The sequence below is a fragment of the Galleria mellonella genome, unplaced genomic scaffold (genome assembly GCF_026898425.1).
Source record: "Galleria mellonella isolate WM207_F2 unplaced genomic scaffold, CSIRO_AGI_GalMel_v1 utg32, whole genome shotgun sequence".
Classification (NCBI taxonomy): domain Eukaryota; kingdom Metazoa; phylum Arthropoda; class Insecta; order Lepidoptera; family Pyralidae; genus Galleria; species Galleria mellonella.
In genome coordinates this window covers 2552107-2624195 of record NW_026442075.1, presented here as the reverse complement: position 1 = coordinate 2624195, position 72089 = coordinate 2552107, and the positions used below count along the sequence as shown (strand labels likewise).

The 72089-nt window shown below is 33.5% G+C and overlaps 1 protein-coding gene across 2 annotated transcripts; it reads right to left on the bottom strand.

Moving 5' to 3' along the window:
• Positions 1 to 15804: 15804 nt before the first annotated feature.
• Positions 15805 to 71426, bottom strand: LOC113510830 (furin-like protease 2). 2 transcript variants are annotated; one of them, XM_052896335.1, is made up of 12 exons: positions 71081 to 71426; positions 47799 to 47903; positions 43014 to 43142; positions 31473 to 31607; positions 30772 to 31079; positions 28941 to 30701; positions 28744 to 28859; positions 28541 to 28658; positions 27908 to 28462; positions 27331 to 27431; positions 25591 to 25778; positions 15805 to 21134 (listed from the first exon to the last, which is right to left on the bottom strand). In XM_052896335.1, exons 1-12 carry the CDS (start codon positions 71225 to 71227, stop codon positions 20964 to 20966), a joined length of 3834 nt encoding a protein of 1277 aa, XP_052752295.1. In that variant the 5' UTR covers positions 71228 to 71426; the 3' UTR covers positions 15805 to 20963. The 2 variants fall into 2 exon arrangements, with proteins under 2 accessions (XP_052752295.1, XP_052752296.1); XM_052896336.1 differs by lacking the exons at positions 43014 to 43142; positions 47799 to 47903; positions 71081 to 71426 and adding an exon at positions 31788 to 31990.
• Between the last annotated feature and the right edge of the window lie 663 nt (positions 71427 to 72089).

Here is a 72089-nt window from a genome sequence, read left to right as displayed (position 1 = left end):
AATTATTTTGTTCCAACGAAATTAAAGTAAATATTTGAGTATACACAATATTAACTACCTGAGCGGATTAAACTTCCGTAATAGAAATAAGGTAAGTATTTCTAAAGATAATAATCAGAAATTGTTAGAAGCAAGAACTATTTTATTTAATTACGTAATTATAAATTGGGAATTGTATATTGTACTTTACTAAAGGTGGATTAATGTTTCAATAATAATAAAATAACCAGAGGGAGACTTTGTAAAGTCGATTGCTTGGGAACCTCTGTCCCATTCGTGTTTCTACCGAGAAGCAGTTCTGTTTGCATGGCTGTGTTTCGGTTTGAAGGGTGGGATATGGCGTGAATTTATTGGGTACAGAGGAATAACACCTGAGTCCTCAGGAATGGCAACGCATTGGGGGTATGATGGGCGAAACTGTATACTCTGTTATGTCCATGGTACTGCTCATGTCTATAGGCGACGGTTACCACTTTCCATCAGGTGGGCCGTCAGCTTGTTTGCCATTTTAAGTGGTATAAAAAAAAATTTTTCAGGATAGATGCAGGACGCGGTGCTCTTGAATACTGCCCGCATAGTATAACAGTTTCTCTCCCTGGGGCCCTGAATCGCAGCTGTGCTTTTGTCGTGGTTACTTTGCCATTTCCCCTACTTAAGAGGGGAGATGAAAATTTTGAAAAAATATTATAAATTTCCCACTAGTGTTGCAGGCGTCCATGGCTACTTAAACCGTTCACCATCAGACGAACTGTATGCTTGTTTGCTACCTTGTTAGTATAAATATAAAAATAAAAATAATAAAAAAGCAAGATGACCAAAACATATATACACATATCAGATATTTACCAGAGGGAGACTGTACAAAACTCGATTGCTTGGATACCTCTGTCCCATTCGTTTTTCAACCGTAAAGCAGTTGTGTTTTCATGGCTGTGTTTCAGTTCGAAGGGTGGGATATGGCGTGAATTTGCTGGGTACGGAGGAATAACATCTGAGTCTTCAGGAATGGCAACGCATGGAGGGTATCATGGGTGAAACAGTATACTCTATTATGTCCATAGTACTGCTCATGTCTATAGGTGACGGTTACCACTTTCCATCAGGTGGGCTGTTAGCTTGTTTGCCATTCTAAGTTGAATAAAAAAAAAATTATAACTACAATATATATATAGATATTGCTGTATATTATCTATCCACTCCTATCTAATACATGTATAATCCAAATGCATAAAAATAGGTTGTCTTACTTTTTATGAAGGAAAGGTAAAGAAAGTAATTGACTATACTACAAGAATCAATATCCAAATACTTAGAAATAACACTCGTGGATTTAATAATATCAGCTACCTTGAACGCTACCAGCCCACGTTCTATTAAGTGCTAAATTAACCAAGGCTTGCAGATACTGATCAAATTTCTGTTTAGCAAGCAATGGTAAATTGCATATCGTTTAGTCGTACATCATTATAAAGTCAGCCGTAAACTGTCCAGTACTGAATGGGGCTCCCATAAGGAGAGTTTTGCCATGCTTGGCAGGCGGGTTGGCAACCACTATTAAGTTTTTGGTGGTTTTATAAAGAATTATCACTACATAGTATAAAATAAAGTCGCTTCTCGTCTGTCTGTCCGTATGTATGCTTAGATCTTTAAAATTACGCAACGGATTTTGATGCGGTTTTTTTCTTGTAGATAGAGTGATTCAAGAGGAAGGTTTATATGTATAATACATGCATAATATAGTAGAATAACACTGATAATTTTAAAGGTTTCTAATGTGATGTGATGTTATGTGCACCCATGCGAAGCCGGGGCGGGTCGCTAGTATTATTTATATGATTGTGAGTGAATACAGAAACGTCTGTAACTGTTTATCAAGAACAATGTTCAATTTTTAAACCGCATCTATGCTTAATAGAATTAGGTCCGCCTTTAGTACCAAACGTTCTTTTTTGGTATTTTTTTTTTTGTTTATTTGAGAAGGGAATAGTAGATGATTTTAAATTGTATTCTACTGTTTTTTTTTTTCTATTTTATTTTTAATTAATATTGTTTTACTTAGCTATTCATTTATGTTAATTGTTGTTGTTGTTTTATAACTCTATAAATATTCTTTCTTTCTTCTTTAATTGTGCACAATTAATAATAAATAAAAGTATATTAGTGTCACTTCTATCCAGTTTGTTTACCTTCTTGCACTTTCCATCAGGTGGGCCGTCAGCTTGTTTGCCATTCTAAGTTGTATAAAAAAAAAAAAAACTTAGGATACATAGGTTCCCCTACAGTTCATCTGTTAGCTTTATTCTTACCCTAACCCATATAGCCATAGGTCAATTAGCTCGGAGTTCCACGTTTATAACCTTAGCGAGGGTCGCGAGGGCCCCGTCGTGGACTATAAACACATACAATATAAAAGTTTGTTTATCGTCCCAACTCGACTGTTGTCCACGTATTTATAAAGGGACGTAAATCCCCGTGTTGTTCGTAAGAAGCCATTTTTTATACCAGTTTGTGATTTTATTAAATGTATTTTTTAATATAAATATAAATTTAAAACTGGTGTTGTGGGTGATCATGGGCGGCGGTAGTCACTTACCATCAGGTGAGCCGCATGCTCGTTTGCCCCCTGTGTTGTAAAAAAAAAAAAAACTGTCGTATAAGTAAGTCTAAGATGTGAGTTATCGGTCTACAAAATTTTTATTAAAATTCGCTTAATTGTTTAAGTGTGATTGATAAATATCTTAACAAATCATTAGCCTTTCTTTGCATAATGCATGATATCTTTTTAATGTCGTACTATTATATATACATATAATATATTGTATATAATAGCACAGATACACCAAGAGAACAAGACAGAGGAAGATCAAGAAAGAATGCAGGAAAATAGTACTAAAGGGAGAGATAGTAGGACTTAACAGAGATTTTGAAGCTATAAGAGTTTGAGCGCACCAAATAGAAGTAGTTAGTGAGTTAATAATAAAAATAATAATTAAATTTAAATATCTACTACTGGCGTTGTAAATTACATTTGTTACAAATACTTAATAAAATGTATTTTAAAACTAAATAAATGACGATTCGTTTCTTTGAATACAAAACAATCTTTTATCAAGCGAAACGAATTTCATTAGACAATTGTTTACAATTTCTGGCGGATTTAATTTTTTTACCATAACAAATCTTGACAAAGGGCAGAGAAAGAGTTTATAAAAAAACAATAATTATTTAGGCTCAAACAATTCAAGGCAATCAGAAATAAAGAAAGGAAAAGAAACCCGAAGAGATTTATTTTAAGCGGCTGCTAAATTTACTCCAGAGATGTTATTCGTTCCCTTTTTTTATTATTTAACACTTGGACCGTGTTTCAGGGACAAAGCCTGGTTTTAAATGAGAATAAAATTTGCGACCCCACGTTGTGAAGGCAAGATTTCTACGGAAACAAAGAATATATGTATGTTTATTTATGTTAAAATTTCAGATGCTGACATGATAATGGTGGCGATACAGTACAAAGGAAAATATACTTTATGCTCTTAAGTAAAGGTAGTATTTCGAATGTATCCAATTTAATACCTAAATTAACTTTTAAAATGTAACGCTGCCGTTTAAAATAATGAATAGATTATTTTATATATTCACTATTATTTATAGAGCATGTAATAAAGACTATTTTACGTAAAATTATTAAAAGTATGTATATTATATAAAATGTATTTTTTTTATACAACTTAGAATGGCAAACAAGCTGACGGCCCACCTGATGGAAAGTGGTAACAGTCGCCTATAGACATGAGCAGTACCATGGACATAACAGAGGATATTGTTTCGCCCATGATACCCCCATTCGTTGCCATTCCTGAGGACTCAGGTGTTATTCCTCTGTACCCAGTAAATTCACGCCATGTCCTACCCTTCAAACCGAAACACGGCCATGCAAACACAACTGCTTCACGGTTGAAACACGAATGGGACAGAGGTACCCATGCAATCGACTTTTATACAAAGTCTCCCTCTGGTAGTATATTTCTTATTTAAATTAATGGTATTTGGCTAACTCTACTTCCGCCAAAATACACGTCTCATATAAACATAATTCTGTGGCATGTCTCAAACTTACATTTGAGACGTGTATTATGTACATAACTAAAATGTATAAAATGCGATTATTAATAATAGACAGACCCACTTAACTTCGAATAATAAAAAATGTGTGTGTGTGTGTGTGTGTGTGTGTGTGTGTGTGTGTGTGTGTGTGTGTGTGTGTGTGTGTCAATTTATTTATTTATCTAAAAATGGATACAAAATTAAATATTTTCTTTAAATCATAATAAATATCTGAAACATGTAGAATCAATTTGTAGTTAATTCTTCAATCATTCTTATAAGAATTAATGTAAACATCAAGCGAAATAAATAAAATACCATAATCGTAATAAATATTTTACTTTGTAAAAAATCAATGGAACTAATTCATTGAAAATGGAAATTTATCACTACACTGTCATTTCTTTATGACAACTATCGATGTAGAGGGGGGAAAGGAATTGTTAGTAATGGAGACTGAGAATCCCATTGCTAGCAATATACCCAACCATGTCGACCTCCTCGCGGTTCTCCCTGGAAACTATCATGGTTAATTCCTGATGAATTCATCATGATGGGCTAACTGGCCTGTTTTCATTCTCATCTATCACCCTTCACTGGTGCTCCGCCAGTGTATCCCGTTAGCGCAGGCGGAGTTACCACACCATTTTCACGCATAAAAAAAAACTATCGATGTAGATAATTTGAAAAAAAAATGTAAATAATTGCATAACATTATGAATATACTAGAGACGGTCAATATCCAATATCTATATATTGAGTTCTTCTGGACACTGATGATTATTCATTGCAATATCGTCCATCTCAATCTGATATCTATATTCATTAGAAGCAGATTCTTCTTTTCTTTATTATATATTGGGTTATCAATTTTTAATATAACTATTATTGGGCCGATATATAATTTTTTTATACAACTTAGAATGACAAACAAGCTGACGGCCCACCTGATGTAAAGTGGTAACCGTCGCCTATAGACATGAGCAGTACCATGGACATAACAGTTTCATATACTGTTTCGCCCATGATATTTCCATGCGTTGCCATTCCTGAGGACTCAGATGTTATTCCTCTGTACCCTGTAAATTCACGCCATATCCCACCCTTCAAACCGAAACACAGCCATGCAAACACAACTGTTTCACGGTAGAAACACGAATGGGACAGAGGTACCCAAGCAATCGACTTTTGTACAAAGTCTCCTTCTGGTATAGATATTATAACTACAATATATAGATATTGCTATATATTACCTACCCTTAGGATATACATTTATTTTGTTGTATTGATGCTTCTTGATATATGCATACATAAATTTTTCAATTTTGACAATGTAGTAGTGGTTTTTTTTTAGGTGAAAATGGAATGGTAAGCCCGCCTGAGATATCGGTATACACTGGCGGGGTACCAGTGAAAGATGATAGGTGAGGATGAACAGGCAGATCAGTTAGCCCATCGTGACGAATTCAACGATAAATTAGTCACGATAGTTTTCAGAGTATACGCGTGGAGGTTTTTTTTTTTTGATGGGTGAAAATAGTATGGTAACCCCACCTGCGCTAACGGGATACGCTGACGGAGCACCAGTGAAGGGTGATCGATGAGAATGAAAACAGGCCAGTTAGCTTATCATGATGAATTAATCAGGAATTAACCATGATAGTTTCCAGGGGGAACCGCGAGAAGGTCAACCTGGTTGGGTATATTGCTAGCAATGGGATTCTCAGTCTCCATTATTAACAATCCCTTTCCCCCCACCGCGTGGAGGTTGACCTGATAGGGTATATTGATAGCAATGGGGACTAACTTCCCCATTTCTAACAATCCCTTCCCTCTAAACAGGTCGGTTAGCCCATCGTGACGAATTGAACAATAATTAATCGTGACAGTTTCCAGGGGAAACCGCGTGGAGGTCACTCTGATAGAGTATATTGCTAGCAATGGGGATATTAGATCCTATTACTAACAATCCCTTTCCCCCCAATATAGTGGTGGTGCGAACTCTTTAATAACATAGTGATAACAAGCGCAGTGTAACAATCGTACTTTAGCTGTAATGTTAGACATACCAGGGTACGTCAGTGAATCACATCGGCATACTCATTTAACGCATTGTCCCCGGGTTCCGTCGGCTGTGAAAATAAAGGCTTATTTTCTCAAAGCATTTGTTCCCTTCCAGAAGATGTATTTCGGATGCGAGACTGTTTATCTCGAGAGTTAGTTGTCTGTGACACAGTGAGGGTGCTATCTGCGCACTTGTTCGTCTATGGTTTAAAGATTTTAAATAAAAAAAAAAATAGTATATAATTTGATTGTATGGTAATTAGGAGCTTATAGACGTGTGCAAGACTTCTGAAAAGTGTGGATTTTAATCAATTATTCAATTTTATCTGTCATCCATATTATCCGTCTAAAAGTACTTACCTATGTAAGTTTTTTAATGAAACACATAGGGTACGTCATCTTGGATAATTCTGAACTTTAAATCGCAAAAATAACTATCGAAATTGGTAATATAAGCAGATATAGAATCTTCATCATTTTAAACCGACTTCTAAAAAAGAAGATTCTGTATTCGGTTGTATTTTTTTTTATCTGAAATGTTATGTAAGTATATTGGTTTAATAGAAATTTTATCAAAATTAGTTAAGTATTTAATATTTCAAATCAAAACAACTTATTTTGCTACCGTCCTTTTTGTGAAACGCAACCTTATTATTATTAATTTTCGAAATGACTTTAAATTATTTATATCATATTGACAGCTAACTAATGTAAATCATCATCATCATATCAGCTGTTAAATGAATATAAACTTCCCTTAGGCGGTTTTGCCAGTAGTTGCCACGCTTAGCAGGAGGATTAAAAACAGCAATTAGGCTTTAGAGTTGTTTTAAGAAGAATGCTGCTGCCTATCCTTCGTCCTCCCTTAGTCACCTCTTAGGACACCCACGAAAGGAACATCATCACGAAATCAACATACCTTGGGCGGTTTTGCCAATAATTACCATGCTTGGCAGACAATTGGCAATTATAGTGAGGCTTTATTGACGTTTTAATAGGGGCGTTACTGCTCATTTTTCGACCATTAGTTCTCTTTGTCGCCTCTTACGACACCTACAGGAAGGGAAAGGATAACTCATTCTATACCTGGGGACCACACAGCGGCAGTGGCACCGATGTAAATAATAATAGTTAATTAGTTCATACGAAAAATCTAATACATTATTCATTAATAAGTCTGTAAGAAATATTAGTATAACGTATAATAAAAAGTACTAAGTAAAAAGAGATTATTTTTAAATATACTTACCTAGATATTACATTATAATAATATAATGGAAGACATTACAGCGACAACATTACTAGCTTTAATTACAGTATGAATAATTTGTTGTATTGTCAATAATTTTGTCCAGTTAATGAACATAATGAGTTGGCTGTTTTCAAAGGAAATCAATAGGAGAATACTCGAAATAACCGAAACTTTAGCCGCCTAGTACTCATTATAGACAGTTACGATGTTTCAGAAATAGAAGTATTGTGGATAATTATTTACTTGTAGACAGAATGACAGTTTAATAATGGTTGATAGTTGTAGTGAGTAACAAAAGAAGGTAGCTAGTTCTGGTTTCTGCTGTAAGAAGCAAAAGAGAAATGATATCAACATTTTAAATTACTACTTAATGAAAATACTGAACGTAGAACTGTTCATACGTTACTACTTTCCCTCAGGTGTGCTGTTAACTTGTTTGCCATTCAATATTGAGGAAAAGTGAGATTTTCCAGAAAGTGATTGTATAAAAGTCATTTGCGTAAATACTTCTGTCCCATTGGCATTTTTGCTGACAACTATCTTTGCTTGCATAGTTGTCTTTCTAATTGAACAGTGACTTCCCAGGCTCTATAGTTTAACGTAAATTAGGGGTATATAATTTCAGACCTTAGAAATGTCAATATATAGGGGATACCTTGAACATCTGGTTATCTATGATACTCATGGTATCATGTTTATATAATACGGTTACCATTTTCCATCAGATGGATTTTCAGCTTCTACTTGAATAAAAATATAACGAAATAATTAAACAATATAATAAAATAATACATATAGTCAATAGAAAAGATTATTAAACAATGATGAAATAAATTTATAAGAAAAACTTTGCAATTTATTCCCTGAGACCGTGTGTCAGAACGTAGGTATTGTCACCATAAATGCCTGTAATCTGTTTCATTCTCGCACTATAATGACACCATTTTGGTGCGCTTGTGTCGGGAGCATTTAAATGGTGCATAATTTAGGTAAATTATTCTAATTATACTGCATTTTTAGTTCTTAATCTTTCATTAGCATTATATTAAGATTTCTAATTTGTTTGTATGTTTTTCACTGGGGCCGTGTGTCAGAATTTAGACGTTGTCACCATAAGTGCCTGTAATCTGTTTCATTCTCGCACTATTAATGAAACCATTTTCATGTGCCCCTGTCGTGAGTACTTAATAACGTGCATAATTTAATTAAATTATTGTGATTATATTTTCTAGTTCCCAATCTTGCAATAGAATTATATTATGTTTTATGAAATATTAGTAATTTGTTTCCTGAGACTGTATGTCAGAACTTAGGTATTGTCACCACAAGTGCCAGTAATCCGTTTTATTCTTCCACTAAATAATGACGCAGTTTTGATGCACTCTTCTCAGAAATATTTACAAATGCATAATTTGGCTAAATTATTCAAATTATATTGTATTTTCTAGTGTTCAACTCATTTATAAAATCATATAATAAATCAAAAAATAATGATTTTTTTGGAACTGTGTTCCAGAACTTAGTATTATCACTAAAAGTGTCAGTAATCTGTTTTATTTACCCAATACTAATACCACTATGTTTTAGTAAATAAAATTTAAATAATTAGGTACATAAAGTATAGTTTAAAACTCTGCAATGAAATTTAACGGCGAATTAAAAGAATATTTGTAATTTATTTCCTAGGACCGTATGTCAGAACTTAGATATTGTCACCCGGAGTGCCAGTAATCTGTTTTTATTCTCGCACTACTAATGGCGCCATTTTTGTTCGCTCCTACCGAGTGCTGTTATTAAGTGCTTATTTTAGACTCAATTCTGGATAGATTGTATCGTTTTGTTGTATTAATATCTATTTTTATCTGACTGTTGACGAAAGAAGTTTAATGTTTTGATGTGTATGCCCAAATCTCAGGCACAGCAGTTTTATAGATTACTAGCTTTTACCCGCGACTTCGTCTACGTGACTGGGATGTGATTAGGTACTAATCAGAATAAAAAATAGCGTATGACCTTCTTCATCCCACATAGTACGTGTATAATGCCTTAAGATCATAACAAATTTTATTGAAATTGATTAAACTGTTAAGGCGTTATAAGGTAACAAATAAACAAACTCACTTTCACATTTATAATATTAGTAATGGTATTAATGTAATGTTGTAACATTTATATATATGTATATACCTAATATAGGTTATATATTTTATATTATCATCATGAAACCTAACCTACCAATCAAATGACAGCTATAAAATTTAAAACATCACGAAAAACGTAAAAGATGTGTTTTTAACTGGTTATTGAACAATGTTGTAATATAGCGCCTTATTTGAAATTTAAAATTATTCTATTTAAAATTATTCCAATCGTTGTTAGATACAGTATGGCCTATTTCAAAAATGGTGACCTCAAATACATTGCAGAGAATCAGTGGATGCAGGTGACTCTGAAACGTTCCCTATGCCAATTTACAAGGGAGGCCTATGTCCAGCAATAGACGGATAATGACGGAAATAATGATGATGATGATTTCAAAATTTGTCAATTTATTCAAACCAATTTATTCAAACTATAAATTAGTTACTTAACTAATCAATATAAATACCATAAACTCGACAGTCTAGTATTTAATTAACATATCGGAAACTTTATTCAACTTGGAAACTAGCTAATGACCTACTAGAGTAATTTAATATTTTGTTTTACAAAAAAAAACTCAACTTCAGTAGACTGTAGCAAAACTAGTTACTTTTATTTAAAATTGAATTACCGAACGGATTTCTTAAGTTAATGCATTACATTTCTATGGGATCAATCTATAAGTATAATACATCCTTTTAGATAATAAAATTTCAAAACACACACATAAAATAACATTTATTATATAAGTAGGTAGGTATTATATGTATTTATAGTGTATGTATTTATGTAATATTTTATTATATATTTTAATATTTTATTTAACTGTATATTTGTTTATGTATTAATAGTTGTAGCACTTCAGCTGCCCGCTAATGAAATGCTTTCTCACTGTACTGGGTTGACTGGAAGAGATCTCTGTCAGAGATAAGTCCACCCTTGCTCACAATATTTATAAATACATTATTTTATATGTAACTTGCAAGTGCAATAAAGAATATATATATATATATATATATATATATATATATATATATATATATATATACACAACAAACAACCTACTTGAGTTTCTCTTTCTTTTTAAAATTGATTGAAAGGAAAGAAAATCATAGCCATGGCTACGATGGCTTGTTCATGAACAAGCCAAAGTCATGAACAGATCTTCCCGCATAGGCGGTTGTACGCGAACCAACGTATAAAAAATACAGTATTATGCCCATAATTCTCCTCATGTGTTGCCAATGAATTAATTAATGAAAACTCCTTAAAAAAGCCAATAAGCATTATCGTTGACTATCTCCAATATTTGTTATCTACCACTCGAATTATTATTAAATATAGCTGTGTAGGTCTCGGCATAGAATAGGCCACTATTTCTTTTCTCGTGGGTGTCGAAAGAGGCGACTTAGGGAACTTATCGTGGAGGGATGGTCAGCAGCGCCCCTGTTAAAACACCAAAAGCCAAACTGTGGTTGCCAACCCGTCAGCCAAACGTGGCAATTACTGGTAAAATCCCTCTCATGGGGGAGACTATATTCAGCAGTGATGGACGGCTGATACAAATACTCGAATTACAATTATGTACACATAATATTTATTTAATTTCAATTTCAGGAAAAAATAAACGTAATATTTTTTTCAATTAAAAGAGAAAAAAAAAGTCAGGAAGCTAGTAGCAGCCGCTATCGTAGAAAAAATAATTGCTTTATCTATACCCTTACCAAGGAAAATATTTTTACAGCTATACTACTGATTCATACTTTATTTAGTTCAAACAAGACAATTCTGCAAAGTGTAACGGTACTAATAATTTCGAGTGTAGTATCCAATTTATTTGTAGAAAAATTTTTGTTTTTAAAAAAATTCTTAAATTTTAACTATATCCGTAGACATTGGACGAATATGAAAGTAAATACTTTCAATAAATATCTATCAAAATGTATTCAGAATTTAAGATTTCTTCTAACATATACGAAAAAAAAAACGAAATAAATCTAGCACTCCTCATTTTGAAACTTAGTTAAAAATAAATATATTTTACTTAATATCTTTTAAATAAACTTGTATAACAAGTGAAATTTTTCATCACATTTATCGCGATGGCATGTCAAATGTCTGATGTTTAATTTGACCGCACTCGCTAACAATAAAATCTGATATTTGATACTTTTGAAATGATAAAGGTGTCACGGAACTTTTTAATTGGATCTACACTGTATATTTTACTTTTCTTAACTATTCTTATAACAGACACTTACTTACTTAGTATTCACATTTTTGTTACAAGTTTTAATTTAAAATCATAATTGATTAAAATACACCATTTAGAAACTGAGTTCAGGGGTTGTGCTTTTATACAAGCTAAAGATGTGTCTATAATGGTATGGTAGACTTTGTTCAAAAGTCGTTTGCTTAGGTACCTCTGTGCCGTTCGTGTTTCAATCTTGAAGCAGTTGTGTTTGCATGGCTGTGTTTCGGTCTGAAGGATGGGATGGGATATTCTGTTATATCCATAGTATTGCTCATGTCTATAGACGACGGTTACCACTTTCCATCAGGTGGGCCGTTAGCTTGTTTGCCATTCTCAGTTGCATAAAAAATAAATTAAAAAAATACTACTTATTGCATCAGTTAATAAGCATAAGTTGGTAAACATTAAGCACAAAGCTGCGGGCAACATCAATAAAAACGATGCGGAAAAAGCCACGGGTAGTTTTTAGTATTAATATTAATAATCGTACAGCAAGTGACAAATTGCCACCATCACTATAGTACCTCAATATGGTTACGGCCATCGTTAAATCTTTCTGTGAACGAACATTCGAACGAATGAATCTTGACGAGTGACAAATGAGCATGTAGTTCTCACTCATTCGCGAAAACTATTCGAGATGTGGTGACATATGATGATCATTTCATGTTATAGTCAGAGATCCGACGATAGTATTATACTACTATGTGATAAGAGTCAATAAATAAATTAATGGAAATCCATACTTTTCTTTCTTACTTTATCTTTGTTGTTATATGTATGCTGAAGATAACTAATAAATCGTTTATTTTTGTTTTTTATTTGTTTACCTTCATTTGTTTTTGTTTTTTTGCTATTTTATTATTTTATTTGTTTTATTTTTGATGAATTTATTTCTTATTTTTTATGACAGTATCAAATATTTATTCAGATTATGTAGAGCATAACTCCTGAATACTTGTGTTTAATTTTCATTACATTATACTCATTTTTCTATTTGGATAAAAATGATATTTTAAGGTGAAATCACAATTAATGTAGTTTGATTCAAAATTGTATTAGAATGTTGATATAAGATAACCGTGTGGTCTCGGAAAAGAATGGGCCATCACTTTCTTTTCTGTAGATGTCATAAGAGGGGTTTAAGGGAGGGCGATGGATGGAGAGCAGCATTCTTCTTAAAACATCACCGAAGTCTAACTGAGGTTGCCAACTTGTCTGCCAAGCATAACGATTACCGGCAAAACCCCCCAATAGGTGAAGGCCTATGTTCAGCAGTGGGCAATTGACGGCTGATATGGTATGGTATTTTTTTTTTACAACACAGGTGGCAAACGAGCATGCGGCTCACCTGATGGTAAGTGACTACCGCCGCCCATGGTCACCCACAACACCTACGGCATTGCAGGTGTGCTGCCGGCCTTTTAAAAAGGAATATGCTCTTTTCTTGAAGGTTATGTTGTCGTATCGGTTCGGAAATACTGCTGCTGAAGTTGATTCCAAAGAGTGGTTGTGCATGGGAGAAAGTGCCTTGAAAAACGCACGGTGGAGGACCGCCACTCGTCCAGATGGTTGGGATGAAATTTTAGTTTATGGAGGGTTGTACTATGGTGAAAATCTGCAGCAGGTATCAATCCGAACATTTCTTCAGAGCACTCCCCATGATAAATTACAAAGAAACTCAATTAAGTTATCGAATATAGACCACCATCTCCCCGACTATAAATTGTACGTGATTATTTCACGAGAACCAATCGTTATTCATCCGGGATGGCGTAATTAATAATGAGTTATTTTTATTGTTCCGCTGATGAGGGCCGGCAAATATGCTATAATCAGCTTTTTGCTTTATGTTATTATTTGTGAAATATTGTTTGCCTTAATTAATAGTGCCGTGTTATGCATTAGCAATATATTTACTTTAGGTGGTCTCGCCTTCTCATATTTCATTCGGACATTTAGGGCCGAATTCTGGCAAATCGAAGTGTAATTATATACAAATGACACCAGAAAATGGTATTAGTAAGGCTAATTAGTAGCATAGTGAATAAGAGTAGTTTGTCTTCATACTGGAAGTAGTGAACGTAGCTTATAAGTGTGCGTGCCAGTACAGACGCAACGTTACGTACACACTATTATAAAATTTAATGTATATAATACTAAATTAATGTGTAGTCCCGAAATAGAAAATAGAAAAAAAAATTTTTATATATATATATATATATATATATATATAATATATATATATATATATATATATGTATTAAAACCAAAATTAAGCGACGTTTCCTTCTGTTGTGACAAAATCTGCAAACATTTTTTGGGCATAAGCTTTATTTTTATTTATTTAAATTGTGATACATAGGTAATAATGGATGGTAAAACAAGATAAGTCCTCTATGATTAACCCCATCTATCGAGGTATACAAATTTGCAATTATATAACAAAAAAATTTTGAGCCATATGTTCTTCATGTAGAAGGAGACCCTTTGTCAGACACACAATAAATTAATATAAATTTATCACGATATTTTGTCTATTGTGTGTGTACTGACAAAGTTGCCACTCTTGGCAGCTGGGTCTCACTTAGGCTTTGATGTTTTAAGAGTAATATTTTAAATACATCCTGAAAAGGAAGGGGTAGCCTATTCTATTTGAATGAATGAATGAATGAATAAAACCATAACACTGGCTCAAAATATATATATATATATATATATATATATATATATATATATATATATATATATATATATATATATATATATATATAATTTATATAGTATATATATATATATATATATATATATATATATATATATATATATATATTTGTTATATATTTTGTTATGTATTTGTTGTATATTTGTATACCTCGATAGATGGGGTTAATCATAGAGGACTTATCTTGTTTTACCATCCATTGTTACCTATGTATCACAATTTAAATAAATAAAAATAAAGCTTATGCCCAAAAAATGTTTGCAGATTTTGTCACAACGAGAAGGAAACGTCGTACTTAATTTGTGGCAGTAGCCCACTCATACATAAACGATATATTTCCTTTGGAAAACGCATTTTATATCCTGAGGATGTGAAAAACCTCGCTACAAAAAACATCTTAAAATTCCTATCATTGATAGGAATTTAGCAGCGAACTTTAAAAAAAGGTCGCGCTCAAAATATCATTGAAAGCTCGCAGTGTCACAGATTTTTCTTCCTGCAAAAAGTTCGTCTTTTAATAATAATAAAATCTGATATTTATAGCTAGGTTAGGTTATAATTTAATAACTACCGGTTTAACTTACGTGTAATTAGATCGAGGAAGCTCGCCTAATTTTAGGATCAGTTCGTGACCCTTAATCATGAGCGGTAGTGACGCAAACACGATCCTAAAACTAGTCAAGCTTTCTCGATGTGATCACACGTAAGTTAAACCGGAAGTCATTACATTAAAATATAATGTATGCCTACGAAACTTTTAACAAGGTCATTCTTTTTTTTTTCATTTATGGGTTTCCTCTTGTCGGTGCATTTTCCTCAAGCTAGCTCTATACCATGCTATATCTTGGACCTTCCTATATGACATGACACCTAGTGTTTCCTTCATCTGTCTCATATAGTTACAAGGTCATTATTGTTCATAAAATGGTGAACAAATTACCAGAGGGAGACTTTGTACAAAAGTCGATTGCTTGGGTACCTCTGTCCCATTCGTGTTTCAACCGTGAAGCAGTTGTGTTTGCATGGCTGTGTTTCGGTTTGAAGGGTGGGATATGGCGTGAATTTACAGGGTACAGAGAAATAACACCTGAATCCTCAGGAATGGCAACGCATGAGGGGTATCATGGGCGAAAGAGTATACTCTGTTATGTCCATGGTACTGCTCATGTCTATAGGCGACGGTTACCACTTTCCATCAGGTGGGCCGTCAGCTTGTTTGCCATTCTAAGTTGTATAAAAAATAAATAAATAAAACAAACACAGTACCCGTCATAAAAACCATCGATATATTTACAGACCTGTCGATTATATACATATTTACATAGTGACAATCTTAATGTTTATAATTGATTAATAACTACATACATACATCACTTTGGAATCAACTCCATCGAGAGAGATCAACATTTTAACGCCAGAAATAAAGTTAGATATGTAAACATTAACACTAATTAACACAAGCATTAAAGGACTATTCATATTACAACGGACTGAGAACAGACGGAGAATGAGTGAGAAAGCGCGGAGAACGGGGAGAGAACTAACGGAGAACGGACCGATAAATTGAGTACAATATTAAATAATAAAAATGTATAACTTAGTTTTGTACTGTACACTATAATTTTATATAGGTACATTAGTGTAGTGACGGGATATATATCAGAAAAGATAATACTATAGTAGTAGGAAATTTCGAATTAAACGCTGTAATATCTAGTCGTCTATTATAAATGGTAATAGGCGATCGTACTATTCTTGCATATGTACAGACCCGTAAGCAACAGTAATGGGATTAATGTCCCATATACACGAGTATCTATACAGTTTACATACTTTAACAGCCAAACACTATTGTTTCCGTCGGCATTAAATAAAGACATAGTCTGCGTCTCTTGTCTTTTTACTTACGGCTTAATCTCGTTCTTTACTAGTTGTAATATGAATAGTCCCTTATCAGATATTATATAATAAGCAAAAGTGGGTCCCGTTGAAACGTTTAAAACTCTGGTCCGATACCTTCCATAACACTGTTTCGAAAATGCATAACACTAAAATTAAACATTAAATATTTTAATAATCAATTTGATTGACAAATAATAACATATTATCAATAATGAAGTTACTTAATTTTTAATATTATTATTTATTTACGATGTATACAATTCTATTATTATTAGAATAGGTATCTACAGTTGTGCAACGAAAAACAATTAATCGACTCATGTATCCATTAAATTCATACGATTTCGTATAATTTTGTTTTTAAATAAACAGCACGAATATCGGTTACGTAAGTTAGTACTTTATTAATAATAAAAAAGTGATTTATCACTTTAATTTTTTACTTAATTTTAATTTAGAACAAATTTAAATTATTAAAAAAAATAGAAAAAAAAGTATTATTTGATAAGAATTAATAATTCCTAGTCATTTATCATGTTGGACATTTTTCCGAGCCTGTGCTTTTGTCAAAATGTTATCATGTGATTTAATTTACTTTTTAGTATATACATAAATAACAAACAAGACAAGATTTCAATATTAGTAGAATTTTTAAGACTTTTTAATATATAATAATACATATTAGTCATATATACAAAACATATATACATATTCATTAATTATACAATGAAGAATTTTAAGGAATAATAATATAAATAACAAAGTCGTAATGAGACGACACAGTAGTAGTGAACTTAACTAGATGTAGCAAATGTGTTAATTCATTTTTAACTTAACAATTCAATACAATTTTTATTATTAAAATTATGTAGCTGGTTGATTTTGAAGAAATAATGTCATAAAATGTTTAAAGGACATTATTAAGGGTAATATTTTTTGACAGGATTCAGTACGGGAGAGACTTGTTATCGATAAGAAGCTTTGTAATATTACAACAAGTAATTTAGTGGGGACACGTTTAATTTTCACTCGAAAAACTGCGTCATCTATCCCTATCTATGTCTATGGTGAGGGCATTTATTTACAATAGAAGACGATCAGTATGCTGAACCTCAAAATAATCTGTTCTGAATAATTTACTGGGACAATTCAATTGTCTGAATAACTGAAGTCTTCTTATTTATTTTTTAATATTTTTTAAATTAAAAATTTAATTTAAATGCTATACAAGTTAACGGCCCACTTGATGGAAAATGGTGGTAACCGTCGCCTATAAACATGAACAGTACCATGGACATAACAGAGTATACTATGTCACTAACGATATTCCTCATGCTTTGCTTTTTATTCCCCAGGTGTTATTCCTCTGTACCATGTAAATTCACAGCCATATCCCATCCTTCAAACCGAAACACAGCCATGCAAACATAACTGTTTCACAGCATAAATACAAATGGGATAAAGATACCCAAGCAAACGACGTCTATACACGATCTCTTGTTTGATAAAACTGGCAATAAATGTAAAACGTTTTTAGAACTAATAATCTTTGTTTCACGACTTTGTTGATATAGATTGTGCCATTGTGTGGACAAAATGAAGCTGTCACATCCACAACTCTGTTTAATACGAGTATAATACATACGCTTTGCACTGACATAGTGTAACATATTATATTATAATGCCGTACCGAAATGTACTTAACTAAAACCTGTTACCGTAACAAGACAATTCCGTAAACATGGGGGTGTGCCGACTCATATTTGAATTGGAAACTAGCTGAATTCCTTTTGTTATATTCAAAAGCGTCACAAGTTCGAGCCTCGCCTCGTCGTATGTAATGGTGCAAATACTTCAAACATAGCGGGAATGTGGAGCAACTGTGATTATGCATACATTTCATACTTAGAATATTTACGTTTATTAATTTGTTATTGTAATTTTCAATTCGGTTGTTATTATTATTGTTGTGGATGGATATTGTTTGTTTCATAGGTTCGTTGGTACAGTTTTAATTTTTTTTTTTCTTTAATCTTAATAAGTACTAACATTAGTCTTGTATCCTTATTTAATTAATACATAAAATTTGCGCGCCTACAATTTTAAGGAAATTAAACAGATACCAGAAAGTTCTATCACATGGCCTTTATTATGTTTTATAACGTCTGTTTAAAGCAAATAAATATTTCAATTCATTTCATTTCATTTACAATAATACTATTTAGGGAAAAATTTTTGTTAGTAATGGGTTCTAACTCTCCCCTTATTAGCAATATACCCTATCAGGTCGACTTCCACACAGTTCCCGCTGGAAACTATCCTGGTTGTTAATTGTTGAATTCGTCATAATGAGTATCTACTTCTGCAAATCAAGTAATCGTTAATTTTATAAATTTTTAATGATTTTATAAATGGTCGCGTACAACGCGGTTTCAGAAATGTTTTCTCCCACGAACACTCAGGTTGTGGAATGAGCTCCCTGCCGAGGTTTTCCCAAGAGACTACAGCATGGAGTTCTTCAAAAAGGGGGTAAAGAGGTTTCCTCAGAGTCGGCAACGCGCGTGTAATAGCTCTGGTATTGCAGACGTTCATAAGCGACGGTAACCGCTCACCATCAGGTGGGCCGTATGCTTGTTTGTCACCTCAGTGGTATAAAAATAAAATTATAAAAATATTCACAAAAGACTATTCAATAAAATATTTCATAAATACATATAGAATTTACAAACTCATTCAACAATACATTTCTTACTGCGGAAAATAAATATTATAGAAATTGAAGGCAAATTAATGTTTAATGAAACCTACTTGGTTTACCTACCTACTTGGTAATACATACTTTGTATATAACTCAGTACGTATAAATACGCGGGCATTTTGCAATGCCCGATCCAATAACAAAACAATTCAGTTATCACTGGAACAGTGTATACCAGGGGTGGCCAATCGATCGCGATCGACCGGTCGATTGCGACTGTTAGTCCAGTCGACCGTGGCAAGGCAAAAAATATATTTTGCTAGTCTAGCGGTAGATGCTCAGACGCAATGCTCACACTAATATAAATAAGTAGTAACTAGGAATAATTTTCAGTTTGATGTTTTCCGTCTTAATAAAAAAAAAAAAAATACTACAATACTACATAATTGTGTACTGAATTATGTTATTTTATTTGTGATTTCAAGAAGTATATAATTAGTGGATCGCACAGGATTTCGTCAGTAGATCTCGAGTCTAGTCAAATCGGCCACCTCTGATCTATACTAATAAAAATTAAGACTGTATTCCTTAAAAGAAGCCGATTTCAATTTCTTATAGACTATACCAGTAGACTCCATTTGTAACAATATACTCAGGCAGGTTCACCTCCACGCTGTACCCTCTGGGAACTATCGTGGTTACCTTGATGAATTCATCAGAGACTGCTTTCGTCCTCATCTGTCATCCCTCACTGGCGCCCCGCCAATGAATGCTATTAGAGCTGGGATTACAATAACATTATGCTCCTTTTTAAAAAAAAAAATCTTCATACCAAATATTGATAACAATAATAATGGAATGAAACAAAATAATCCTAAACAAATAAACAGACTAGACTTCCGCAAAATAACACAATTAAGTATACAATTTAAAAAGTATATTTCCTAACATGATTCTGAGTGAACAAGGGACCAATCGTTCACAGCATAACCTATCAATGCGCCACGGAAGCTATGATAAATGGCTATCAATTTTCTATACCTCAATCATTATAGCACTTGTTGCGTACCGCCCGTCCCCAATAAAATATTCTTGACAAGTTTATCAACTGTCTAAAGCTGGTCTATCTATAGCTAAAGTACCTTCCATGATTATAGATTCGAAAAGATAAACTTTTCCTGTTTCCATAAATATAGTATTAAACACAATTTTATTCACTGATATTAGATGATTACTGACATAATAAAGTCCAAAATAAAAAACAGTCAGTGTCGTGCGTAGAAACTCTCAGTGTGATAATAATGATAAGTGTCATGCAATTACATCCATCACCTGGTTCTTAAGCTGGGATACCAAGTGTTTTAAGGAACTAGGCGAGAAACATTCTAGGGCACACCCAGAACATCACACACAGTCTTTGCAAGAAGAAATTTAGTTGTTCTTTCTTAGTTGTATTCCCTACATATTCCTAGGTATCCAACTCTTATACTCATCTCTTTGATTTAAACTATCTAACTCCACACTTTAGAAGTGACAGATTTATCTTGCCTAATGGTAGTAAGTCCTCAGTAACAAAGTTTCTCATTCACTTATTGACTGCAGCGTAATAAAGGAATATAATATTGGAATAGCTAGATATATAACTCTAGCTAGTAACTCAAACCACAGTATAGATCAAGAACGACCATTTACATATACGAAAATATATAATAAAAATGAATACAATCCAACGGTTACTATATACATATTAAATTGTATATTCAAACGTCTACATATCAGTCTGCTGTGTAAATTTTATCTACAATATAGATATATATTTTTACTATGTCGGTTCCTCCACTTCACTTATAGTTTGTAACTGACTTATTTCAAGTTCACTTTTTAGGGTTGTCGTCGATGATGTCATTGGTACAAGATCTTCATCAATTGTGGTCAATTGGGAGTACTCCGTTTTAGGGAAAAGACTGCGATGTTTGCGTTTCTTTGACTTTAACTGTGAACAAAAATAACTGATTAATATGTTAGATATATAAATAGATAGGTAGATACCAGAGGGAGACTTTGTACAAAAGTCGATTACTTGGGTACCTCTGTCCCGTTTGTGTTTCAACCGTGAAGCAGTTGTGTTTACATAGCTGTGTTTCGGTTTGAAGGGTGGGATATGGCGTGAATTTACTGGGTACAGAGTAATAACACCTGAGTCCTCAGGAATGGCAACGCATGGGGGGTATCATGGGCTAAACAGTATACTCTGTTATGTCCATGGTACTGCTTATGTCTATAGGCGACGGTTACCACTTTCCATCAGGTGGGCCGTCAGCTTGTTTGCCATTCTAAGTTGTATATAAAAAAAAAGATACTCTTTATTCTTTCCTCAAAAATATTACAGTAATAAGTTTATTATAATTACAAACAATTACAAGAAATCATCACACTTGTAGTTCCAATCATATGTTGAATGAATGAATGAAACCATGAATCTGCTTGTATTAATTAGGTGAGGATTGAACCGGAATCAACCGGATGGTGTGGCATGAACAGCACTATGGATATTCCAGAATATACTGCGGCACCCGTATTATCTCATTCATTGCTAGAGGACTAAGATAACGTAAAGTATAGGGATGGGTAGTATATAGGAATATCTACCTTCAAGGTGCCAACCACGTAAAGGTCGACCTTCACGTGGTTGGTACCATGGAAATCATTGCAGTTAATTCTTATAGAATGCATCACGATAGGCCAAATGACCTGCTTTTATCCTCACCAATCATCCCTCGCTGATGTTCTGCTAGCGTATACCGATAATATCCGCAAGCAAGATCATCATCCCAAGTTTACTCATTTAAAAAAAAAAACACCACGGTTGTCACAGTATATTCTATAGTTCTGTTCATGTCATTAGTAAAAGTTGTTACTATCCTTAAAGTGAATCATTTACATATTTACCGTTCCAAGTCGAATATAAAAAATATATAAACATAAATAACTGTATATTTTTGGTTTGTGTTCATCGCGTTTATTATTATTATACATGACATTATTAGAACTAAACGCATTACTGTACGATTTGTACGCAAACTACGTTTATACACGCAACTGGGGGCCCCATATGAAAATTATTGTTACGAATACAAAATATATTATACCTGATGGAAGTAAGTACATATAACGCTGAATTATATGGTATTTAAGAAGCACATTGTATTTCACAATAAAAAAGCAACATTTTATGTATATATATATATATATATAACTCCATATTTAGAACTAACAGAATTTTTCAATCGTGCCTTCCACCAAATTGTTTACATTTACTCTCCATCCAAAGGTTGTCTGGAAGAGATCGCTTTTAGCGATAAGGTCGCCCATTGTTTTCTCATTGTGATTATTTCTTGTAATTGTTTATATTTATAATAAGTTTACTATTGCAATCTTTTGGAGGAAACAATAAAGAGTATCTATTCATCTATCTATCTATATATTATATGATGTTGCCTAAGAACAAGCAGGATTTTATAACCAACTTGTTTTTACCGTCGACTTTGTCCACATAACCGGAATATGTTTATTGACTACGATAGCAAGTAGCCTATATCCTTCACCATCACATATAGTACGTGTATACCAAATTTCATAGTGATTTCCTGTGCCATTAAGGTGCTATAAGGTAACAAACAATCAAACTCATTTTACCAGGTGGAGACTGTAGTCGTTTGCTTGGGCATCTCTGTCCCATTTATGTTTCAATCGTAAAGCAGTTTTGTTGTGTTTTAGTTTGAAGGGCAGTGAATTTACAGAGTACAGATAAATAATACCTGAGCCCTCAGGAATGACAACAGATGGGGAGTATCATGGGCAAAACGGTGTGCTGTGTTATGTCCAGGGTACTGCTCATGTCTATAGACGACGGTTACCAGTTTCCATCAGGTGGGCCGTCAGCTTGTATTAATACTATCAATATATAATAATTACTATAAATATAACGTATAGTTTTTAATATAAGATCACCCTTACTAATTAGGGTTGATCCTACATTAAAAGCTATAAAATTAACTGAACTAACATTTAAAAATCCTTACAAGGCAAAAATCCTTTTACTACATGGCAGTTTTGCTTACATTTTTTTCCTTTTTCAACCGATTTCTTAAAAAACAAGATTTCGAATTTGGTTGTATTTTTTTTATGTTTATTACCTAATAATTCCGTCACTTATAAATATAATTGGAAAATTATTTTTTTATCTGACAAAATATACTTACAGATTGATTACATAGAAATTTTATCTAAATCGGTCCAGTAAAATTAGTTTTTATATCAAAATACTCAGTTTTTTTTTTAAACACAATCTCACAATCTTATAATTTTATTCATTATATATTTATTTAAGAAACTTATTAAAATAATCATGCAATACAGTATGAACTAAATTCAAAATATGTATGTATATAGGTGTATATTCTTACTGCGAAAAGATTCTAATGTAATCTCATTTAATATTCACTTGGAAATGGAGATGAAAGATACACAAACTTGCAAGTACAAGTCAAGTGCAAATTAAAAACTTGGAAAATAAAAAAACGGCCAGCATTCAGCAAAAGGGAGTCTCGAAATAAGAACGTTAAAAAATAAAAAGGAACGCAACGAAGTTTCTTCGATGGTCAAAAAGGAAGTCTCAATTCAACAGCTTTTTTGTGTGTAACATACACGATATATATTAGCTAATTCCAAATCGATTTTGATAATTATTTTCGCAAATTAATGTTTATTTGAGAACTAATCTTATACCCATTAACATTGTCATAATTAAAATATTTGTTTATTCTTTTACACAGCAAAATTTTGTGTACAATGATTCCTTTTTAAATTGATGGGATCCTTTATCCCATCAATTTAAATTGATGGGATAAAGGGTTTTTCTGAAAAAATATTACTAACAAGGTGAATAATAAACCCGTTTATTATCAGAAGAACCGTATATTTGGATACCATATGAAAATAAAAGATAACTATCAAAGTTCATGGAAAAGAAGAATATGATAGAAATATAAAAATCGCGGAGCTATCTCCTGTATAAATTTATTTCAATAGAACTTTATGAAAATGTAAAGAAACAAATCATTACCCCAACCATAAGACAGTTTGCTGATGTCCAACAAGTAGTACAAATCAAAAGTCAATTAATTATGTGGTTTCAAGTGGTTACGAACTTCATCTATAATTTCAATAAAACTTAATTACTTTTTTTATGCAACTTACCGTACACATAACAGAGTGTAACATAACAGTACCATAGACATAAAAAAGTATACTGTTATACCCATAGGTTCCATGATATACTCAGATGGTATATCTCTTTACCCTGTAAATTCATTGCTATATTCCACCCTTCAAACCCTTCAAACAGCCATGCAAACATAACTGCTTCGCGGTAGAAACATCAATGAAACAGAGGTGCCCAAGTAATCGACTTTTGCACAAAGTCTCCCTCTTGTACTTATTTATTAAAACTTTAGTTGAATTAAATCTATAGCTTATAATGCAAATGAAATCGATAAAAATGTTCTATAAATCCATACTGATATAATAAATGTGAAAATGAGTTTGTTTATTTGTTACTTATAACATCTTAACGGCTTAACTAATCACTGTGAAATTTATACACCAGTCCATAAATAACCAGTTATTCCGGTCACTGGTTATTTGATAAGAATTATTTTCGGCAATTTTTGTGCAGAAGGGTTAGCACTAGCTTCCGAACAGCGATCTAATAATTTAGCTAAAGATGTCTCGTTTAGAGGTGAAATACGTGTCGCTAAACGTGCGTGAACAAAATGGCAATCGGAGATTGATGCCTAATACGGTTGTGGAACTTCTGTTAGTAATAGTGGTGATCAATCTTCGAAAGTTAGCTGTCACACACATACTAATGGTAGTGGAATTAAATATAATAATTATAATCATAAAACCAGTGATGTGGACTTCCGCAAGATAACACATAGTTCATTAATATATATATATATTTATTTATACAACTTATGGCAAACAAGCTGACGGCCCACTTGATGGAAAGTGGTAACCGTCGCCTATAGACATGAGCAGTAGCATTCCTGAGTACTCAGGTGTTATACCTCTGTACCTAGTAAATTCACGCTATATCCCACTCTTCAAACCGAAACACAGCCATGCAAACATAACTGCTTCACGGTTGAAACACGAATAGGACAGAGGTACGCAAGCAATCGACTTTTGTATAAAGTCTCCCTCTGGTAGAGTAATTAAATAGTGTAATAGTAGTAGGTAGTGGAATTAAATATAATAATTATAATCATAAAACCAGTGATGTGGACATCCGCAAGATAACACCTAGTTCATTAAAATTAATCCCGGTCACGTGGACGAAGTCACGGCTAAAAACTAGCTAGCACATAAATAATGAAGTCAAATACCTTTATAACGACAGCTATAGCTATAACAGCGAGTACCGTGGAGCCGACACTCCACACAGCCAACAAATTACGGTCCAAGATATTCGAGGACTCAGTGGAGTCGTCGACAAAAAACGACGCAGTTATATGTGTGCGAATGTTTTCAGCGATACGACGCTTTCCAGCCGACGAGCCGTTTAGACAGCCCCCTGCGAAAAAAGAAGACAGACGTAACAAGCATTCCAGATTATATATATACATGTTGCAAATGTAGGTGTATTAGGGTGAAAGAAATTGTTAAAAATGGGGTTTAACAAGCCTATTTCTTGCTAGAAATGGGCCTGTTATTATTAACTAATAGGGTATTATATGTTTACTATGTTTCGCCCTGGAAACTACTGTGGCTAATATTGTAACACTGGGGGAAAAGGGATTGTTAGCAATTGAGCCCCATTGCTAGCAATATGCCCTATTAGGTCGACCTCCACGTGGTTCCCCCTGGAAACCATCGTGAACAATTCTTATGAATTCGTCACGATGGGCCAACTGACCTACTTCATCCTCACTTATTATCCTTCATTGGTATATACACCGGTACTGGTATATACCGATAGCGCGGGTGGGGTTACCATTTCATTATCACCCATTAAAAAAAATATATTGTAACATTTTAAATAATCCTTCTTTTTATATTCAGTTACAGTTCACGCAATTAAAACATCTTCATTTTTTTGCCTGTGTAGGTACGCAGATGTGAAATTAAACACATAATATATACCTTCAAAATTATAATATAAATATAATATATTATAATAAATAATCTGGTGTATAGGAATAATTATAGAAACACTAATTAAACAGCGTTCATTAGTAGCAAAATTATTAACTCATGTTTATAAATAACATAGTCATTAATATATAATTAAATTCTTATATCTATTTTTTTTATACAACTTTGAATGGCAAACAAACTGACGGCCCACCTGATGGAAAGTGGTAACCGTCGCCTATAGACATGAGCAGTACCATGGACATAACAGAGTATACTGTTTCGCCCATGATACCCCCCATGCGTTGCCATTCCTGAGGACTCAGATGTTATTCCTCTGTACCCTGTAAATTCACGCCATATCCCACCCTTCAAACCGAAACACAGCCATGCAAACACAACTGCTTTTCGGTAAAAACACGAATGGGACAGAGGTACCCAAGTAATCGACTTTTGTACAAAGTCTCCCTCTGGTTTTAGTCTCCCTCTAGTTTTGTTAGCATTTTATTTTGTTAGATAATGGTTCGTAAATTGTGCGTGTTTAAAAACTATTAAAGATTTAATGTATTTAATATGAAAAACAATTCCATTGTTTTATTAACCTCGGTCTCACCTCAGTTAATACAATTAAAAATAATATAGGTGTTAACCTATTTTCAAAATATCATAAAGTTGCAATATAATGGCGTCTCAGATAAACTTTTGTGGTTTTTGGCTTGTTTGTTAATTTAAAAATATTTATTACTATTTTTAATGAAATCACTTCAGCTCTGTGTAGAAAAAGTTATTATTAATAAACTATTAATTAAAAATTAAGCACAGAATAAAATTAAATTCATATAGCAATATTTTAATTCTTTAAACAAATAATTTGAATTAAAAATAGGCACAGTAGCAAATTCAAACTGGCCAGAATTTGTGGGAACATATCAAATTTACACTTACAACACTTGTAAATACAAAAAAAGTTTGTGATTTTTACAAAGACTTACCGATATCTTTATCACAATGGCAACAGTCTGTTGTTTGGTTAGTATTCAAATAGAAGGAGAACATACTCTCTGTACAACATGGTAGGCATTTGTAATTCATCCTGAAAAATAAATACTATTATATACAAAGTAAAGTAAAAATGTATATATTATCAAAGTATTTTTGTATAATATGCACAAAATTAAATTAAATTAAATTATACATAAAAAGAAAAAAAAAAAACAAAAAAGTAAGCATAAAATTTAGCATTGATTTAAAGCAAAAGGTTTTTAGCTTACATGTAGATCTATCTATTTTATTATTGTGTACTAAAATAGAAGAAATATTGAATGAGTGACATACATATCTAATAAAGAAGATCTAAGTTCCATTTTTAAAAAAACAAAAATACCCCTTTCCCTGCTCTATAAATGTCATAATAATTTTAATAAATATTTTTGCCTATTTTTAATAAACTTTGAAAGAAGAAGGTTCCTATTTGGATTTTTTTGATAATATTTATTGTCGATAAAATTTATATCAATCTAGGCTAATACAATTTAAAAAAAATTACAAAAAAAAATGTTTTTTGCGTACCTATCTAAACGAAGAGGATGGGCACACGTTACACAATTAGTAGGTCCGGGTCCCGAGCAAGACCTACAAGAGTCATGACATGGACGACAAGTCCTCGTTCTAGGTTCATAATACTGTGAACTAAGGCACTCCACACACAGTCCGCCTTCTAAAGAGAAATGCGGCGGGCAAGACGTGCAACGCTGGGGTCCGGCACCATGACAGTCCTGACAGTAATGGTGGCAACGACGACAACTGTCCTCCCATGGAAAGAAATTCTGTGGACACTCCGGTCTACATTCCCCAGCCGCTAATCTCCAATCGGGCGGGCAAGACGCGCATTGATCTCGTCTAGGACCCGTGCAGGTCTCACATGATAAGTAGCACTTTGAACACGTTCCATCGTCAGGATAATATCCAGGTGCACAAGTCGCTCGGCACGTCCCTGATTGTAAACGTAAGGCACCGGCACAAGATGTACAGTTCAATCTAGACACACACGTAGAACAGGTGTGCGGACAGGGTGAGCAACGCCCTGCCGTTTGATAATAACCTTGACTGCACTCCGCAACACATCTAAAAAGAAATGGCTGTGTTACAATTCCCTTGTTAACCATTTTCAAGGAAATAACCATCATAATAAAGAGCCATTACCTCGATCCTTGTAATAACAATGGACTTGAACAAGACAAACAGTCCCACTCATTTGATCCGCTACATTTCTCGCAAGTCGAATGACAATTTTTACAACGACCTCCCTCGTGATATTCGTCTGTAAATAAATAAAAAAAAAAACAAATTGAGAATTTCAATAAAGCCCATCGAGAGCGAATCATTGTTTACTGGAGATTACTCACTGGTGTCGCATTTGTCATTGCCATCCGGAAGACAATTTCCGCCTTTAGTAAGAATCCATTTCTCTTGGCAAACGGAACAAATGGCACACGTGCAAATTGAACATCCGATGGGACACCTAAAACAACAAGAAAGCGGTATTCTCATTTCCAAGAATTAAATTAACATCCGCAAGATAAATTAAATATAATACACTTACGATAGACATTCTCTCCTTTGTGCATCTGCGTAGAATCCAATAGGACATTTCGGAACACAGCGATTTTTATGTGCATAATCCCCTATTCGACACGATACACAATCTGTTTCACTTGGACCGTGGCAAGACTCGCAAGTTTCATGGCATGGCATACAACCAAAATCATCCTTTTGATATGTGCCTGGTGGACAAGCAGCTAAACAAGATCCGTTATAGAGAACATAGTTATGAACACAAGAAGAACACATATCGGCTTTTTCTGAGCATGTATCACAATGTTCTGCACAGGGAAAACAAGCATTGGCATCAGGATCTTCATAGTATCCATCGGGGCATTGTTGTAAACATACGGCTAAATCGATAACCAATAAATGTGCTGGAGCGCATGTTAAACAAGAATCTTGACCGGCTCCTGCACAAGTTTCACAAGACTCGTGACACGGCCAACAAACACCACCTTGATTAACAAAGCTCCTAGGTGGGCATCTTGAAACGCAAGAGTTATCCAATCTATAGTGTTTACATGCAACACATTGGGTCGGTCCTTTACCGTAACAACCCTGTGAATCACATTCCGGGTCACATAATCTTTGTACTTGTTTATCATTGGCATCCGCTAACACATTTTTTCTCTGTGCCGAAGGAATATTTTTCGGATAACTACGTCTATCGGAAATACCGAGCTCGATTTCGTTCAGAAATTGTGAATATTCTGACGCATCGTAAACATCATTTATATGGTATGTTTTTTCCTCCTGGTAAACATTGTTAGAGTTAAAATAACTTTTATTGCGTAACCGTATGGGATTTGTTGCAGTGCCATAAAATATTAACTGCCATTTTTTTAGTACTCCCGCTTGAGTCACGTGATTATTTCCGGCATTTATTATCTGAAGCGTCCATCGCCCTTCGGCATTTTCACCCCAAAAATGAACGCTCAAAAATGGCCAATCGTCAAAGTTAGAACTCGTTGCGTCATGCGTCCGTTCAAATAAAAGGGTGGACGTAGTTCCCATTGGCGACGTAAGCAGTATCCGTAAATTACCTCTTGGAAAAAAGCTTAGTGAAATTTTACACTGAACATGTTCCAAATATCTGACTTCGTTCATTGTACCACCGCAACCGTTTACATCCATATGAACTGATATAGTATAACCGAAGGAAGTTTCTATCGACTTATCTTCATTTATCTCTTGTGACTTACAAATATGTTGTGGAGGCACGGTGGACCATTGCTCAGCTAACGTGACCATTTGTGCTGCGTCCATTAAGCCATAGCCGAATTTATGGCTCACTTTTCTTTTCACACCATTCACTATCCATCCCTCTTCCTTTTCTAAAGGTTGAGATCGCGAAGTCATGACTACGAGATGTTGTATATCCCTCCATGTTAGTAAAGGATTAGCTTCTAATGCGAGCGCACATATCCCCGCGGCTAAAGGGGCTGATGCCGATGTACCTGTATGATCCACTGTACATATATGATCGGGCCTTAATTGAACATCCATGTCTACAGTAGCTACACTTTTGTCCCTACCTGGGGTCCCTGAACTATATGTTGATGCTAAAGTCGACGAACACTCTTCTAAATACCAAGGTTTATAGCCGCCTTGCGTGGCGCTCGATATAGATATCGTAAATATGCTATTAGCATATCCGTCGCAATTACACGAGTCCGTATGCCTTCCACCGTTGCCCGATGCCCATATAAAAATAGAACCTTTTCCACCCCTACCATTTGTTACTCCATTTATAAAGGCCCTGAAACAAAACACTTTTTAATGAGCTTGCCTCTAGCCGTCTCTTACAATCGCACACAATTAGACAATACCTTCTAGCTAAGGGGCCTGGGCCGTCGACAGTTTTGCCGTCATCCTCGGGTCCCCAGGAAGCACTATAAATATCTATGTGATGGGTGTTGAAACCGAGTGCTTGTGCTTCCACTGCGTCATTAACGAGCCCGTCTAACATCCTGACGCCTCCGATGCTGGCATTGTACGCTATACCGACTCCGCAATATCTATTGTAGGCGACCGCAGCGACCTCCCCGGCGCACCGGGTGCCGTGTTTATTATCGCCATTGTCCTGCGGAGTCGGGTCCGTATCGTTCCCATTTATGTCTGTCGATGCGGCAGGGTCCTACAATAGCAATTTATTACTGAGTTCGTACTTATATGCTATATTTAACATTTCAATTAATGTGAAAAAGTCTTATTTCTTTTAAATGCATTGTTTAAAAAATTATTTATAAAAACTTTTTATTAAATTTTGTAAGGAAAAAAGTACTTCAAATGCACTTGTATATTTATTACACGGATAGTAATATAAATGTATTATAGTTATTAATAATTTAATATAATATATATACATATTTAATAACAATTTACTTTAATAAAAAATTAATTAAAACAAAGTTCATGTACCGGCGTTCCAAACACAAAATATCCAACTTTAAAATATGTCATGACAATTTTTTGTGTTATGATTTTTTCCTATAAATACTAGTTTAACATATATATAAATAATACTTACATAATTTTGTGATAGATCTGGGTGATTGGGTTGTATTCCATCATCTAATATGGTGATGACCACGCCTTTCCCTGTATACCCTTTTCTCCAGGCGTAACCTACATTCATGTCCAGGCCATCTGCTGCTCCACCATTCTGAAAAAATACGCTAGCCTTAGAATTAAATTAGAAAATTATTGTACATCATATAAGCCTTTAACTGTCCATTGCTGAACTTAAGCCTTCCCCTTAGGAGGCTTTGCCACGCTTGGCAAGCGGATTGTCAACCGTGGTTAGGCTTTAGAGATATTTTAAGAAGGATATTGCTGCTCATACCTCGTCCTCCCTTAGTCGCCTCTTATGACACCCACCGGAAAAGAAAGGGTGGCCTATTCTATGCCGGGACTACACGGCTGATAAATATTAAAAATTAAGAAAATTATTGTATCCAAGTACTAAATTCTATGCAAATCTATTCAGTAGTTTTTGCGTGAAGGAGTAACAAACATCCATCTCACAAATACGTATTTATAATATCAATAACATTATAACTACTAGTTTTTTATACTGTGCTACCGCTTATAAATGTCAGAGATCAGTAAATGCCATCTACGAGTATATCTATCGATATGAATAATACTATGTGTTTACATCACAAACTATACGTTGCAGTCTATGATAGCCATCACAATTACGTAGAATTGTTTATGATTCGTACATTTCATGTAATTATGGAAGTAATAGCTTTTAACCGCGACTTTGTTCGCGTGACCTGGATATATTCACTGACTTATGTCCTTCTTCAGTCCATATGCTACATACCAGAGGGAGACTTTGTACAAAAGTCGATTGCTTGAGTACCTCTGTCCTATTCGTGTTTCAACCGTAAAGCAGTTGTTTGCATGGCTGTATTTCGGTTTGAAGGGTGGGATATGCCGTGCATTTACAGGGTACAGAGGAATAACACCTGAGTCCTCAGGAATGGCAACGCATGGGGGGTATCATGGGCGAAATAGTATACTCTGTTATGTCCATGGTATTGCTCATGTCTATAGGCGACGGTTACCACTTTCCATCAGGTGGGCTGTCAGCTTGTTTGCCATTCTAAATTGTATAAAAAAAAAAGAAAAAATAGCATACCAAATTTGATAGTAATTTGTTAAGCTGTTATAACACTAATGTAATAAACAGACAATAAATTTACATTCTCATTTATAATATTAATATAATGTAAGTAATGATTAATTGAGGTATAACAGGGTACAGAGGACACTTAAGTTCTCAAGAATGGCAACGCATGGGGGATACCATGGGCGAAACAGTATACTCTGTTAGGTCCATGGTACTACTCATGTCTATAGGCGATGGTTACCACTTTCAATCAGGTGGACCGTCAGCTTGTCTACCATTCTAAGTTACATAAAAAAAATTTACAGCTAAACTGGTTTTTCTGCGTAATTTAATATATATTTATTAATATTGTTAATATTAGTTCTTATTATTATATTTCTTACTATTTTTAATTAATTTATTTATTTTATATTTACCAATATTAACTAGCTTTTGCTCGTTACTTCGAATGCGTGGGTTTTAGACGTTTTACTCCGTCAGAGGTTGATTTTTTTTATTTCTTGCTTATTGTTTATCTACGCTATATCTTTATTATAGGATTTTTTCATATATGCATCATTTCAAAATTCTAGTTTCACTGGTTTCGTCTGTACATTGATATATGAGTTAGTCAGTCAATCAGCTTTCTTTTTTATATAAATATGAAATTGTTGTTGTATCAGCCGTCACTGCTGAACATAGCCTCCCCCGTAAGAGGGCGTTTTATCAGTAGATGAAAATATAAAATTAAGTTATTACCAAAAATCATGAAACTCCGCATATATATTTTTTAGCGTATAAACGTATGCCAAAAACTATGTATATACGTATACGTATATGTATATGTATATGTATATGTATATGTATATGTATATGTATATGTATATGTATATGTATATGTATATGTATATGTATATGTATATGTATATGTATATGTATATGTATATGTATATATATATATATATATATATATATATATATATATATATATATATATATATATATATATATATATATATATATATATATATATAAAGTATATAGAATATATGTAATTATGTATAAGTTTAAATATATTACGAGACCATGTAATAATTTTATGTACGAACCTTAACCTAGTTGTGTTTAACGACTATGCAGTAAATGGTTACAGAATATAAAAACCGGTCAGGTGAAAGTTAAACTCACGCGCTGTGAGTTCCGTACATAGATGGATAAGGAATAACATTACCTTTACTGTTTTTCTTATACGAAATAAATAATTAATAGTTATTATTATTAATATTTTAAATTCGTAAATTATAATAGGTCATAATTTTAGTAAAGTTTTTAACCAAAATATGTGGATGAAATTACTGAGTTTAATTGTAAAGGTTTTATAATATTTTCTCAAAATCCGTGCCAGTTAGAAATGTCGTTTTAATTTTTTTATAATATTCACATATGTCTTTATAGACTGTATTTATTTCAGATTTTTCTCTTCACAAAATTTGCAGATGGTGGGCGATGGATTTTCTCTCATATTTTCAATCATAAGTCAAAAACTACGTAGTATAATAATAAATAAAAATCAATTTTAGAATGTACAAATTAAGCGCTTTTATATGATAACCCACATGGACTTATTAACTTTATTTTGAAATTTTGAGTAAACTTTTTGTTAGCGAAAAAATAAATATATCATAATATTTTTTCAATTATCTCCAATACAGATTTCATTTAACAGTTACTACTTTCCATCAGGTGGGCCGTCAGCTTGTTTGCCATTGTAAGTTGCATAAAAAAAAATTAAAATATGTACGGGCAATATGTAAACTATTCCAAATTTGAAATCCATAACATTAGTAGTTGCTAAAATATAGCGCTGTTATAAACGGACGGACGGTCAAAGTCGCACTAAAAGAAGGTCCCTTTGTACCTTTTTGCCACGGAACTTGAATAATACTAGCGGCAACCCGAGACCTTACCCGCATGATTTGAATAAAATGCATATAAATATACATGAATAATATAAATTTGTTTCGGTTATTATTAATATTTAGATAGATAGATAGATAGATAAAATTTATTTGCATTATTACAGCACACAAATTACAATAAAAAAAAAACATTAATACACAGTAAAAGTTTTAAAAAAACAAAAATACAAAAACAAAATACAAAAACAAAATACATAATGAACAATCTCCTTTGTTAACATTCCTTCATTGTAATAGTAACACAAAATGGTCACAATATTTTTGCCCTCAAAACACTGATATTCTGCTGTGCATTAAAAGTTTACAATATAAATATATATATATATATATACATACATACATACATATATACATATACATACATATACATACATACACATACATACATACACACACATATATATACACACACACACACATACACATATAAATAAACTGCATTGTATGTGTCCATTATATTTGCCTCCACTTGACATTATATTCTACATAAATAAATAAATAACATATTAGATGAGGGGTAGTCATATATATTCAGGCAATAAATATTTCGGCTATAGACCTATTGGGTATTCCAATTTTTTGTTTATTAATTAAAAAGATTTTAAGTTTTTTTTTAAAAATGTGTTTACTATTAGATTTATTGGGGGTGGTATATTATTCCAGCATTTCGTAGCTTGGTAGCGGAAACTTCCCTCAAACGCCACAGTTTTATGAGGACGCCCTGCTAATAAGTAGCGCGTGGGTCTTGTACTATATTTGTCATGGAATGAATTAAATTGTAATTTAGAATATAGATATTCCGGTCAAAAGATGTCAAATACTGTACAAGCGATGAATAATGTTTAAGGTGGAATAATTATTTAAATATGGCGTTACGTGAATTCTAGGAATATTGTGACAAAATCTAGTACATGCATTTTGTACTCGCTGTATAAGACGTTGAGTTTTAGAATGCAATCGAGGTCCATACACTAAATCGCCGTAATTCAATTTAGACAAGATCAATGATTCACAAAGAGTGACACGAACTTCCTCATTCAGAAGATTTCTAATTTGATATAGAACTCTTAGACGATAAAAGCAGCTTTGAACTATTTTAGAACATATCTCATAGTTCATATTTTATTCCAAGATTCCTAGCTTCTTTAACATAGTCAATTCTTTCCCCGGAAATATATATGTCAGGATTCTGGCTAAATATAAATTTTACTTGTTTTTTAGATCCTAGAACCATGTATACAGATTTTTTGGGGTTTAACATCATTGCATTTTTAACCGACCAATCGCAATACGTTCAAGAATTTAATTTTGAAACACTTCCTGAGACATTTCCGCGAGAAGCCGGGATATAAAGTTGAACATCATCTGCATAAATATGGTATTTGCAATGTTGTATCTGTTTTATAAGATCAGCACTATATAAAATAAACAGTAATGGACCGAGTATTGTGCCCTGAGGCACTCCGCGCGTGACTTAAAGAATCAGAAAACGCAGGTCTACCAGCTCTCCCCAAATTTAACAGTCTGTCTACGATTATCGAGAAAACTCGTAAACCATCCGACTGACTGTTCGTCCAAACCGTAAAATGTCAATTTTGCCAGAAGTAGTGGAATACTGATACTGTCAAAAGCACGAGAGTAATCTAATAATGCTAGAAGTGATCCCTCTCCACTATCTTGACTCGTAAGAATATTGTCAACGACGTCCAATAAAGCGGAAACTGTACCTCTACCTTTGCGAAAGCCGGATTGCATCGCTGGTAAGATACAATTTTCCTCAACATACTTAGACAACTGGGTGTAAATAAATATTTTCGACAAGTATGGAAGAACATATACGCAAATCTTTTAGTTCTACTGGATTATCTACTTTCGGTATAGGAGTGACAATAGCCGATTTCCATAATTCGGGCACCGCGCTTGTTACGATAGACTTATTAATTATAGCCGTTATTATCGACAGAGTACAGAGACAGGGTACAGAGGAATAACATCTGAGTCCTCAGGAATGGCAACGCATGGGGGGTATCATGGGCGAAACAGTATACTCTGTTATGTCCATGGTACTGCTCATGTCTATAGGCGACGGTTACCACTTTCCATCAGGTGGGCCGTCAGCTTGTTCGCCATTCTAAGTTGCATAAAAAAAAATAAAAAAAATATTCAAATCCCATTAGCTCATTAAGAGTGATTAAGTAACAATTATTATCGATAAAACCTTTAAACTTTCACATTTATACATTACTTATTATTTTGATATTGTTGTATCCCGCGGCTTTACCTGCATGAATCAGTATATAAAACGTTTTATTTGTTATGTTAGAATCTATCTACCTATCCATGTATCAAATTTTATTGAAATCTCTTCAGCCGTTTAAGTATGAGGAACAAATATGCAAACATCTTTACAAATTTCCAAATTCCTAATATTAGAGAGGATTACTACACAGTTGTGACACATCTAATACATACATACATACATTGTTAAATGTATGAAGCATTTATTTCCACAATATACCCACCCTCAGACATTGCGACCTCAAAGTACATTAGCAAGACCATTCTCTTAATAACAATTATTCCATTCTGATCCCTATGCAATACTATTAAAAATTTACAATAAAACCCAACGAATTTTAAAAAAATTAATATATATATTTTAAAAATTTAAAAATAACTTTAATAAAATATTTTCTCAAACATGTTTGGAAATGTGAGCATTATTTTGACAATCTTCTTCGAGATAAATCAAAATCGCCATACTGGCCAGATACATGCGGGCAGCGGCCGGCAAAAGTTGTATGAAAATCCATATCTGTCGTGTTTTGCGGCTAGATAAATTACTATGTAAACTTATATCTGTCCTGTAATTTAAAAATGGAATGACCTTTTACTTCGAAGCATGGCTACCAAGGAAGTAACTAATAAAAGGTTTCATTTAAATTCTGGCTTGTAAATAGAAAGCTGTTTATTGAAAAAAAAACAAAGGAACATTATGGCGCGTGAAAAATTATTGTTCGTTATTCGTCATTGAACTTAAAAAATAAAATTGTTTTTTTTTTATTATTTCCGGGCATTGTTTGAGAAAAGTAATATACAAGCCTTGGCCACAACTAGTCATTGATGGACTCACGTCTGTGTGACTCGGCTACGCTTCGGCTCACATTTGCACCTTTGTCCATCAGTTTTTATACATTGCAGGAATTTTTCAATGAGATAATTTAAATGTAACTATCTTTGTTTTATGTTGATTATACATGTACCTACTATACTGTGTATTTATAAAAATGAAGCTGTATTCATTGTAAAAATGTATTCTACGTTTTTTTTTTTACAACACAGGGGGCAAACGAGCATTCGGCTCACCTGATGGTAAGTGACTACCGCCGCCCATGATTACCCACAACACCAGCGGCATTGCAGGTGTGCTGCCGGCCTTTTAAAAAGGAATATACTCTTTTCTTGAAGGTTATGTTGTCGTATCGGTTCGGAAATACTGCTGCTGGAAGTTGATTCCAAAGAATGGTTGTGCGTGGAAGAAAGTAAATATACGTAATAAATATTTATTAATATGATTTCTGTGCCCTTACAGGGTTCATGTTGATACTGCACCTCTAATGCTTAAGATCTATATTATTACAACATGACAAATTCAATAAATGATTGATTTTAATTAAATTATGAATATATGAAAAACATTTGTTTTTAAAAAATTTAAATCATTTTTTCTCCCTGCCTACACCGTAAGAAACTAAGCGTGAAAATAGAAAGATAGATATTTGTTTTGAGAAATAATAAATATGTATTTCAATGCCTTTAATTTTGGTTAAAAAATAAATTATAATTATTTCAAAATTGATCTACATATATTGTAATATATATCTCAATTTTACTACGAGAATAATTTGGAAGTTTATAATCAAACCTTCCCACCCTTAGTTCTATTATTAATATGTTCTATTAATAACTTATTGTGTGTAAAATTCCCTAAATAAATTACAACCAATCCAACAGTAAATTGACTACTGAAATTCATCCAACTCTTTAGATGATATACTAACTTACACAAGTTTGATATTATGTCCTTGCTTAGTATTATAAAATGTGAAAGAGAATTATTTATTACCTCATGGCGTCTTAAAAGCTTAACCCAACGTCACGAAATGGAATTGGTATACACGCACTATTTGGAATGGAGGTATCTACATGGACTACCTTTTATTCCGGTCAGTGAATTTATATTGGTCACGCGGACAAAATCACGGATAAAAGCTAGTGAATAAATAAATAAACATCTAAACATACAAATAGTATGTATATCTTGAGCAACTTATAACGGAAACAAAATTGTTTCCGTTATAAATTGCTCAAAATATACGTTTATTTCCTATTTGTTTATTATGTTTATTTCTAAACCACGCCTCAGTAGATGCGATTCAGAAATGAACAGTAAAATTAACAGGAAAACAGGATTTGATTATGAGTTCATGATAAGCCTGGACTCCGCTATTTCAAAAGACAAAGTTATCGTTTATGAATGTAAAAAATAAAATTCAAGTTACATTTCGTCTGACGAGCTACAATTGTCTGATTTTAACTTTTCAAATTTCACAAAGGCCCCGCTTAAAGAAGTTGCAGGCGGTGAGTGGCGTTTCTTTAATTTAACATAACTTTCTTTTATGTTTAATTAAATTAAATAAGTATTACAAAACATGTCACGTTTTCTTTTGTGCATTGATCTTGAATTAGTATATTTCTCTTTGTTCTTTAAATTAGTTTGTTTCAAATTAACATTTCTTCTCGAATTGAATTTAAAAAATTCGGTATTTAATTTTTGGAAGTGATTATACAGCGGTATTGTAATTTAAATTAAATTCTCCAGTACCTACGAAATTATAAATTAATCTTTTATATAAATATATAATTCACCTTATCATAGATAGATAGATAGATACTCTTTATTGTTTCCTCCAAAAGATTACAATAGTAAACTTATTATAAATATAAAAAATTACAAGAAATAATCACAGTAAGAAAACAATGAGCGACCTTATACCTAAAATCGCTATTATCATCATCATCATAACAGCCTTTAATTGTGCGCTGTTGAGCATAAGCCTCTCCCTTCGTCGACTTTGCTAGTAGTTGCCACGCCTGGTAGACGGATTGATAACCGCAATTAGACTGTAGAGATGTTTTAACAGGAACGCTGCTGTTCATGACTCTCCCTTATTCGCCTCTTACGAGACCCACGGAAAGGAAGGGATGGTCTATTATATACCAGAACCACACGGCCATTACGTAATAACTTGAACCTTAATGCTCAAAATCACGTTTATCCTATTTTTTTTATACAACTTAGAATGGCAAACAAGCTGACGGTCCACCTGATGGAAAGTGGTAACCGTCGCCTATAGACATGAGCAGTACCATGGACATAACAGAGTACACTGTTTCTCCCATGATACCCCCCATGCGTTGCCATTCCTGAGGACTCAAGTGTTATTCCTCTGTACCCAGTAAATTCACGCCATATCCCTTCAAACCGAAACACAGCCATGCAAACACAACTGGTAATTTTTTTTTCTCCTGAATAATTTTGTCTAATTATATTAATATTTATTTCTTTTTTATTATTTTATGAATTTTTACTTCATCCATACATATTCATAAAAATATAAAACGTCCAATTTTTTGTACAATGTTACGTGAAATCACGAGGTTATAATAACGAAACATAATTTTCGTGTTAACAAAATATAAAGATCTCAAATATTACTTAATAATATGGCAAAATATAATTACACAGAATAGTCTGGACCTTTCGAAATGAAAGATAGAACAATTTTACGAAAACATTCGTCATTAATTAAATAATTAATATGTATCTAGTTGTTAATTAAATGATAACAAAAATCTTATTCAAGAACGAGGTCGATTCTAAACCACCATTTCATTATATGTATCTCATCACATTTTAATTTAAACTATATACTATTTTCAACATTCATAAAGATTTCGCTGTGATACCAAATTTAACTTTTAATTTTATAAACAGGTTCAGAGAAAGGATGCCTCAGAATCGACCTTAATGTTTCAATTTTTTATTCAAATCATTATTGCACGTCTAAAACTAGAACGTGTGTAGTAATAGAGACGTTCAGTTCAATTCGGAACTTTTAAAAACAGTACAGTCTCATTTGTAGTTTAGAATAGAGCCAATCTTTTCGTTCAATAAATTTCCTCCTGAATTGCTTTGGCCGTTCACTCGAATGCTTTTAGTCAGCTTAAAAGTTCATTCGCTTGTTAACTTCCACAGTACTTTGTATTCAGTCTGTGAGCAAGTAATATATTATTATAGGTAGCATCTGTAAGTCTTCACCCTCAAAATTACAGTTGGCTACATTAATTTCTACTTTGTCTTGTAATGTATAACGAACTGTACCAGAAAATTCTAGATTGCAATCGTTACTTGTATAACAAGTTTCTGTTTTGATATCATTTGGAAAATTATAATTTATACAACTTCTCTCTCAAAATTACAGCAGCTGCATCAATTACTCTTATATCTTATTTTGTTTGACCATCTGTGACGAAATTAAATTAACTTTTGTTTTGTAGCTCATTTATATTATTTGGTGGATACATTATGCAAAGTGTAATATATATAGTTACTATGATCTCTTTTAAACTAACAATTGGCTACAATATTTACTAACTATTGACAAAAACAAGCCTTCGGTAACAAAAAAACACCTTTTACAGGCTAAGATAACAAAAGGTGTTAAAAAACCACTTATCAAGAGTTGAGAGAGACCTATATGTGGAGTGCAGCTTTGTATGGATGTGAGACGTGGACACTAACTCAGAAAGAAATGGATAAACATTGAGTCTTTGAAATGTGGTGCTGAAGAAAGAAAGGAGAAAATTAGCTGAAGAAATTGAATTAGTAATGAGGAGATCCTACTTAGGGTTAAGAATAGAGATAAATTATAAGAACTATTGAGGTCAAAAGGGAAAAAATGTTAGAAAACTTGATACGACACGACGAACTTATGAACATTATATTAGAAGGTAAGATAGAAGGGAGGAGGGGAAAAGAGAGAACAAGACATAGTTACATCAGGCAGATTAAGGAAAAAGTTGGTAACGTGTCGTATCAAGAGGTGAAGAGACTCGTAGAAAATCGTAATGAGTGGCGAGAGCTCCACCAACAAGAGCGCAACTCTTAAATAGGATAGATAGATAGATATTATTTGCTAATTTATCTTGCATAGTTATTAATAACTATTACAAAATTATACTTTATATCAAAATATTATTATTATTTTTTATACAACTTAGAATGGCAAACAAGCTGACGGCCCACCTGATGGAAAGTGGTAACCGTCACCTATAAACATGAGTATTACCATGGATATAACAGAGTATACTGTTTCGCCCATGATATCTCCCATGCGTTGCCATTCCTGAGGACTCAGATGTTATTCCTCTGTATCCAGTAAATTCACGCCATATCCCACCCTTCAAACTGAAACACAGCCATGCAAACACAACTGATTCACGGTAGAAACACGAATAGGACAAAGGTACCCAAGCAATCGACTTTTGTACAAAGTCTCCCTCTGGTAATATCTATCAATCCCTTTTCCTTAAACTACTTCCATTGCTATTTTGTATAGACTATACAAAAAAAGATATATCAATATTTATATTGTATTGGTAAATGTATTGTATAAGGTGTAATAGAATAAATATAAAATCACGAATCAAAAAGACTATATAAAAATATGAGGCTATTAATATATCAGTTTCCTTATAAGAGAGGCACAATCACCAATTCAATATTATGGATTTACTTTTTATGTGCCTTTTCGTTACACATATTGTCATTGTACAAAAGTTTACGGAGATATTTTTTTACACGACTTACCATCAGGTAAGCCGCATGCTCGTTTACTCCCTATGTTATAAAAAAAGAGTGTAATGTTTTTAACTTTAATGTATGTGAGTTTATTTATTGCACTATAACTTCTAAATGCCTGAACAGATTAAGTCTATATGGAGTATTATTAGAACTCTTACATTATCCCGAATGACACTAGGTATATATTTTGTTGAAAGTAGTACAATTAAATTTATGTAAATAATTATTTATTTTATTTATGTACATATTGTTAATCTTTATAAACTGTATTATTTGTAATGAATAAAAGAAGAAATCTTAGAGATAAAGATTTCAAGGTACTCGACATCAATACTTATTAACTGTAGACATCTTGAGCTTGTCTATTAATTTTCCTTACACTAGATAAAAATAATTTAGGTCCATAGATTAAGAACTGTTTCTACGATTACATAATAAACAAGGTTAAGGTAAAAAGAAATAAATATAATTATATTTTGGCGGGGTATTATTTTCTTTAATTTACAGAGAAAATGTGCCTGTTATTAATAATTGTAAATCACTTACCAAATACCATTGCTCCTTGAACAGCGGGTCTGGAAAGGCAGGAGCACTTGACTGCCTCATAACGTGGCGGGGCCTCTGGTGGTCCCGTTTTATTCTTCTCAATTCCCTCTGCTGCATTACCCATCTCACCTGGTACAGATAATATTTCATTAGAACTTTTATTGACACAATTAAAGAACGAGGGTGGAAACCAAGCAGTAATGTCCGTCTGGTTAGGGGGGAAATGGATTATTAGTAATGGGGTCTAACTGCCCCATTGCTAGCAATATACCCTATCAGGTCGACATCCACGTGGTTCCCCCTGGAAACCATCGTGGTTAATTCTAGTGCAATTCATCACGATGGGCTAACTGACTTGCTTTCATCGTCACCTATCATCCCTCACTGGTGCCCCGCCAGCGTATACCGTTAGCGCAGACAGGGTTACCATTTCATTATCATCCATTAAAAAAAAAATGTCCGTCTGGTTTATAATCGCATACTGTAACTTATGAAAGCTTTTTACATTAAGACATCACGCGTACGTCACTAATTCTTATGACTTCAAAATTTTGAGTAATAATGTAATCATTACATCACATCAGCCGTTAATTGTCCACTCTTGAACATAGACTTTCCCTTTTTGGGGTTTACCAGTAGTTGCCTTGCTTGACAAGTGAATTGGCAACTGCAGATAGTCTTTGGTGGCGTTTTAAGAAAGGACTGAACATTCCTCGACCAATAAATTAAAATCCCTTTTTTTTATACAGTTTGGAATGGCAAACAAGCTGACGGCCCACCTGATGGAAAGTGGTAACCGTCGCCTATAGACATGAGCAGTACCATGGACATAACAGAGTATACTGTTTCGCCCATGATACCCTCCATGCGTTGCCATTCCTGAGGACTCAGGTGTTATTCCTCTGTACCCAGTAAATTCACGCCATATCCCACCCTTCAAACCGAAACACAGCCATGTAAACACAACTGCTTCACGGTTGAAACACGAATGGGTCAGAGGTATCCAAGCAAAAGACTTTTATACAAAGTCTCCCTCTGGTAAAAGGGAGAAAAAAGCTATATACTTTGGACTTACTCTTTTGGTTGCATACCTTCTATTTTTTACTAGTTTTAGTCGCGAATTCGTCCTCATATATATATATAACATTCGCCGTGTGGTCCCGGCATAGTATAGGCTACTTCTTTCCTGTGGATATTGTAAGAGGCGACTAAGGAAGGGCGAGAGATGGGCAGCAGCGTTCTTCTTAAAACATGTCTAAACCCTAACTGCGGTTGCTAATCCGCTTGCTAAACGTGGCAACTACTGGCAAAACCAAAACAGTTAAAGGTTAATATGATGATATACAACCGGAGTATATTAATTGACTTTGATTAAGAGTAGTTTATCATTCATAGCAGTAGTGTGAAGGTGAATTAAGTAAAATTATAATGCCTAATTAATGGTCGAGGGATGGGCAGTAACGTCTCTTTTAAAACATCACCAAAGAGTAACTGCAGTTGTCAAATCGCTTGCCAAGCGTGGCAACTACTAGCACGTCTCCCCCTACCCGATAGGATATCAGCTAGTGGACAATTAATGGCCAATATGATAATGATGATGGTATATAAATGGGCGATTCAAATAAAAATTTTCACCTTTCGATCCGTCAAAGCACTATAAAGCTAAGGCATCAATTATTCCAAATAGTTTAACTCAAGATCCCGGTCACGATAACTTTAGGGGCACCGATGAATAATTCGATAAGCCATTGGTCTCGTCAATCATTAAAGTCTTGTTTGTTCTTAGGAATTTAAATGTGGCTGTTTGAGGTCACTTTCCATGTTGGTTTCAGCGACTTTTTGCTAAAAGGCCTCAGAATATTGAGTTAAGTAATTGCTATCTTTAAATTTAAAGTGAGTTTACCATTCTATCCAAGGCTTCGATGGAGACCTTACTTAGCAATGCTGCAATTATTATCTATCACCTGTCAAGGTATTCTAACTTTAAAGTGAGTCACTTTTATTCTTCTCAATGTAAGTCAATTTTGTGTTGCCGAAACCTTAGTGCCTTAAGTTATATAATTAATAGTTAAAACGCAAGATTCAAAGTCCTCTTTTATTTAAAAAAAAACATAAATCTATTTTCAATTTATTTTAAATTTAGAAATTAACACAAAATATAAAAACACTTAAATAACCTTATTAGAAATTAGAATTTTTTTTAAATAAGGAAGCTAATATTAACACATATCAGTTTTTGTATTTTTTTTGTGTTTCTACCGTGAAGCAGTTATGTTTGCATGGCTGTGTTTCAGTTTGAAGGGTGGGAAATGCCAGTGAATTTACAGGGTACAGAGGGATAACACCTGTCCTCAGGAATGGCAACGCATGTGGGGTATCATGGGCGAAACGATATACTCTGTTATGTCCATGGTACTGCTCATGTCTATAGACGACGGTTACTACTTTCCATCAGGTGAGCCGTCAGCTTGTTTGTCATTCTAAGTTATATAAAAAAACTTCTCATATTATATCGCTTATGTTTATTACTACAAGCAAAATATTTATTTATTATTTTTTATTATACACACTAATTATGCATACGGAAATATGGCAGTGAAAAATAAATGTACAAAGGCGAGCTTATCTCTGCAAGAGTACTCTTTCTGGAAAATTTATTTACTTTCATATTGTAAGTTTTTACTGTATTGTATATAGATTTTTTTATATGATTAATGTAATGGCAAATAAACCTAACAGTAACGCTAGCAATATCACATTCATGTTTGATTGTACATGTTTATTTTGTGGATTTAATTAAGATATCAAATACGAGTAAATACTTTAATGTAATAATGATGAAGTAAACCTGAATAAATATTATAATAATATGAAAATACGTTACTTACTTAACTGTACACTTAGTAAGTGCAAACTTAAGATGTTTCCAACTACTCTTGTACTATGTAAAGTTTTATTTTACATAAAGTTTACGAGCACTCGACTCTGACTTAACTATAATACCATAACAAGGTTTACTGCAGTGACAAGTGGTTATGAAGATTGAGGTATACTAACTAATGCTTGATAGCTAATCGCATTAATATTATAAATACGAAAATTTGTAAAAAAGAATTATACGGATGGGCATATGCATGTTTGTTACTCTTTCACGCAAAAACTGCTAAACAAATTTGAAAAGAATTTAGTACACATGTAGGTTATATCCTAATATAGCACATGGGATACTTTATGTACTGATTCACGCGGGTAAAGCCACGTGATACAGCTAGTGTTTATTATAGAAAATGCAAAGGCATATAGTATTCAGTATTTTTTATGGGTGATAATGGGATGGTAACCCCACACGCGCTATCGGTATACACCGGCGGGGCACCAGTGAAGGATGATAGGTGAGTATGAAGCAGGTCAGTTAGCCTATCGTGACGAATTCAAAAAGAATTGTTGACGACGCTTTCTAGGGGGAACCACGTAGAGGTCGACATAATAGGACATATTGCTAGCAATGGGGCTGTCAAACTCAATTGCTAACAATCCCTTTCCCCCCAGTATTCAGTATTAGTTTTGTAGTGTGGGACGACCCGCCACTAGATGGAGTGACGACCTGAAATGCATTGCAAGAAGTCAGTGGATACAGGACTCAGATGGTTCAGGACCATTCTTAATGGTAGTCTATGGGGGAGGCTTATATCCAGCAGTGGACAGGTAATGTCTGAAATAATAATGATTAGTTTTGATTTTCAACTACGTTCCTTTGAACGTGGTCTAGAAACGGTATAAAAAATCTCATAACATGACAGCTAGATGCATGGTTTTGTTGAAAAAAAAAAGTAAATAGTATCTTTTATTTTTTATTAATTATTTATTTATGGCAATAAACAGTCATTTGTAAATATTAATACAATATACATCATAGTTTTATAACAATAGACCTGACAGTATTTTAAATATAGACTTATAATTAATGAAGGCCCATGGACCTCCATCATCATTATCATCACCCATGGATATCATATATTCAGAGTAATCTTTTAAAATGATAATTCCAAATTAGTCATGTAGAATTTTAATTAAACATTAATTATCATTGTTCTGACACTAAATATTATTTCTAAAGAAACGTGGTCGAAAAACAGCAAAAAAATATTTTCATAACATATGTCGTATTTGTTAGAACGACTCCAGCATTTTTTAATTAAAAATATATTCCGCATCGTATATTCAGAATCCTCTCTTAAAAGGACGGTAATTATTTCAGTTTTGTCATACAGAGATATAAATATATTAGCTAAGTCCCCCGACTTCGTCCGTGATTTTATCATGAAGCTTAATTATCTGTAATCTTACGTAAGAAAAGTACTATCAAATGCAAAAAGATTTTTTCTAATCTGACTATTAAAAGAGATAAACGCTTTCAAGCAAACAAACTTATCCAGTTTATTATATTAGTATAAATTATTTACTTAGTGAGTAAGACGTGACATATCTAAAATTACTGGCGTAAATACACAATTCAAGACTAACAATATTGAAACATTAGCTGAAATCTCAATAAAGAAATTTAGACTAGATTATAAATATAATGTACAGCACTTAACTTTATATGTAAACTCTGTATGGTTCTTCCGATAGTTTATGGCCGCTATATTTTTTTTATATTGTCGATAACTTTAACCCCACTTATTAAATTCCATAAAATTATAAACACACATATAAACATTTATTCAAAAACATAACTACATAACTTACCCCTTTTTTGAGGCTTTAATAGTAAAATGAACTTACCTGAGGCTCATTTTTCAGTCTAGTCTCGTGTTCTGTACTAGAATTTGGTGAACGCTTGCTGACATGTGGGTGTGACAATAGGAAAAAATGTTTCAAATTTCCAATCTGAAACAAAGAAAAAGGAATTTTATTTTCATCAATCGAATATATACTGCATAGTTCCAAAAACAAATATAAAAATCAGATTTACTCCGTTTTCAAAACCGTTGATAACAAATATTTTTGCTTCACAGATATTGTAAATTCACACATACACACATGCATAATCACACTGCACGTGCATACACACGCACAGCTACACCTACACCCACACATATACTACATACTAATTAACTACGCGATAAACACAAATTTACATAAATTTTGATTCACAACAGTTTTTACTTTACAAACAAAGTCTAACCTAAAAGAAATAAAAATAAAATGGTAACTCTGACTATATTATACAGTCAGGGTTACCATTTCATTTTAATTAATTTTAAAAAAGATTTTATTTAAAAAGTCTCCAATTAAAGTAAAAAATAAATATAATATTTCCTCGTGTAAATAGCATTAACAAATTATGCCGATAAATTAATTTTATTACACTCATATCCGAATTAATGAAAATGATTTATTCATTACACGATCAATAAATTCACGATTCCAATATAATTATTGGAATTATGAATTCACATAATTGTGATTATGGTAAAATGTAATTGATTACAAATATCTTTAATTAAAATAACCCTATTGCTTGTAGACGTATTCGAATGCAAATTTCGATGTTTGTTTTGGTTAATGGATAGACATCAAATCCGCTGATTTGCCAAAACATGAATTTAATTGATGCTACATAATTATTAATTATTTATACGGTACTAAACTTTGGAATACAAATACGTTAATGATAATACATACCTACTAGAAGTGGTTACTTTACAGCAACATCTATATATTTTAGTTACAAGTTTGTTATCCAAAAAGTAATATTGGACAACAGTTTAAAATATTCGAAAAGAGATATCCGATCGATATGAGCGGTATCGAATTGGTGACATGACGTTAACTTTTTTCAAACTTATAATAATAATACTTAACTTATAAAAAACTACATTATTTGTCAGTAAATAGGGCTTAATTTTATTTAAAAAAAAGGCCTCAGATAAAACAGGTCGCTAGTATTACGTTTACGTAATATTGATTTCAGATAGATTCCGAGAAAATTATTATAGGCGACTTAATTGGTGTCAATTTTAATCATACAATCGATACTTCGTTGTATTGTTTTCTCAGTATATTTTAGGTATATGTACATATACACATATGTATGTATACATATCGTTTTGTTAAAATTTTATTATACACTAGCGACCCGCGCCGGCTTCTAACGTGCACCAGGCACGTTACATCACATCACATTAGAAACTTTTAAATTTATCAGTGTTTCTCTACTATATAATGCATGTATTATACATATAAACCTTCCTCTTGAATCACTCTATCTATTAAAAAAAACCGCTTCAAAATCCGTTGCGTAATTTTCAAGATTTAAGCATACATAGGAACGGACAAACAGTAACAGCGAGTTTGTTTTATACTATGTAGTCTGTCTATTGTTAAACATAGACCGCCCCTATAAGGAAAGGTTTTACCAGTAGTTGCCACGCTTGGCAGGCAAGTTGGCAACCGCAGATAAGCTTTTGGTGATGTTTTAAATGGGACGTTGTTGCCCATCCCTCAACCATTTTTATAACAGCTTTTTTTATACAACTTAGAACGGCAAACAAGCTGACGGCCCACCTGATGGAAAGTGGTAACCGTCGCCAATAGACATGAGCCGTACCATGGACATAACGGAGTATACTGTTTCGCCCATGATACCTCCCATGCATTGCCATTCCTGAGGATTCAGGTGTTATTCCTCTGTACCCAGTAAATTCACGCCAAAGCTGAAAATAAAATGGTAACCCCACCTGCGCTATCGGTATACGCTCGGCACCAATGAAAGATGATAGATGAGGATGAAGGCAGATCAATTGACCCACAGTGACCATTTGAAAAAAAAATAACCACTAAGGTTTCCAGGGGGAACCGCGTGGAAGTCGACTTGATAGGGTGTAATGCTAGCAATGGGGCTGTGAAAACTCATTACTAACAATCCCTTTTCCCCCTCTCTCAACCATTACGTTCTCTTAGTTTGTTCTTACGACACGGGAAATGAAACAGTGGCCTATATTTATATAGGCCTATAAACTATATAGAATTCTGAACTTAAAAGATATTTTTTACGAGAATCTGGCTACTGAGCTCCTGCAGTCTCTAAGATTGTCAACTAATCTGAATAATACGGAAGCAATATCGAAATGGATATCTATTGAATAAAAATCGCTGAATGGAAACTTCAGAAGGAAGTAACGTTTTTAGGGATTAAGACTGGTGTGCAGGATTTATGTTACGAATAATAGAATTGATACTGGCAATCTTTACGAATTGCAATTCCAAATTAAATATAGGAGTATTTTTTCTTTTCGTACTCATTAAAATCATATAAAAGTGTAGTATTGTTTATTGACGATTTGTATTTATAAATTGTTTCATTATGTCTTTAATGTCAAAGTTTATTTTCCAGTTATCCAATGTCTTGTTTATATACTTATTATATCTATATACTAAGTTAATATAATTAGTTAATTATTCATATATAATTAAGTACTATTATAACATAAAACCAACAGTAGAACATGTTAACAAAATTACAATTTTAAAATATATTAAATATATACATTTTTTTTAATTTCATTACAATTTTAACTAACAATGTATAATAACATAAATATTTTTTTGTTTTTTAAACAAGGTTTTAATATATCTTAGGAACTAATAACAGTAATAAAAATCTTAGTAAGTTACTTTGTGCTAAAATTTCTATCTTCCACGAGTCCTTATCTCCTTAAGTCGATATTAATAAAGGCTCTAATTACCAAGCAGTAATTTTCTAAAAGTAAAAATTCGTACGTTTATACCTCCCTAACTGCTGTTGAGTGGGATGAAAGGAATTGTTAGTAATAAGATTTAGCAGCTCCATTGCTAGCAATATACCCTATCAGGTCGACCGCCACGCGGTTTCCTCTACAAACCATAGTGGTTAATTCTTGTTCACTTGATCACTATGAACCAACTGACCTGCCTTCATCCTCACCTATCACCCTTTACTAGTACCCCACCAGCGTACACCGATAGCGCAGGCGGGGTTACCATTTCATCTTCACCCATTAAAAATAAATTACTATTGATTAACTCTGGAGCTAGAGGGAGACTTTGTACAAAAGTCAATTGCTTGGGCACCTCTGTCCCATTTGTGTTTCTACCGTGAAGTAGTTGTGTTTGCATAGTTGTATTTCGGTTTGAAGGGTGGGATATGGCGTGAATTTACTGGGTATAGAGGAATAACACCTGAGTCCTCAGGAATGGCAACGCATGGGGGGATATCATGGGCGAAACAGTATACTCTGTTACGTCCATGGTACTGCTAATGTCTATAGGCGACGGTTACCACTTTTTATCAGGTGGGCCGTCAGTTTGTTTGCCATTCTAAGTTCTATAAAAAAATATATAGCCATATATGATAGATGAGGATGAAAATGGACCAATTGACCAGATCATGATTTACGTATTCATCAGTTATTAATTATGGTCCTTTCCAAGGAGCACCGCCTGGAGATCAACCTGACAAGTTATATCGTTGGCAATGGGGCCATTAATTCCCGTCACTAATAACTTCCCACCCTAACTGTCAAGTGTCGGCAGCAGCTGTCGCTGCCGACACTCAATTGCATCCGTTGTCGACAAAGAATCGCTCGTATGTGAAAATCCTTAAGGTCATCCTATTTTAGTCATATTAACTATTTGAGTATAGTGTTCGCAGCGAGCTCATTCCACAGCCTAAGCATTCGCGGGAGAAAATTTCTTTAAAACCGCACCGTACGTGATTTAGATTCAAGCGTGTGAGGATGAATTTCCTGTCGATGGAATGATAAAAGGTGACTTAGGTATCGTTTCAAACAATTCCTCAGAATACAATCTGTTTTTAAGATACTCTATTTCCGTAACGTCATGACAACTTCTTAACGTTTAACGACTTATCTTCTCTACCTGCGTATAGTATTAGGACAATGTTATGATTATCTGTCACAAACAAGTTGTAGACATCTTTAAACTGTGCAATATCATACGAACCTAACTCCATTTAAATATATAAACCGTGTATGAGACAGGACTACTATTTATCGTCGCGACACAGCGGGGTCTCTTCCTTTTTCAACGTTTTAAGCATAGGTCAAGTACTTTATCGATGTGTTTGACATATTGTTGTTTGTTTCCATGAAAGTACTTCCATATTGCTATATATATGGGTTTGGAGAAAAAGGTCTTACCTCGCAAAGGATTGTTTACCCTATTTGAACCAGTCGAATCATTTGATTTATTTGGGTTAAGCTGTTTACCGAGTTTATATTTAAATAGTGTACTACGCAAAAAGCAACAGTTTTTTGTCCTTATATTTGTATATTATGCTATGTCTCCATGGTCGTATCTTACACATTTTGGAATTGAAAAAATGCAACGTATTCTTACTCCATCGCCACACGGAAGATTTTTTTTTTATTACTTTATACAAAATAAAAGTATCGTAATTTGTGGGAGATCTGGAGCCTAAATTAAGTCGTAACTTGTATCTTAGACACCAGATCCCCCCCAATAGTGACAATTCAAAGTAAAAGGTAGTTGCATGGAGTAAAAATAAATATGATTTAATATTAGAATAAAGAGGTACGTGCGTGTGTGCGTGCGTGCGTGCGTGCGTGTGTGTGTGTGTATGTGCGCGTGCGTGCGTGTGTGTATGTGTGTATTTACGATACCAATTAAGTGACACCTTAATTTTAAAATCTAATTTATGACGTTACCAGATCTATGTCTGGTCTAATGATCAGTAGAATATTAGAGTTGAAGTCTTGTATGACATGATGAATAATAATAGTGTTTTGGTTTGAAAGACGTAAGACGTTTATATATCTATTATTTACTCAAACAGCTGCTGAATCTTTATGTGAGGCGTACATAATTTAATAATTCGGTCCCTAATTTCCGAGGATAGAGATCTCATCCAATTTTTTTTCTATATCTTTTCTGTATCAGATAGGTATTAAGCGGTATCACCTTAATCTTCCACCAACTAAGCTCTTCTGTACCGAGAACGACAGTCTCTTTTTTTATGCAACTTATTATAGAATGGCAAACAAGCCGATGGGTCACCTGCTTACAAACACGAACAGTAAAGAAGATATTGTATCGCCCAAGATACTCTTCAAACATTATAATTCCTTAGAACCAAGGCATTATACCTCTGTACTCTGTAATTTCATTCTCTGGGTCTTTTCTCAATATCGTAGACATTTCTTCAAATGATGTGCCCGATATATATTTATAATAAACTTCGTGCAAACAAATAGACGGCTAGCTCAGTAAGATTTAACTGCATCAAGATGGAAGCATTCTTTCCCACTTTTTTATAAGATAGGGAATAAACAAGCATATGACTCATCTAATCGTAAAGTATTACTTCCGCCCATAGGCGCCCAAAACATCTAAGAAACTGCAGGCGTAATACTGGCCTTTAAGAAAGGAATACGCTCGATTTTTAAAGATTTCAATATCATATCTGTTTGAAAATCCTGCTGCTATTACTACATAAATGGCTACCATAGATTTAATTAACAGCCCACTTTTAACATAAACTGTCAATAAAAATAATTTAAAATACTCTTAGAAAAATGTTTTAGAAGAACAAAACGCTCAGGATGTATATGGTTGTTCAAAAAGGGTATTTTAAAGTCTCTTCAGGGTTGGTAACGCGCACGTGACACCCCTAGCGTCGCAGGCGTCCATAGGCTACAGTAACCGCTTACCATCTGTATGTTTATTTTCCACCTTTATGGTGTAAATAATAATAATTAGAATAGAGATTTTAGAAGAGAGGCATCACAAAGCCCTTTGTCATATTACAGTTTACGGATAACAAATTACACATTAATGAAGCATTGTGTGCTATTTGTATATTAGGTGAATGCACTAGATTAATTAGGATGCCGGAAAGTACGTCGGTGCGAGATTTCAATTATCAAAAGCTATTGTTCCCACACACTTCCATCGGGCTTTGTCGTCATATTCATGCCACCTCCCTGAATATTTTCATTCATCTATGCGAGATTTAATTAATTTCAATGTGTCGACGCGTTTTTGTGCTACGTTATAGATCTTTGGTAAAATATGTTTATTGTCTGACGACGTCAAGACATTGGCATTCAATTTTAACCTAATATTTGATAACTACTATTACACGTGTGAAAGAGTCACCCTCTTAAGTTAAGGATTTCTAACTCGCCTCACCAGTTAGTGTTAGGGGAAAAGGCATTGATAGCAATGGGATCTAAAATCACCATTGCTATCAATATACCCTATCAGGTTGATTTCCACGCAGTTATCCTTTTAAACTATTATAATTAATTTTTGAATTCATCGCGATAGACCTAATTGACCTGCTTTCATCCTCACCTGTCATCTCTCATTGGTACTCTGCCATCATATACCGATAGTGCAGGCGGGGTTACCATTCCATCGTCATCCATTAAAAAAAAACCTGTAAACCTGAAGAAGTGTTAGAATACCTAAAAAGGCATTCTATACAGTGTGGTCCCGGCATAGAATAAGCCACTCTTTCTTTTTCCGTGGGCGTCGTAAGAATCGATTAAGGGGACTTAATAGTCGAGGGACGGGCAGCAGCGTTTCTCTTAAAACGTCTCCAAGGCCTAGCTGCGGTGCCAACCTGCCTGCCAAGCATGCCAACTACTGGTAAAATCCTCCAATAGAGTGAGGCCTATGCTCAGCAGTGGACAATCGACGGCTGAATTGATATGGTATGATAAAGGTTAGAATATTATATAATAACCCTACAGCTTAAATGGTCGCGTACAACGCGGTTTCGGAGAAGTTTTCTCTAACGAACACATAGGTTATGGAATGAGCTCCCTGCCGAGGTTTTCCCTGAAGAAACTATAGGATAGGGCTCTTCAAAAGGGGGTAAAGAGGTTTCTTCAGGGTTGGCAATGCGCGCGTAATAACCCTGGTATTGCAGGCGTTCATAGACTACGGTAACCGCTTACCATCCAGTGGCCCGTATGCTTGTTTGCCACCTTAGTGGTATAAAAAAAATATGATTAACTTAATTATTAGATTAGCTGTAAAATCATTCTTAATTCAAAGAGTATAAAACTATGCAACTGTACACAGTTCGTAACGGCGTATTTTAGTAATAAATTTCCTAATTATATAATAATTACTATTAATTGTTTTTTTTTTTTATACAACTTAGAATGGCAAACAAGCTGACGGCCCACCTAATGGAAAGTGGTAACCGTCACCTATAGACATGAGCAGTACCATGGACATAACAGAGTATGCTGTTTCGCCCATGATACCCCTCATGCGTTGCCATTCCTGAGGAATCAGGTGTTATTCCTCTGTACCCAGTAAATTGTATAAAATATAATTGGCCTTTTGTATACAGGAGGATGATATACTAAATATAGGTATTAAGTATGAATCTGGATGGCTATATGGGCAGAGGGTAAACTACAAAACATGGATGGGCCGTATGAAAGATGATATGGACATAATGGGAGTGAAGGCGGAAATGACTGCGAATACAGTGGAATGGTAGGGGAAAACATATTACGCTGACTCCAAATAAATAATTAGAATCATTGTAGGAAGGTGGTGATGATGAGTTAGTTTGAATGGCTTATAATTTTTTTTTTTGAGTATTTTTGACTCATTTATACATTTTCACTGATAGAACGCTCTGTAAATTATTCTACAGATTTATAATTCATGCTGTATATAACAGACAAAGTATAGGTACAGCAACGATCAAAATTGGGTACCTATCTATTCAAATTTAATTCCAGATTTTCCAGATATTCCATAATTGAAACAGAAATATCCTACATTCAAGTCCCAGCAATATCTATAACAAGTACCTATTACAAGACCCGAATGAAAGTAAAGGGACCAAATTCCGTCCACAAAGTAAGTTACCGAGCCAAATAGACTTAACTTACGACTTTGGGCGCCATCTGTCGACAGTACAACGTAACTGCAGTTCGATGTGGAAAATTCAAATGAAATGTCCCATTGTGCACCCCGCTGTTTTACATTATTTCTACATTTTCTTTATATAATTGGTAAATGTAATGAATATAAGACAGAATTAGGCAATATCCTTTCAATCCCTGCCTTGCCTTTTTCCCGTTATTTGGAAACGTCGCAGTGTAAAATAATTTCCTTTTTTACCAATCTAAACTGATATTACATAGAGGAAAGGTTTTCTTTCTATGTAAAAGATAAATTAAAAAATACTTAAACAATTTAAAAAAAATACTAATAGAAAACTACATTATTAGCAAGTAATATGGGCCAATTTATTTACTAGCTATGCGGCCATGGCTTCGGACTTGAACCTTGACTTGACTAGAGGGAGACTACCATGAAGCAGTTATGTTTGCTGTGTTTCGATTTGAAGGGTGGGATATGGCGTGAATTTACAGGGTACAGAGGAATAACATCTGAGTCCTCAGGAATGGCAACGCATGGAGGGTATCATGGGCGAAACAATATACTCTGTTATGTCCATGATTTTCAAAATTTCCAAAATTTTCGAAAATCCTATCAATATTGTAGACACAAGAATTTGTAACGATGTATGGATGGATGAATGTTTATTATTCTTTCACGCATGAACTACTAAAGGGATTTAATTAAAATTTGGTACACGGGTAGGTTATATCTTAATTTAGCACATATTGTACTGATTGACGCAGGCGGAACCGAGAAATATAGCTAGTCATATAATTATAGCCTATATTACTCGCTGATAATATATCTTTCTATAAGTGAAATAATTTTAAAAATCGGTTGAGCAGTTTTTAAGTTAACCCATTACAGACAAACAGTCAAATCTTTCCACTTTATAATATTATATTACTAGCGGCCTTTTATAATATTATATTACTAGTGGTTACTATAGTAACCACTAGTAATATAATATTATATGTTATAACATAACGATAATAGTAAGACATATAGTATCGCGAAGTTTTTTGTAGTTATTGATATTTTCTTCAATATTGTAGAACATACTTTTGTTCTATCACCAATAGTTTCCGCAGTGCACGTGACGAAAGATATTTTATAGCATTTTTTACACCTTGAGTTACATTAATAAGGTTTTAGTAAGGATCCCTAAACTTATCTAGCAATAAATACAGCCTATGTTACTCAGAGTGAATATAGCTTTCTAATGGTGAAAGCATTTTTTGAAATCGGCAAAATAGTTTTTGAGTTTATTCATTACAAACATACACATAAAAATACATATCTTCCCTCTTTATAATATTAGTGTAGATGTATATTTTTTCTATTTATGTATATGTATATGATAACATATATATGTTGAGGTAAATAGTTTTAAATCGCTTTCAAACGGAAAAGTTATTAATTCCTATATATTTGATGTACCTTTTCATTTTATTAGTTTATTGTGCCGAATTCCCCTCCATCGACTCTAACAATATCCTCAGGATAGAAGAAAGAGGATAATGATCATCAATTACGTGTATTTGTAACTAATGGCAATAAATTATTTGATAATCGAGCAGATTGCTTTTATCTCGATAAAAGAAAAATAAAAGAAAAAATATTTAACTCTTTTTTCTAATGATCACATACTATTTGTACGTAATCATTAGAATAATAATCACATGCAAATAATTGCACGTTTGGTCCCACAATATTTTTTTTTATACAACTTAGAATGGCAAACAAGCTGACGGCCCACCTGATGGAAAGTGGTAACCGTCGCCTATAAACATGAGTAATACCATGGACATAACAGAGTATACTGTTTCGCCCATGATACCCCCCATGTGTTGCCATTCCTGAGGACTCAGGTGTTATTCCTCTGTACCCAGTAAATTCACGCCATATCCCACCCTTCAAACCGAAACACAATAGAATGAGTCGCACCTTCCTGGGTATCGTAGGAGGCGAGGACACACCGATGTATGTGTCTGATTACCTCGCTATTTATTTGTAGTACAATGTACTGTTTCTTTACATATTTTTTTTAATAAAATAATTAATTTTAAATTGATACTTATCAAATACATTACTATTAATCTAAAAATAATATAAATAAAGTTTTTTACAAATGTTACAGTTGAAAAAAAATTCTCATTTCGAATTTACAACCTTATGTAGCTTTTAAGAAGGTTTAAATTATTACAAAGTCCGCTAGGATCGTTCTACCCTACACAGTAAGGCTAAACAACCCTCCACGCCTATTTACAAGGTTTAAGTAGGGTGAAAGTCATACACTGTATCGCGGTAGTGGCATTAAATTGTATTTATCGCTCTTGCCTTTTCACTAAGAAACTTGAAAGTAGGCCTTATGTTAGAGATAAAGTTATTACACTTTGATTTCTAGAAAAGATGTTACAAGTGTATAAAAATCTATACCTTTTTACAATAATTTACCATGGAATTGTATTACTTAATTATTACTGTAGATGTCTGAACTGCAGCAAAATAGATCTTATTTAATTTATCTATTAATCAACCTGACTTTATGGTAACTCATTGTTATAGTTTCTTTCATAGGTAAACTTACATTATTTACATACACCCACTCTTGCTATATTTGCCTGCTTTGCTTTAGAATTATAATTTTCATTTATATAATTAAAATCTGTTATTGGCTGTATTTATAAGAGACATAGCATGTCTTGTTGGTTGGCATGGTTGACTGTGAGAGAATTCTATATAGTAGGAAGTCCGCATTTTGTACCGGCCTTTTTTTATAATATAGACATTAAAGAATAAATAAATAAATAGCATATAATATTTCTAATAGCTGTGCGATTTTTGTATTAAATAAATACTGCACTGTGAGATACAACTCAAAAAGGCCGTGAAGATGTCGGTGCGAGCTGCAAGCCGCAGTACGAGATGAGACGCTGTGACGCAAAGCGCCGTACACCCCTTGAACAAGACTACGGGATGAAGTCGAAACAATTGTTGGAAACGACAAACATAGTAAGTTTATAAAATATACCATTATACTAGATATTGAGATACAACGTGCTTGCAACGCAATGTCATTGGCAAAACAACTTACATATATATTTAAATATCTATTTGAAATTAATCATGTGATCCTGGTGTTGACTGGGCCACTTCTTCCTTTTCTATGGGTCGACCCATTAGATAAGAGAGACTAAAGAAATTTAATGGTCGAGCAATAAGCAGCAGCGAACCCCTTTAAAACATCATCAAAGCCTAACCTCGGTTGCCAAATCGTCTGACAAGCGTGGTCACTACTGGCAAAACTCTTTTTATAGTGAGGGAGATCAGAGGGAGTCTTTGTACAAAAGGCTTGGGCACCTCTGTCCCATTCGTGTTTTAACCGTGAAGCAGTTGTGTTTGCATGGCTGTGTTTCGGTTTGAAGGGTGGGATATGGCGTGAATTTACAGGGTACAGAGGAATAACATCTGAGTCCTCAGGAATGGCAACGCATGGGGTATCATGAGCGAAACAGTATACTCTGTTATGTCCATGCTACTGCTCATGTCTATAGGCGACGGTTACCACTTTCCATCAGGTGGGCCGTCAGCTTGTTTGCCATTCTAAGTTGTATATAAAAAAAAAGAAGGCTTATAGTCCAGCAGTGGACAGTTAACGGCTGAAATAATAATAATAAAAATACTTGCAACTAATCGCCATTGGCGAGGTGTTGGCAACTTGTATATTTGAACACTATAGCGCTTTACCCGCAGATTCGTTTGCTGCCTGAGATAAGTATAGCCTGTCCTTTTCCATCTCATAACCGTAACGAAATTTAGCTGATTTATGAAGATAAATGTGTGTGCAAATGAAACAAGCTCCATATATGTGTGGGTTAAATGGCTCTTTGTTTAGCCGACAGCAAATGTATGATATTATGGGCATGTATATAAAAAATTTTACGTCAATGACGTAATTATTATTTTACATTGCATTTTTATTCACTTATCTTTATATTATACTTACGAATACATAGTTATTTATTTCTAGTCGCGTCTAAACAAAAATATTTATAATGGTATAAAAAAAACTGTTATTATACTTAAATTTGAAAAAAACTGTGTGCTGTATCTTTATATTAATAAAAATGTTATATATATATATATATATATATATATATATATATATATATATATATATATATATATATATATATATATATATATATATATATATATATATATATATACATATCAGAGGGAGACTTTGTACAAAAGTCGATTGTTTGGGTACCTCTGTCCCATGCGTGTTTCTACCGTAAAGCAGTTGTGTTTGCATAGCTGTGTTTCAGTTTGAAGGATGGGATATGGCGTAAATTTACAGGGAACAGAGGAATAACACCTGAGTCCTCAGGTATGGCAACGCATGAGGGGTACCATGGGCGAAACAGTATATTCTATTATGTCCATACTACTGCTCATGTCACTAGGCGACGATTACCACTTTCCATCAAGTGCGCCGTCAGTTCTAAGTTGCATAAAAAAAAACATAATAGATACTCTTCATTGTTTCTTCCAAAATATTACATAAAAAAATTATAGATACAAACAATTACAAGACATAATTTCAGTGACAAAACAATGGGCGACCTTATCGCTAAAAGCGATCTCTTCCAGGCAACCTTTATATATATTTTTTTCATTTTCATTACTGATTCTTATTTTTTTATTATCTATACAAATGTACCTACATACTAAATGTGTACAAAACTTATTTAGGTACCTATTTTTTACAGCAAATCGAACTCTGTATCGTAGACTTACCTTGTTTATAAGAGAACCCTCGGAATGGCCACTGGAAACGTATCTTGCACTTATTGATAGACCGTTAAGGCGGAATTACGGCCGCCCCAGTAATGTTATCAAACCCCAATACTTAACAAAAGAACTCGGTTTTGAAAATAATGAGGTTTTTTTTCTCAAATTTCAGGTAATAGATGGAAATGTAGGTAGTTATAGGTACACTGTCGACTGAGTGGTCCCAGCATAGAATAGGCCAACACTTTCTATTCCGTCTGTGCTGTAAAATGTGACTAAGAGAAGACGAAGGATGGACGGCGGCATCCCTCTTTAAACATCTCTAAAGCCTAAACTACAGTTGTCAACCCACCTACCAAACGTGGCAATTACTGACAACACTCCCTAAGAGGGAGGCTTATGTTCAGCAGTGGACAGGTAAGAGCTGAGGGAGATTCACCATCACCACCACCAGAGGGAGACTTTGTACAAAAGTCGATTGCCTGGGTACCTCTGTCCCATTCGTGTTTCTACCGTGAAGCAGTTGTGTTTGCATGGCTGTGTTTCGGTTTGAAGGGTGGGATATGGCGTGAATTTACAGGGTACAGAGGAATAACATCTGAGCCCTCAGGAATGGCAACGCATGGGGGGGTATCATGGGCGAAACAGTATACTCTGTTATGTCCATGATACTGCTCATGTCTATAGGCGACGGTTACACTTTCCACCAGGTGGGCCGTCAGCTTGTTTGCCATTCTAAGTTGTATAAAAAAAAAATTAAGAGCTGATTTGATGATGATAGGTACACCTATTAGAATATTCTCGTTTTATGCCATACAGCCTATTTTAACAAATAGATTTTATTCTCCAAAAAAAAGCACCGACTTCAGTCTAGGTAAAACCAATTTTTTTTAAACTAAACTACTGTACCGATTTTGATAATATTTCTATACGACTATGTATATCCTTCCAGACTAAAACATTTCAAATCGGTTTGTATTGTAAAAGATGGAATTCTGGAATAACAAATAAAAGTAAAATACAACCGAACAGAGAACTTCCTGCTTTTTTGAAATCGGTTGAAAACTAGAATCCATTTTTTACTTGAATAAGATTCATTTTGTAATTGTTATGTCGAATTCAAAATTATTCAAGTTGATGGACCATCAGCTTTTTTACGGCTTTCAAGAGGGATGCTGCTGCAAAAAGGGTAAAATTTGTATGGAATTATGGCTGAGTCTTTTACAAAGTACGTGGTCTAAACGGCTTACATTAACAATCCATTAACATCCCACTGTCGGGTATGAATCTCTCTCTATAATGGGAGGATATTTAAACATAAATTTCATTGAAATTCGTTCAGCCATTTAACACTCAATAAGTAACAAACTTCCATTATCCTTACAAAATTTCATATTTATAATACTAATTGGAACCGCGGCTTTTCCCGAGTAATTTAGGATGTAACGTTTTATTCAGGATATGGTTTATTTTTGTGCCAAATTTATTTCGAAACCGTTCGCTCGTTTTTTTATACCACTTAAACCGTTGAGGTGGCAAGCAAGCATACGGCCCACCTGATGATAAGCTGTTACCGTATTCTATTAAAAAAAAAGATAAAAAGGTTTGTTCAGAGGCAGTAACGCGCGTGTAATACCCCTGGTATTGCAGACGTTCATAGGCTGGTAACCGCTTACCATTCGGTTGCAATACAACTAACTAAGCAAACCTAATATTACTACACACTTGATATTTTTTAAAAGACAAATCTACGTAATATATTACCCAGTACTATAAAAACATTACCTCGCTATAGTGTACAGTTGGTAAATGTATCGAATAAAGACACGGTCAGCGTTATGAGCAGAAACCCTCAGTATAGTAACACAATTTATGTGATGCAGGACAATGTGTGGGTAGCAGAGAAAACCTCTGCCTCGAAAGCGGAGACGTGATAACGCCACGTCAGTCTACTCGCGACCACGGCCAGTGTAACATGGTCGAAACGTCGTGATAATTTATTTAAATTATTAAAGTTTACATAAATAATCGCAATATTTCCTATTTATTAGACCATTCCCCATTTATTTAACCTAAAAACATGTAACGTGAAAATATAAAATTTAATATATTATACAATACATAGAGAAAACATCAAGATCAAGCTAATTAGACATCATCATTATTTAAACCATTATCCGTCCACTGCTGGACATAGGCCTCCCTCATAGACCGCCATAAGGAACGGTCCTGAGCTACCTACATTCACTGACTCCCTGCAATGCATTTGAGGTTATCACTCCATCTAATAAGACGTACTTTTGTATAATCATTGAGAAAACTGAACCTACAGCCAAATAAAAGTATTTGTATAGAAGCAAGTATTTATATTAATATTAAACCCTTCGCTGTCAAGATAGTCGGTTACCAAGTGCTAAATAAATATAAAATAATTATAAATATAATAGTGTCTGAAGTATATAAATCTTTAATCGGATACTTTTGTATACAAAATAAGATTAATGAAGGACAGGAATACAGTGAAACGACGGTTGGCTACAAGCGAGTTGGAGGTAAAAAAATATTAAAAATTTATTAATATTTAAATCCAATTACAGTTCCAACCCTATTAGAAAGAAATTTTATAAATATTTAAAATGAAAATTTAATTTCTATAGAAACGGATTTCAATCCCGAACACAGCGGACTGGACTTTGAATAAATATTACGGTTTCATTAATATTTCAAAATATTTTTTTAAGAAAAAAGAATTATATACATATACCTATATTTCAACGGCCATTTTGAGATGTTTTAATACATAAAAGAGGCATGAAGTATTTTTCTCTTCATTTAATTATGTATATTTGAAAGCTGGAGATGATAAGGTCGCCCATTGTTTTCTCATTGTGACTGTTTCTTATAATTGTTTTTTTTTTTATACGACTTAGACTGGCAAACAAGCTGACGGCCCACCTAATGGAAAGTGGTAACCGTCGCCTATAGACATGAGCAGTACCATGGACATAACAGTACACACACATTCTGTTTCGCCCATGATACCCCCATGCGTTGCCATTCCTGAGGATTCAGATGTTATTTCTATGTACGTTGTAAATTTACGCCATATCCCACCCTTCAAACCGAAATACAAACAAATATCTTAACTTGAGAATCAGGCATCGTATAACATTTACCTACCAAGATTTTTATTTCTCATAAGTTTTTTATCCTTTATTTCGTATGCGTAGATTTCAGAAAGAGAAACGTCGACATTAGAATTCAGGAGGTCTACCATGAAATGAAATACCAAATTTTTGGACTCAATTTCCTGTTTTCATTCATACCGAAATCGGACTAGTAAATGGAGCTTAACTTTTTGTTCATCATAAATTTATACTTATAATAAATCTGTAGAGAGATCAATTCTGTACATGAAATATATTTCCAAAATAACTATCAGGGGGTGATTAGTGATCGATACTGATGCCAAAAATGCAATCAGTAAAATTTTTGTCTATCTGTCTGTATGTTCGTTATAGAAACAAAAACTACTCGACGGATTTTAACGAAACTCGGTACAATTATTCTTCATACTCCTGGGCAGGTTATTAGTATACTTTCCATTACGCTACTATCAATAGGAGCAGAGCAGTGAAGGGAAATGTTAAAAATGTCCACCCGTGCGACACCGGGACGGGCCGCTAGTCCTAACATAAAAATCTAAAGGAACGATATTTCAACAGTTTCAATATTTTTAAACGGACATGTATTCTGTAATTTTAATACCAAATTTGTGTTTCGTTCGACTCCGAAAGATCTATGGTATATGTTATGGTAATGATGATAAATATTTCATGGTAGGCCCTCAGGTATGTACGTATTATTTACCGGCAGTTGTGTCGCGTACAGAAAGTAGGAAAATCAATGGAATAGACCATTTACAACTGGCATATTAAGATGCAACATACACCAGATTTTAAGTTGGACCTCCTAAAATATGAATGAATGAATGAATTAGTATACTTTATTTGCATTATACAATATAGGAAATAAGCAAGACAATTAATAAATATAACGATACAGTTGTACAAGTACAGTAAGGCGGTCTTATTGTTGAGAGCAATCTTTTTAAAACAACCTTAAGGTAAAGGACTAATTGTTGTACAAGTAGGTATTGTTGTACTGTATAATATATATATATATATATATATATATATATATATATATATATATATATATATATATATATATATATATACTATAGAAAGTGCAGCCAATTTGTTGCAGTAGCTTTTGCTTAATACCGGAACAAACGTACAGACAGACAGACAAAATTTATAACAGTTATTATTTTGTTTTTTTATTGCTATATATAGATATATCATATATATCATATTTTCATTCTTTTATCTTTTTTACTGTGTATTATGTGTATGTTTTTTTTTTACTGTAATTTGTGTACTGTAAGTAATGTAAATAAATTATTTATCTATCTATCTAAATAATACATATATATGCATTTAAATCATTATTGTTTTACACTTTAAAACAAAAAAAAAATTGAAAGATTTGAAATTTTGATTTGAAAGATTGAAATTGATTGAAAAAAAAGATCTTTATCTTTGAAAAAAAAAACATGTTTATACGTTTTATTATATAAACGCGCCGTCATATTCTATATTTATACTTACGATTCTTAGAAAGGGTGCACATTCATAAACCATATTGAAATACTCATAAATATTTATTTGTGTAAGTGAAAGCAAATAAATGAAATGTAAATAAATTTTGTTACATTATTTTGAAAATGGAATATTTTAATAGAGAGGTCCGTTTGAATAAAAAACAATAATAAATACACTTTAAGCTTCCGAGAACGTGTACAATGCGATTTCCCGCTCCAAATGCAATAATCAGTTGCTTGTATTATATATATCTGCCTATCCGTAATGTAGCTGGCACAAATAAAAAACTGGGTCATTTCAAAGCAGATATATATATATATATATTTTTTACAAAATAAAACTCTTTTGTTAGGCACATTAAAGAAGGCCCGGGAAGTCAGTAATGTTTTTCATAAATATTAAATGTCGAGTTACGAACAAACGTAAATTACTTATGGTGTAAACAATTTTCCAATTCATTTGCTGGACCGTGGTCGTGGTAGAAAGGTTCCGTATAATAATAATGAATTATTAATCAACAAAGCTAGATGTATTACGCAGCGCCATCTAGTCACAGACTGAGAACATCTTTTACTATGGTCACAGATAATATAACTATGGTTGCTAGACAATTGATAGACATACTTAAATACTTATTGTTTATATAAATTTCTGCTATTCTAAGCTTATTATATATAAATACTTATATTTTTGACATTGTTTTATGTGTGTTTTTTTATTATACAACTTAGAATGGCAAACAAGCTGACGGCCCACCTGATGTAAAGTGGTAACCGTCGCCTATAGACATGAGCAGTACCATGGACATAACAGAGTATACTCAGCCCCATTGCTAGCAATATGCCTTATTAGGTCGACCTCCACGTGGTTTCCCCTGGAAACTATCGTGAATAATTCTTGTTGAATTCGTTACGATGAGCTAACTGACCTGCTTCATCCTCACCTGTCATCCTTCACTGGTACCCCGCCGGTGTATACCGATAGCACGGGTGGGGTTACCATTCCATAATCATCCATTAAAAAAAACAGAGTATACTGTTTCGCCCATAATACCTCCCATGCGTTGCCATTCCTGAGGACTCAGGTGTTATTCCTCTGTACCCAGTAAATTCACGCCATATCCCACCCTTCAAACCGAAACACGGCCATGCAAACACAACTGCTTCACGGTTGAAACACGAATGGGACAGAGGTACCCAAGCAATCGACTTTTGTACAAAGTCTCTCTCTGGGAGTGTGATATTATTGTTATTATTAATTGTTGACTGGTAGAGAACAAGTGTTAAGTTCGCCATATGTAGGTATATAGTTTCACTGTACATTAAAGTTTAAATAAATAAATAAATATGATCTTTTTAACTTTCAATGTATATCATAGCACTAACATATATGGCAGTGAATGTACAGGGTACAGAGGAATAACATCTGAGTCCTCAGGAATGGCAACGCATGGGGGGTATCATGGGCGAAACGATATACTCTGTTATGTCCATGGTACTGCTCATGTCTATATGCGACGATTACCACTTTCCATCAGGTGGGCCGTCAGCTTGTTTGCCATTCTAAGTTGTATAAAAAAAAATATTTATTTTTATTGGATCAAACTAATATTTCTCCATAGTCTATATACTATATCATAAATCCCTATACATTTTGGATAAAAAAAATACCCAAACCAACACAAAGTGATTAACCGACATACCCATGAATACAAATGTTTGTATTATGCAGGAATCGAATCCGCGACCAATGGCAGGTAATTTATTATACTGCTACATCAGTATAGTCATCAGTAAAACCTCATAGGTCGTAATTTCGATTATGGTGGGCATAAAAAATTTTACAGGCAATTTTTGCTTTCAAATATATACTATCTCGCTCACTTACATAGTCATATAAAAATCGTTGCGATTATCTATCGAACGGTATCATGAAGATTTTATCAAACTACCTAATACGTATGTAAGCATAGTGAAGACAAAATTGTTAGAAATGCGGATTACCAGTCTCGTTGCTTATATATCTTATCAGGTCGACCCCCCGTGGTCCCCCTGGAAACCATCGTGCTGAATTTAACTCAAATTTTATACGTAATGTACATTAAGTTATATTTTTTCCATGTGAAATAAAAGGGAAAAACTGGTTATAAACCATTAGCATTGAGATTTTCAAATACACTTTATTAAAAAAAAAACTTAAGTATTAGATACTCGTATTAAGTAACTAAATATACTAACAAGAGTTAATATTAGCTACTTAAATAAGCTATTTGAGTAAATTAATATTCTGTTAATAAGGATACTGCGTAATATATTAAAAAAAAGTTGAAGCAAAGTAAAGCCAATTCGTGCGATGGTAACTACGTCCCTTGCAGAGTTTAATGTTTAAACTACACAGAATACCAACACGATTCTGAGACATACTATAAAACATATATATATATATAAATATATATATATATATGTTTTATAGTAGCTACAATATAGATTTTTATGAAATTTTGTTTGCATATTGGATAGGTCTGAGAATAGGCCAACATCTATTTTTCATACCCATCAATGATAAGGGTGATCCTACCCAAATTTTTTTTTTTAACTATTTGTTTTATTTTTATTTTATTATGATTTAGCATTGAAAAATACAACTTTACATTTTCGCCCTTTTACGATCAACCCCTATTTTTTTCGCAGTTTTTATATGCCGCAATATGGTTTCAAAATGGCAATCGAATATAATAATTGTAGTATGATAAATTTTCATGTATATTTCTAGAAAGAATGTATATGGTAAAACAACGATAACCGAATCAACTAGTAATATATAATAATAATAAATTTATTTGCATTAAATAGGGTAGGTATCGGTAGTCTTATATTACATAAAGTTTCGTGCCTATTTAGCCATTACAGAATAGCATGTAAATGTCCCATTTTGATAGGAACTGATTAATTTATCATCGACAACTATATTAGTTATTTATCTATTCTTTTTTGAAAAATTCGTCAACAGAGTAAAAACTTTTATAATATCGAAATATAGCAGCCGATCAATATTAATATAGATATCCGACCGATGTAAATGATAACGAAATGGGTGACGACATTTTTGCCACCATAAATGTCTAGAAGAAACCAATATATAGATACCGGAGCGGAACTAGCACTACTCATGCTTATTTTTTTTATCCAACTTAGAATGGCAAACAAGCTGACGGCCCACCTGATAGAAAGTGGTAGCCGTCGCCTATAGATATGATCAGTATTATAAACATAACAAAGTATACTGTTTCGCCCATGATACCCCCCATGCGTTGCCATTCCTGAGGACTCAGGTGTTATTTCTCTGTACCCTGTAAATTCACTACCATATCCCACCTTTCAAACCAAAACACAGCCATGCAAATACAAATGCTTAATGGTAGAAACACGAATGGGACAGAGGTATCCCAGCAAATGACTTTTGTTCAGTCTCCCTCTGGTGAGTTTGGAGAATGGTAGGTACCTCAAAATCAACATTACACAATATTCAGTATTTATATGAAATATACTGATTACCTCAGCATAAATATCATCTCGTTCCTGAGAAAAGTTTACGGGAACTAAAATTTGGATGTTGTTGATTTGGACATATTAACCTATTTGTTAATTAGACCGGATAATTAACGCGTGCGACATCGTTTGAACAGCCCGTTTCATATAAACTAATTAAAAACTTAATTACTTATATTATATTGTTTGGAGAGAATTCGATTAACGTTTCAATGAGAATTAATTTTAGAAATATCGATACTATTTATATATTCATGTATTATGATAAAACAAATAGAATAACAGAAAAAATGGCGACGTAATAAAATCTATTTAAACACTTATCTATTCTTAAGAAAATTTAATATGGTATTTCACAAGAGGAAATTACTTCAATAGCGACAAATCTCAGATTCTGATTTCAAAACTAAACTATTGAATCGATTTTTATAAAATTTCTATCGGACCCATCTGTAAATATATCTTTTCAGATAAAAATAATCTAAATCAGTTTATAACTGTCGGAGTTATGAAGTAACAAACATAAATATAATATGTTATAAATAAATATATAAATAAAATATACAACCGTGTTGAGAACCTGCTTTTTTTGAAGCTTGTAAGCCTCATGGATTACAAAAATAATTACGGAAATCGGTTCATAATTGATGAAATAATCGTGTAACATTAAAATAAAAAAAAAATCAAACGGCTTGACAATCGCTTTCTGGAAGTAGCTTAAAAATGTAAGTATACTGACTCGACAAACATTAATTTGCCACTACAAATAAAAACTATCCTGTCTCCCAATTTGGAGCAAACAATCCACATTTATAGAATAGATAGAATTTCATTAAAATCTGTTCAGCGGCTTCGGAAAATAGTATGAACGAATAGCGTGATATAGGATGTTTATAAATTAAGATTTACATCTAAAAACAAGTTTTATTTATATGATTTACGCAGGTGTTGAAGACAATATATCAACACAAACAACTGGACAAAAACAAAGTGCGTACCAAGAAATGAGAATTGGGGGAGAGAAGTTTGCTCCTTGGAATATTTGTCATGGAAAATTCTTTACGGATGAAGGCGTTAAGACAGTACGCTTACATTTTATTTGTGTCTACATCGTTTAGAAAAAAAAGCAGACAAGAGAGAAAGATCGAAAAAATGATCGGAAAAAAGAAAATATTTAGATTTAATAAGAGTTTTAATTTGCATGAAATTAATTAATTTTATGTATTAATTAATTAGTTTCATCAAATTCTAACATATGAAAGTAAATACTAGGTATTTAATTTTCTTTTAATAATACATTGATACTATAATATAGATGTTTGTACTCTTCCAAAATATATTATTAAAACATATTAATAAAATAAAATAAACAAGGATTCCTTTAAAAAAAAATCAAAGATTTTTATTAAAATCGTTTGTTATTATTTATTACTCGGATGTATTTATTTTAGTATCACTCATTTCTATTTGGAAATGAATAGATGAAAAGAAAGCTACACAAACAGATATTCAAAATTAACAAATATGATATAATTTTATCATATTTCAAAATCGCATAATACAGCTAATATATGAATTTGTGAAAATTTTATGCTCAATCTCATTAAATATTGCACGGAGTACATTATTAAATAATTTATAAAAAAAAAATACAAGTTATTTTCCAAAGTTCTCAAGTCTAATTTCAACTGGGCTTATTCGTTTCGTCCGTTCCAACGATAAGTGCAAACGGATTTCCCCCGAGTTTCTTTTAAAAAACCTCTCGACAGTTTAATTTTTGATTAATTTCCGGGAGCTTGAAATTTCCGCCCTCCAATTTCCTCCGATGTATTAAAAAGGCTTAAGAATATAATATTTCAATTTTAAAGTACAACGAACTCGTTGTAATTTCAGATAAGATTGCACGAAAGACTCATAAAAGAATCATAAACTGGAAACATTTTCACTTTTTCCTATGTTATTTAAGAGTCTCAGTTAGAACTGGATACAAAAGAATTGTTTACAGCAACAACGAATTTTCATTTAAAATTTGACCGCAAACCGATGACGACGTAAAATAATTTATTTCGCAACCAACTTTGTAAGTTCTTACCTGTCCATGATTGATGAAGCCGTGTTTATGTGCCAGTTCATCAGCAAGCTGAGGCCCACCAGGCACATGTACGGCGAACTGGTGATGATATAGTGGAACACAGAAGTCCAACACTGTCAGTAGGACGTACACGCCGAGTGCTATCATCACGCACGTCGCGCATTGCACGACCCCTACCTGTTCATCGACCTAGCAACCATCAGCTCTCGTAACCTCCCGTAAGTGTCAACACCTTAATACATTTTTAATTCCACAGTCCGTATAACCACTAATGCTGTTTTAATAGGAGGTCTCGAGTTACGTTCACGTTCACCGGGTTATTTTTCGACGTCCTCACTTGGTGACGTCTACGCGAACACTAACTCCTCGTGACTGTTGGTCTTCCCAACAATTTTGGTAGCGCATGCGTGCCAGTTGGCGCCCTTTCTTCAGCCCACTTACTATCTGAACGTATTGTGTGTGCCATCAATTGACTCGCATTCTTAATTGGATCTGATAGTCCTGATGCTATTGTACTTATTGTTGCAGTATACCAATTAGCACCGCAAGTAATTAAATAATCTATGTACATTAAAGAGACTTGTTCTGTTACACATACACACACACACACATACAGTCTAACGTAGCGTAAATAATAACCTGAAGTTCCTGGATTCAACTCCATGGAAAAATTTTGTCTTATCTTTAACTGTCCACTGCTGAACATTAACTTCCTCCCCTTAGGGTATTTTTCCAGTAGTCGCTACGATTGGCAGGCAGGTTGACAACCGCAAATAGGCTTTGGAGATGTTTCAAAAGTGACGCTGCTGCCCACCCCTCGCCCTTCTTTAGTCGCCTCTTATGCTACCCATGGGAAAGGTAGGGGTGGCTTTTCCTATGTTGTAACCACACTGCATATACGAGTATACTACCCGCTGTATATACTTCTACATAATAATTGTCATATTCTTTTTTTACTTTCAACTATACATTAAACTCTTAAATAAACGCTTTTTATCGTTTAAAAATA

Excerpts from the sequence above, each read along its gene's own strand:
- LOC113510830 (XM_052896335.1), bottom strand. The coding sequence starts at position 71,227 with ATGATAGCACTCGGCGTGTACGTCCTACTGACAGTGTTGGACTTCTGT. Across the intron at positions 43,143-47,798 it reads GACTGAAAAATGAGCCTCAG|GTGAGATGGGTAATGCAGCA; the intron begins GTAAGTTCATTT and ends TATCTGTACCAG. Across the intron at positions 28,463-28,540 it reads TTGTTATTACAAGGATCGAG|ATGTGTTGCGGAGTGCAGTC; the intron begins GTAATGGCTCTT and ends ATTTCTTTTTAG.